This window comes from Ostrea edulis, chromosome 10 (assembly GCF_947568905.1).
Source record: "Ostrea edulis chromosome 10, xbOstEdul1.1, whole genome shotgun sequence".
Lineage (NCBI taxonomy): Eukaryota > Metazoa > Mollusca > Bivalvia > Ostreida > Ostreidae > Ostrea > Ostrea edulis.
Genome location: NC_079173.1, coordinates 10,687,665 through 10,753,653, shown reverse-complemented (window position 1 = coordinate 10,753,653; position 65,989 = coordinate 10,687,665). Strand labels below are relative to the sequence as shown.

General features: G+C 35.5%; 4 protein-coding genes across 15 annotated transcripts in view; 3 read left to right on the top strand and 1 right to left on the bottom strand.

The window, feature by feature from the left end:
- Positions 1-976, top strand: part of LOC125666788 (ATP-dependent RNA helicase DHX8-like) — a 32,113-nt gene extending 31,137 nt beyond the window's left edge. For all 4 annotated transcript variants that reach the window (XM_048900069.2, XM_056151909.1, XM_048900066.2 and 1 more), the window contains exon 22: positions 575-976. In XM_048900069.2, the coding sequence (XP_048756026.2) occupies positions 575-812 (238 nt within the window). In that variant the 3' untranslated portion in view covers positions 813-976. The remainder of the gene's footprint in view (positions 1-574) is intronic.
- A 6,843-nt stretch (positions 977-7,819) lies between these two features.
- LOC125666790 (tRNA-dihydrouridine(47) synthase [NAD(P)(+)]-like) lies at positions 7,820-34,570 on the top strand. Of its 3 annotated transcripts, none has more exons than XM_056151908.1 (15): positions 7,820-8,697; positions 11,075-11,300; positions 12,321-12,406; positions 13,688-14,025; positions 15,345-15,543; positions 16,490-16,545; positions 18,136-18,177; positions 20,585-20,737; positions 23,596-23,712; positions 26,165-26,341; positions 26,867-26,963; positions 30,399-30,477; positions 31,637-31,825; positions 32,531-32,659; positions 34,421-34,570. In XM_056151908.1, exons 2-15 carry the CDS (start codon positions 11,104-11,106, stop codon positions 34,491-34,493), a joined length of 1,932 nt encoding a protein of 643 aa, XP_056007883.1. In that variant the 5' UTR covers positions 7,820-8,697; positions 11,075-11,103; the 3' UTR covers positions 34,494-34,570. The 3 variants fall into 3 exon arrangements, with proteins under 3 accessions (XP_056007883.1, XP_056007882.1, XP_056007881.1); XM_056151907.1 differs by having other exon boundaries at positions 7,820-8,714; XM_056151906.1 differs by having other exon boundaries at positions 7,820-8,718.
- Positions 34,571-36,782: 2,212 nt separating this feature from the next.
- On the bottom strand, positions 36,783-54,088 carry LOC125666792 (cytochrome P450 3A6-like). Its single transcript, XM_048900076.2, has 14 exons — positions 53,715-54,088; positions 50,603-50,699; positions 48,219-48,271; positions 46,479-46,575; positions 46,259-46,375; positions 45,040-45,128; positions 42,735-42,880; positions 41,613-41,740; positions 40,537-40,648; positions 40,116-40,273; positions 39,626-39,714; positions 38,993-39,130; positions 38,735-38,897; positions 36,783-37,904 (listed from the first exon to the last, which is right to left on the bottom strand). The coding sequence occupies exons 1-14, from the start codon at positions 53,786-53,788 to the stop codon at positions 37,827-37,829; spliced, it is 1,539 nt and encodes a 512-aa protein (XP_048756033.2). The 5' UTR covers positions 53,789-54,088; the 3' UTR covers positions 36,783-37,826.
- Positions 54,089-56,917: 2,829 nt separating this feature from the next.
- LOC125666795 (galectin-4-like) overlaps positions 56,918-65,989 on the top strand; it is a 15,158-nt gene continuing 6,086 nt past the window's right edge. For 5 of the 7 annotated variants that reach the window (XR_008799319.1, XR_008799324.1, XR_008799320.1 and 2 more), the window contains exons 1-4: positions 56,933-57,105; positions 60,161-60,252; positions 62,375-62,573; positions 64,101-64,490. Coding sequence is in view for 1 of the 7 variants with exons in the window: in XM_048900080.2 (XP_048756037.2) it covers positions 57,076-57,105; positions 60,161-60,252; positions 62,375-62,573; positions 64,101-64,490 (711 nt within the window). In the remaining 6 variants the exon portion in view is untranslated. Of the gene's footprint in view, positions 57,106-60,160; positions 60,253-62,374; positions 62,574-64,100; positions 64,491-65,989 lie in introns of all 7 variants that reach the window. The other 2 variants (XR_008799322.1, XM_048900080.2) reach the window with 1 other exon arrangement.

The following is a 65,989-nucleotide window of genomic DNA, read 5'->3' as shown; positions in this document are numbered from 1 at the left end:
TATGGACCAAGGTGACACTCAGGTGAGCGATGTGGCCCATGGGCCTCTTGTTTCCATTCTCACAGATTTTGCGAATGTCATCACTACAACAAGAGTATATATTTATTGATGTGTTAAATTATTTATCATGCACCAATACTAGACAGATTCCAAAACACAGAAACAGGTTTGTTTACAGTACAGCAGAAGACATGTTTTGATTCATCACATAAGTTTTATTTGCTTACTAGATAATCACTCTATTTTATGCATAGTAGAATATTAAATTATTAAAAAATAATTCAACCTATAAAATCAACAACAAAAAAAGAAGACCACTACCTTCCTACCTACCTACTTACCCTAAAAAAAATTTGAGGTGAAAGTGGAAACCAACGTTTTTTTTTTTGGCCTAAAGGTTTCTAATCTTACCCCTGTAAGTGTATTTTCATTTATCTCTGTCTAAGCAAGGTGATTCAGGTCTGTGTTGTGACCTTTGGAGTCTCTTTGATGATGTGAAATTAAATACAGTCTATGTCTAATAATAGCAGAAAGTTGAAATGGTAGTAAAAATTTATTTTTGGTGATTTTCTAGGGTGATTTACCACGAACTTGTACTGACTACCAAGGAATACATGAGGGAGGTGACAGCCATTGATCCGAAGTGGTTAGTGGAGTTTGCCCCCAATTTTTTCCGCTTCAGTGACCCCACAAGACTCAGTAAACAGAAGAAACAGCAGAAAATCGAGCCTCTGTACAACAAATACGAGGACCCGAATTCCTGGAGAATCTCGAGAGCGTTCAAGAAAGTCCACACCAAAGTCACCTTCTAAATCTGTGTCCTCAATTAACTCATTTCATTTCCATCATGTGCTCATGACATTACAGACTCTATTTGGTTTTGTTTTTTGTAACACATAAAATTACAATTGAGGAATTTTTATGTGTATTGGATATTGTTTTCTGTGATACAGGAAATAAATGATAAGGAGAAAAACATGGTGTAACATTGATTTGTAAATTGTCGATGAGTGCCTTTAGGGCATGTTGGTATTGATGGCATTAAAAATCCACTTTAGCAAGTACAAGTAGTAGCATTTTCACAAGGTATGTATAGGTATCTATTTTATTTTAAGAGATGTTGGTGGGTTGGTTGTGAATTGTTTAACGTCCCGCTTGAGAATATATCACTCATATGGAAATGTCACCAATGCTGGTGAAGGACTGCAAAAGTTAGGTCTATGCTCGGCGCTTACAGCCTTTGAGCAGTGAGGGATCTTTATCGTGCCACACCTGCTGTGACACAGGGCCTCGGTTTTTGCGGTCTTATTACATTGATATGTGAGCAAGACTTTCAAGTGAGGAGTATATTACAAAAAGTAGTCCTCTTGAGTTGCAAGATGTTAGAAGCCTCAGTACATCCCACCATAATTTCATACATGAGCTGAGTAGAGAGTTTTAGCTCACCTGAGCTGAAAGCTCCAGTCAGCTTTTCTTATCACTTTTTGTCTGGCGTTCATCTAGCTGTCTGTCCGTAAACTTGTGGTATTTTCGACTTCTTCTCCAGAACTGCTGGGCCAGTTTTATTCAAACTTGCCACAAAGCATGGTTGGGTAAGATGATTCATGATTGTTCAAATGAAGTGCCATACCGGTTTAACTGGAAATAATTAAGAATTTGTGAAAATTGTGTGCATCTTTTTAGAATCTTCTTGGGAACCGCTGGGCCATTTTCAATCAAACTTGGCACCAATGATCCTTGGGTAAAGGGGATTCAAGTTTGTTCAAATGAAGGGTGGGGTCATTTAAAGAACCAGTGTCTAGGCGCATTGATATGATACTACATGCAGGAGGTGTAATTTAAGCGATGTATTTTAAAATTACCAAAACGTGTCGGCATCTTAAATTATCAGAACGACTTCAAAGGGGATTATAAAGATTGTTATTTTATTTTTTAGCTCACCTGAACCTTCAAGTGAGCTTTTCTGATCACATTTTGTCCGGCGTCCGTCTGTCTGTAAACTTTTCACATTTTCATCTTCTTCTCATGAACCACTGGGCCGATTTCAACCAAACATGGCCAAAAGCATCCTTGGGTGAAGGGCTTTCAAATTTGTTCAAATGAAGGGCCATGTTCCTTTCAAAGGGGAGATAATCACAAAAATAGGGTGGGGTCACTTAAAAATCTTCTTCTCAAGAACCACTGGGCCAGAAGAGCTGAAATTTACCTGAAAGCTTCCTGACATATTGCAGATTTAAGTTTGTTCAAATCATGGCCCCCCGGTGGTAGGATGGGGCCACAAGGGGGGATCAAAGTTTTTTATACAAATATATAGGGAAAAACTTTAAAAATCTTCTTCTCAAGAACCACTGAGCCAGAAAAGCTGATTTTTACATGAAAACTTTCTGACATAGTGCAGATTCAAGTTTGTTCAAATCATGGCCCCCGGAGATAAGATGGGTCCCCAAGGGGGGATCAAAGTTTTACACACAAATATATAGGGAAAAACTTTAAAAATCTTCTTCTCAAGAACCACTAAGCCAGAAAAGCTGAGATTTACATGAAAGCTTCCTGACATAATGCAGATTCAAGTTTGTTCAAATCATGGGCTCCGGGTGTTGGATGGGGCCACAATAGGGGATCAAAGTTTTACATACAAATATATAGGAAAAATCTTCTTCTCAAGAACCACTGAGTCAGAAAAGCTGATTTTTACATGAAAACTTTCTGACATGGTGCAGATTCAAGTTTGTTCAAATCATGGCCCCCGGGGGTAGGATGGGGCCACAAGGGGGGATCAAAGTTTTACATACAAGTATATAGGGAAAAACTTTAAAAATCTTCTCAAGAACCACTAAGCCAGAAAAGCTGAGATTTACATGAAAGCTTCCTGACATAATGCAGATTCAAGTTTGTTCAAATCATGGACTCCGGGGGTTGGATGGGGCCACAATAGGGGGTCAAAGTTTTACATACAAATATATAGTTAAAATCTTCTTCTCAAGAACCACTGAGCCAGAAAAGCTGATATTTACAAGAAAACTTTCTGACATAGTGCAGATTCAAGTTTGTTCAAATCATGGCCCCCGGGGGTAGGATGGGGCCACAAGGGGGATCAAAGTTTTACATACAAATATATAGTTAAAATCTTTTTCTCAATAACCACTGAGTCAGAAAAGCTGATATTTACAAGAAAACTTTCTGACATAGTGCAGATTCAAGTTTGTTCAAATCATGCCCCCCCAGGGGGGGGGGGGGGGGGGGGGGTGTAGGATGGGGCCACAAGTGGGGGGTCAAAGTTTTACATACAAATATAGGAAAAAGCTTTAAAAATCTTCTCAAGAACCATTGGGCCAAAGAAGTTGACATTTACATGAAAACTTTCTGACATAGTGTAGATTCAAGTTAGCAAAGGGTAGTTTGGGCCATAATAGGGACTAAGGTTTTGCTTGCAAATATATATGGAAAGTCTTCAGATATGGGCCAAGGTGACTCAGGTGAGCGATGTGGCCCATGGGCCTCTCGTTTTATTTTCCACAATCCGGAAGACAAGTCCCTGTGGAGCTGAGTACATGATTATCTGGATACATGGTAATACGCCGTCCCAGTCGTGATATTCTGATTCTGCCGTAAATATATGCTATATAAAACTGAGTATGATATTTAAATATCTATGTATTGTATTTGCCTCGAAATCATACATGCGTATTTATATATTTAGAAAACACTACTACTTCTCGATAATTTTAATTCGATTATGAGTTGTTAATTCATTCTGCTAAGATTCCAGTGCACTTTCTACCCCCATCGCTACAAATTGAACAAGTTAGCCAAGTGGGAGGAGTGTGGTTACGTCCGCCTCCCCAAACTATAAGATATATGTGAATTTCTAGTTGCCCGGTCCAGTGTTCATGACATCTGATAAATAGACTTTTATCTGAGAAGGTAATTTTACAAACTTCCTCCCCCACCACGAACAAAATTAAAAATGATCATAATAAATTGGGAAGGGGTAGGATTCTGGCTTTCTTCGTTTTTTGTTTTGTGCTGTTTTTTTTTTTTATATCAGTATCAATACACGCGTGTGCAAAAATATGTAGTTAGTATAAATGTACTGATCAATATTGTTTACCTTGTATCATTTTATTCAGGAAAATTTCTAGTGTTTGTCGGTTTTTTCTTTGCACTGGTAGCATAATGTGTTTGTAAAGCATCACCTACCACTTTCTGGAAATAATCTGTGCTGTGCCCCCCCCTCTCTCTCTCTCTCTCTCTCTCTCTCTCTCTCTCTCTCTCTCATTTTAATCAAAGGGAAACAATTTTTGCAAAATCCAGTTCGTATACACACATGATGAAAGTTTATCCAGCACAAAAATGTCGTTTTGCTTATATATCAATCCAGTGCAATGATAAGTATTTTTTTTAGATCGGACTAAACATCGCCTCTGGTTGAATATTTGTTAAATACAACTGTACAAAATCCTTCACCCAAAATTCTCTAAAATCTGTACACATATGCTGATGCTCTACATATAACTGTTTTTTAAACTTTTTTAAAAAATGTAATTCCTTTCTTTTTAAAAAAAAATGTAATTCCTTTCTAGAAAATATGCCTTATGCTTAAGGAATATGTTCCTTACAGGTACGTATCTTCGTTTTTCGGGAGGGGAGGTGGGGGGGGGGGGCGTAGAAGAAGTTGATTTCATATTTCTCTGATAATTCTTGAATGGCGAGAAATTAAGGGATAATTCCATCCAACCCAAATTTTAAATTCCCAAGCTCCATCGATATTTCCTATTACAACTTTGCCTATCAGTAAAAAAAAAAAGGTAAAAAAAAAAAAAGGGGGGGGTGGGCTTATATCTTACTTTAAACTTTATATCTTTTGTTCTAAGAATGGACAGGCTCAAGTAAACCCATTGACAATGATAATTATGAATTATAAAGCTATTTTTGAATAGAACGACAATATAACCAGTCTTGAGTGGAGGTCTGTTTCTTTTGTTCACTTATTGGACAGTGTCAGGTAAATAATCTCGTACTGCAGGTTTTATAGTCACTCACTCTGTAGTAATGAGCCATATCAACATGTCGTCCTCTGGTGGGGAGAGCATTTTCATAGCACAATCAAACTTTAAGGATTTTAATGAAAGTACTGCGAATATTATCTTAATGAGTGTTATATTCTGGATATGGAGGGTGAGAAAGTTATGGAGCCTTTGATCTGAAAAGCACTGCGTTTATATAATAAATAGTTAATAATTGTGTAATAGTATTTTAAGTTTTAGACTTTCTTCTGAATCCCACGCCGTATAACTCTTCACAAACAGAAAGTTAACAAGAACTCATTCGATGTCTCAACTTTGACAGATCCGCCTACTTGGGTATAAATTGACCAATGAAATAAACTAAAGAAAATTGCAAACAGTCAAGGAAAAGCTCTATAACATTAATTTACAACGGTAAAATGAGTGAGAGACAAGCATAACCAAATCAAAGAAACGCAATCCTAAGATCTAACCATAAATGAAACCAATTTCCACTGCCACCGTGAAACAGGAAAGAGGTGTCAGTGTTGAGATATGTGATCACGTGTGAAATTGCTCAACCTAAAGATCAAACATCAAGTAAAACAATTAATTTCCAATTCATAAATTTGTAAATACTTTCTAAAAAAAAATCTGAAATAACGATTAATGATTTATCATTTATGAACCCCTTTCATACATAACCATAACATCTGCCGGTAGAATTATGAAACAATTTTACAAAGACTTAATGAATGATGACTTATGAATTCAATGGCAACATTTATTTTAAAAAATATACATTCACGTATATAAATAAAATAATCATCATTTTGACGGTGGCCGCTTACTGGTAGAAGTATGTGTATTTATATATATATAGAACCAACACAATGTTTCCGTATATGACTGCTTATTATTAAGCTGTACTTGCAAAAGAGACAAAAATGTAGAAACGCCCACAAGCACTTGTTTCTGTATATAAATCGTGACGTCTATTAATAGTGGAAACGCCCCCTCAATGATGTCTGTCCTTGTCCAATCAATGATAGATCGAGTGCAAATATTCAATAATTAAACACAGCCTTACATAACCACTGTATCTGTGTGGGTGTGTACATTCAAAATAAACATTATAAGAAAACAGTATTCAAAAATATCGTATGGTTATCCTGAATCTTGTTTACTGAATCCTCTAAATATTGCATCTACAAAAGAAATTTATTTAGACATCAGAGACTCTTTATACCTTAGAAACTGATTGTTACAATTATAATACCATGTAACACTATGTATATATAATTACATGTATCTTATACTACATAGATAACAACACTTACATGTGCTTTAGTGCCAATAAAGAATTGAATTGAAAATAGAAATGAAGAGGATCAAATGTATCTGATTGGCAATGCTTCGATCCTTAATTACATTTCATAAAAGCCGACTGTTAATTAGCACCACGATGTATGCTCCTGTAGCTAGATATCTAGAACTCATTATATTGTATGAAACTTAGACCTGTGCATATAATTAACGGGAAAAGTCTTATGGTGGATCAATGACATAGCTGATTTTAAAAATCGTGAAGATGTCCTGTAATAAATGTTTTTAAGAATTCATAAAAGTTAGAGCAAAAATGAGTTTAAGAATGATTACTTGAATAAAGGATATTTTTCAATGATATTATATATACCGTAAAGCGTCATATCATGGCACGCTGTTTTACATTCATTCCTAAATAGATATGTAATATTAAACGGTGACCATGAAATCAAAACAATGTAGCTGCACAATAATATAGCCTTATCCAATTTTTTTATTCTGACGTTTCAAAAAAAAAAAAAAAAAAAAAAAAAAAAAAAAAAATCGGAGAGGGCTACATTATTGCAGCTAAAACAATGCTATTAATTATGGAAAATATTTTGGGGTCATTTGTTATAGTACAAGATATTTAAGAGATGACACAGTTGCCATGGATATAGTGGCCAGATTTGTATACTGTTTGTGATTTCATACTTCAGTTGATTCTTTGTGAACTTGAGAGAGAGTACAACCACTATTCAGCTATACTAAGATAGTATTTATATCACAAAAGTAAGTTAACTTTAATTTTTGTCAAAAGGTCAAGGTCATAGACCACTTATTATGGTTGGGCAAATTGTTAAAGTCATGATAAAATGCCAATACATGTACATTCCAGAGGTTCTGATGAAAACGAATTCGTCAAAATGTGTCAAGTTTTTGATGAAGCCGAGTACTTCCCCTCTTTTTTATGTACCAAAGTATGTACAACAGAATAAAAATATAACACCTTTATATAAACATTTAAGCAATAATACTATGTATGTACCTGCACTCTCATGTACAAATGTAAACCAGTGATAACAATCGGCATTGTTTTTTTACCAGTTCACAATTAGTTTGAACGTATTTTATTGTCTCATAAACTTTATAAGATATATTATAACTTTTATAAAATATCTTATAAAAGAAAGTTCATAACATAGATAAGATAAGATAAGATAAGTTTATTCCAATTTTGGGCCCAGAGGGCATAACAGTAAGACAGTTTATAAAGAAGGAAATTCAAAAAAAGAAAGAAAGATATCATATATTTTAGAAGACATCTCATAAACTGTATGCGATATCTTGTTTAATATATAAGACAATTTACAACGTTTATGAGATGTCTCATAAAATTTCATTTATGATATATCTTATAAGATATATAAGATTTATTATAAAGTTCATGAGATATCTTATAAAACATATAAGATATCTTATATGTTTTATAAGATATCTTATAAAAATAAATGTATAAGATATCTTCTATTTTTATAAGATATCTTGTTTAATATATAAAATATCAAGTATAAACTTTAAGGGCTATCTTATATAGTTTATAAGATATCTTATATATTTTATGAGATATCTTAAATAGGGGCGAATCCAGGAATTGCAATTAAGGGGGGTGGGGTGGAAACAACCTTTTGAGGCAGGAGGTCTGGGGGCTGTCTTGGGGCCCCTAGTGTGTCCAGGGCAAAGCCCTGGTGGGGGCCCCGGCAGAGGGCTAAGCCCCTGGAATCTCCTGGATTTTACAGATTTTATAGGGCTAGAAATATGTCTCCTATGCAGTCATTTTCACTATTTTCTGACATTTTTGATAAGGTGAAATTAATAAAATTACGCAAATTTTAAGGGTTTTTGGAAAAAATGTTAAGTTCTCCCAATAAAAGTAATTCAATGAATAAAAAGTTTTTGTCATTTATTTCTCCGAGAGTGGAAGAAAAACCGAAAAGATCAAATGCTAGACCCCCCCCCCCCTCACAAATTCCTGGATCCGCCTATGGAAGTGCACGACTAGATGTACGCTTCGACGTTATTTTGCACGACCTAGCTTCGCCATACATCTTTTGTACGACTTAGCAAACAGTTATGAACCGGAAGTTTGGTTTAGAGTGATTGCAGCACATGTCGTGGACCCTATTTACTAATGACATTTTAAAAGATTTTGAATGACATTCTAGAGGAATGCATTGAAAAAACGCAATAAGTGACACAATAGCGTCATACACAGTAACATCAGTGATACACTGCAGATTTATTGAAAGGAGACTCTCTGACGATACCAACGTGACCCGACTGAACTACCCGATACGCCGATAGTATACATAGTGGGCGATTCTCGGTAGGACAGTGTACATTGTAGGTATGGTTTTACAGTTATTCTTCCACTACTTTTAACTCCAATGATTTTCATGTGTACATTTAAATCATTTGGTAGTGAGAGCCTGAGAGGGGTGACAGCGTCCACATTAATCTCGGCGAGATTCGTCGAGGCTGGATATTTGGACTGATGCCTCTTACGAATCTCAGACCAATGTCACACAAAGTGATTCGTGAAATCTTGCCTGAACTTCCGCCGCTTATTGTATTTTCGCTTCGGATGCTGAGACGTGAAACTCGCCAATGTTTTGTGAAATAAAATTGATTAGAAAGCTCAGCGGCGATTGAGCGGAATTAAGCGGGGGCTTGGGGGCGGTAGCCCCCGATAAGTCAAGGTAATCATGGGAGTCTATTATATAGATTTTAAAGAAATTAAGCAAGGATGTTGGGTACAGCGCCCATTTTGGAAGTATCCGTGGGCTAAAATGTCGATTAAAGCGTTTTTAAGAGTTTTTTCCCGAATGTTGCACTTACTAGAATATTTTTCGTAAAGTAGGAAGAATCAATATCCTTTCTCAATTCCAGAAGAAATTCAATTTGCTTTCATCAATATCGGTGACAATAATATTCAGGAGATTTACGTAAGATAACGCACACGTCACAATATTCCTAAACAAGGGATTTTATCAATTTTGGAACACAAAATGTACGTCTTTTGGCATTCTGTCAGCCTTTTGAATTTAAAAAACTGTGTTTTTTAAACATCATTTTACACAAGGAATTCAATTTTGGGCTTAATTTGGGATTTTTTGCCGTTTTAACGATTTTATCGATCGCTCACGCAATCGCATATATATACTGAACCGCCTTTGGCGGCACATATTTTAGCGCCATATTTTGGGGACCGGTATACTAGAAGTGTTCCCTTCTATTTATATTAGTGTAAATCCCACAGTAAATAAAGTTGGCTATATTTGAAGCCGTTGCAAATGGCCACCATTTCATATAATTACCTTCTCAACACGGAAGAGTTCCTATTGTATATTTCATGATAGTTTGTACTACTATTGGAGATACAGAATTTACTGATTGACAATCACTTTTTACAAAGCATTTAAGCATAAAAATTAAAAGCAATAAAAAGAAAACTGTGTAATTTTTAGCCAGTCTATTTGAAGGTGTCCTAAACTATCAGACCTCTTCACTGTTGAGAAGGTAAATATGAAATGGTGGTCATTTGTGATGGCTTTTAGAATTGCCAAACTTTATTTACTGTGGGATTTACACTGTAGAGGTAAGAAATGCATGTTTAATTGTGATAGGAAGTTAATAGGATGTCTAAGGCAAAAAGTTGAAGCAGACAAGAAATTCAGTTTAACCCATTTTAATTTTTAATCGCACTAGTCTAAGCGGTCGAAGTTCAGGCAAGATTTCCATAATCACTTTGTGTGAGACTGGTCTGAGATTCGGAAGAGGCGTCAGTCTAAATATCCAGCCTTGATGAATCTCGCTGAGATTAGGTCTACATTAGCTGCAGAACTGCATGTAGATCTCTGAAAAAATATTGGGACGGATCAGAGAGCTACAGATCCACCCATTGTAAAAATCTTCGATTTACGGCACACAAAATCATGCACACAGTTTAGGCCTTATATTGCTATATGTTTGCATTGGCATGTCATAAATTTAGTATTAAAAAAATCCTAGTAACATATTTTCCTACTATACTTGTGTTAAAACATACCTTCAAATATTCATTAAATCTTCATCCGACCTGAAAACTCACAGCTTCAAACGATTTCATTTGAAGGTTTTTATAAGGGGTGAATCTGAAGCTCTCTGATCCGTCTCAATATTTTTTCAAAGAACTACAGTTCTGCAGCTAGGTTCATATTAGACCACAGGCACTTTATTACAATGTATTTATATATAGAAGGGGTAAGATTTTTCGATCTTTGGCTTTATTGAGTGAATTATTGACAGAAATTCAGGTGCCTGTGATTAGACTAATCTAATTAAAATAGGATGTTGGATCCGCTTGCATACTCGCATACATAACTATATTTGCGAGCGTGTCTAACATCTCATTTTAATTAGATTGACATTATACCAATTTCTAGGGAGTTGACTTGTACATATGTTTGTTGTGTATATTTAATATACATCATTTATACAATCTATCTTTGTTTTGCTTTTATCATTCACTATTATGAAAATGTATGTCCCCCGTACCAGTATCCAGTCGCCTCGGGCGAGCGGGCGAGCGTTAATTTTAATCCCTGCTCTATGTTTATATCGTTTGCCTGAACCGAAACTGATCACTCAATGTTTATATCTTGCCCAGCAAAATTATCTATTGGAATCTATCATGTATGGCTGGTTTTAATTTTGCTTTGAAGATTTCTTTCTGGACAATTGCATCAGAATTATGACAACAGTGGAAAGCTCGGAAACAGAAGGAGTTAAAGGAGTCTCTGAAATTGACAATGGGAAGGACAATGTAGTGGTAGAGACCGACAAAGGGACTGCTGAAGGACCCAATGCAACAGGTGTAATGGACAAGAGGGGAGACAACCAGACAAACAAAAAAGTGGAGAAACCAGGTTTTGCAAGGATCAAAGCTGAGTAAGAAGTTTATTATACATGGTGCTTCTCTATGACATGTCGGATTTAACAATACTCTGTTACACAAAATTTATATTGTAAGTCGGGAAATGCATCGAATGAAATGGAATGTTGAGGCAACTTTGAGAAACATATCAAAACTGTTGAAGATTAAGTGACAAGAAATGAAATATACAGCTGCAGTGATTTTCATCTGTTACAGTCAAAACATGGAATGGGCAGATGCTATTTCAGCGTGGATTGAAAAGATCTATCACCACACTATTTTTCAGCGTAGACTCCCTTGAAAACATATTAGGATTGAAATTCCAATTTCTAATTTGATTTTCAATCCACTTTGTTTTACACTTATTTATTGTATTAACATATTTATTGTATTAATGAATTATGTTCAACATCTGTTAAAATGTATTCCAAACCAAGGGAAATATTGTTAGTTCAATTTCAATCCATCTCGTTGACCTCAGTACAATGAGCGAGTAACAGCCCCACGAAAATTGCAGTTAGTGATTTCAAGCAACTTTTAGCTTCCACTTCAGGCACAAAATATTTACGTATGATCAACACTTTAAATCAGGAACTGCAATAAAAACCTTGAAGGGAGAGTATAGGATATATAATCTACTTAGAGAGTTTTATTCGATAGAAAGAACTTCTTTATCTTTATTTCTATTTCATTTTTTCTGGGTGCAATCTTCAAGCCTATGATAATTTTACCTGAAAGTCGAATGAGAAACACAGGCCTGTGGTTCGTGTGATTTGAATATCTTTACAAGCCTAGGCCCAGTTTTGCTGGCTATGGGTCTCTGGAGCAATGTTTATTTATCTTCAAAGACTGCCATATAATAGTAGATGAGCAAATATTTCATTAATTAAGTGAAATTAGTTGTTTTTAATGGTAGTATTCATTTGAATAGGAACATCACATATAAAATGGTGCACATTATGGCCCTCTCAACATAACGTGTAGGTGGCACAGCAGACATGCTATTGAAACCATGTTTTCAATGATTTTTTCAGTTATGTTCTTGTGAACCATAAACCAAAGTTGGTAACTGAGTATGTATCCCAGGAAACGAAAGATCAGCTGGACCAAGGGCAGAAACGTGAGTGAACAACACCATCTAAAACTAAAGTGATATCATATGTATTGGAAAAGTTTTTTGTAATATTCTCAAGGAGAGTAGCAGATTAACAACAGGGTTATGGTGTGCAGATTTTGTACAAACCATGTCATCTGCCTCTCAATCAGCAAAGGATGGGGGTACCATAATGAGCAAAAAAAAAGATTTGCTCAACAGGAAATTCTCTGATCATCTTGTCAGCTACTACATGTATGAGAAAATGATATTCAAACATAATTATATTATATGAAAGATGGGTGGTGTTGAATTTACCTTAAGGTTCTTGTAAATTATTTTGTATCTATAAGTATTATTAAAAATAATTTTAATGTTCGCAAGAACTATGTCTCTGACTCTCGCTGATGAATTTATATAAAGAAGCTAGATCACAAAAATGAAGCTTTGCGAAATAAAAGTGATGGTGTTCATTACTTCTGCTTAACATATATATTAATTAACCAAATGTTTGAACAAGATTCATCAGCCCCATCAAATTTCTACCCACTGATGGTCTTTAGGCTGTTATTACCGTATAGCGGGTTTTTTCCGCAGAGTGATAAATTTGGCTTATTTTACCGGTTAGATAGCTTTCCTCTAAAATTTCACTCGCCAAATATGCACCCAAATGCGATTTCAATATTTGCGAGAGAGATCAATCTTCCTTGTCTGTCATAATTTATTCCGCTGAAATTATTAGCATACCTTTGGGCAATCAGATTGCCAAATTTTAGACCTGCACAAAAAACCCGCCCAGGGTTTTATTCAGCATTTAGATGCTACTACCCATTTTATATTTAAGGGGAATTTTTGAGAACGCAGTCATGAGCTAGCTTCCAGGGGATGGTGGTGGGGACATCTATGGAATATAATATCCACATATTATTACAGCCATATAAATTGATTGATTACTCAATTTATCTATATTGTAAGTCTGAAAATTATAGAAAATGACTTAGAATATATAAAAGTGATTTTTGTTGAAAATTCTCATACAATTTGGTGAAGTTTCTACAACTGAAGGGGATTTTTTATCTGTGAAAGGGGATATTAATATCTATTTGTTGTCAAAGGGGAAAGGTACCTTTTACCGGTAGTAAAAACAACCTAGATAAATCTCTGCCGCCATACAGTATTATTGAACCCTGACCTGGTTCATGATGACATTCTTGTCGCTTGCATTAGATGAGTTGACTTGTTCACCTTACTTTATGTGATCTACTACCTCAATACAATCATATGCATATGTAATTTATATTTAAACAGGTAAACAGAGTGAAAATTTCAATGAAAAGCAATCTAAGAAAAAGATGAAGGTTAAAGGTCGAAATAAGCAACGTCCAGTGACCCACATAAAAGCCAAGGACAAGTTGTGCCCAACAATATTTCAGGAAAAAGAATGCAGTTTTGGAGAAAAATGCAAATTTTCTCATGATGTGAAAAGCTTCATGGAGGCCAAACCCAAAGACATAGGTCCTGACTGTTTTGTGTTTGAGTCCTTTGGGAAATGTCCTTTTGGGGTCGCGTGTCGTTATGGCAGTAAGCACATATCTGGGGAGAACACAAACATCGTCAATCAAGAGCTGTATGAAGAAAAGTCAAAGGTCGGTTTTTTGCTCACCTAAGCTGAAAGTTCAAGTGAGCTTTTCTGATTACCTGTTGTCCGTTGTCTGTCTGCCCGTCCGTTTGTAAACTTTTCACATTTTCAACTTCTTCTCCTGAACCACAGGGCCAATTTCAACTAAACTTGGCAAAAAGCATCCTTGGGTGACAGGCTTTCACGTTTTTTCAAATGAAGGACCGTGTCCCCTTCAAATGGGAGATAATCACAAAAGTGCAAAAATAGGGTGGGGTCATTTAAAAATCTTCTTCTCAAGAACCACTGGGCCAGAAGAGCTGAAATTAATTTGAAAGCTTCCTGACATAGTGCAGATTCAATTTTGATAAAACCATGGTCACAGGGGATAGGATGGGGCCACAATAGGGGATCAAATATTTATATACGGATATGTAGGGAAAATCTTTAAAAATCTTCTTAAGAACCACTGGGCCAGGAAAGTACAAATTTACATGAAAGCTTACTGACATAGTGCAAATTCAAGTTTGTAAAAATCATGGCCCCCCCTTGGGTAGGATGGGGCCACAATAGGGGATCAAATTTTTACATAGAAATTAACGGCAAAATCTTTAAAAATCCTCTTCTCAAGAACCACTGGACCATAAAAGTTTATATTTACAGGAAAACTTGATGACATAGTGCAGATTCAAGTTGTTGAAATCATGGCCCCTGGGGATAGGGTGGGGCCACAATAGGGGATCAAAGTTTTACATACAAATATATAGGGAAAATCTTTAAAAATCTTCTTCCCAACAACCGCTGGGCAAGAAAAGTTTACATTTACATGAAGGCATAGTGCAGATTGAAGTTTGTAAAAGTCATGGTCCCCGGGGGTACGTTGTGGCCATAATAAGGATCAAAGTTTTACATGCAAATATGTGGCCCATGGTTCTCTCCAGTCCTCTTATAGCAATTACAAATTGATTGTAATGATATGCCTATTATGATAAAATAGTTTTGCGGGTAAATTATTACAAGAGGATTCTGCTGTACTTTAAGAGCTGTATGTAAAGTCAAATATCATTATTGGAATTTATAAGTGAGAATCACAGGTCTTTTGGATATGACCTTAAAAATGGAGGCCGTGTGCCGTGGCAGGCATTGGCACGATAAAGAACCCTCGCTGCTATGGCTCTGAGCGGTAAGCGTAGGTCTAAATTTGTGGTACTTCACCTACAGCTGGGGATGTCTCAATGTGAGTGAAAAAATCTCGATGAGACATAAAAACAAATAAACAAACACAATCATATAGTCATACACACATCACACAGACACATAATGACATGGATTATTTTTGCTTTCTAGGTAAAAACAGTTTTAAATGCCTTGTCCAAAGACCTTCAGGTCACACTTTGGAAGAAGCGATACAACTTTGAGAAAGCCAATGAGATCGTTAAACGGGTGCAGAAAATGGCTCAGGAGAAACACGACACATTCTCCAAAATGTGTGTCGCTAAGCAGGAGAGTAAGGATGCACAGTCAGACACACCCCAGGGAACGCCAGGTAGTGGACCGGTATAGCTGTCAATTTGTGTGAAAAATTGTGTACTATTTCAAGTCATCTTCAGACAAAATGTGCCATGATTTTACCTTTCTTCATTGAACACCAATTTTCTTTTTTTTTTTTTTTTTTTTTTTTTGCGGTTGAAACAAATCGCAAAATGAAATGATCAATAATCAGTAGTACATATTATACGAGAAAAGAATCTTAGAATAAACGGTAATTAACGGTTCCTAAGGTATCAACAAATTGTCCCCTGTGTAAGTTTTACGAAAAATGATGAAACTGTACTGTATTTCCTGTTTCCGTTAATTTTAGAACACCTGACAGCACCTTTAGTTCATATTGAATCTGATCTGAAGGTCAACGAGGCCTCAGGATATTAAACACTGTTACGTAGATTTATTCTACGCGAGTATGACAGTTGATCAAGAGTTTTTTGCATGTATTTTAAGAATGTAATTAAAAAAATGAATACAAGTAATTTTAATTTGTAAGTGGTGCTTTATGTTAAATTATGTGAAAATAAATTCCTCACGTATATTTAAGAATCTACAGTTTTTAGATACCTATTATTTTCTGTCTGTATTTGCTATACATTTAATGACTTCACTGATAGCATATCTGAGGAGTATATCATTCTGTGCCTCTCATTATGGTGATATACATGTACTAAATGCAATCTTCAATTTACTGACAAAGCTGTGGTTATTTATGTGTGGGGGAAATTTACACTAGTTATGTGGTCACATGATGAGAGCGCCAATTTCTCCCACATGTATAGTTATTTATCAACATTTGATATAATATTATACTTAATCAGTAACCGCATATGTTCCCCCATGTGTAATGTTGAACATGTAAAAACGCATGCTTAACCCCCAGTGTAAATAACTACTTTTACAGTACTTGATTCAAATACACATTCTGTATTTTCTTGTATTCACAGAGATCATGAATGAATCTGAAAGTGAAATCAAACTTAGACCTCAGGAGACCAGAAAGGTATGTGTGTACTGTAACCATGGTAATCAGCCTCTGTTTGATATTTTATACTTACAAATGTGGTCATTTTAAATGAAGACCCCAATATATACCTTAAGCCTGATATTATGTACTGTTGTTAATTTTGAAAAGTCAATTTTGTGGTGCTATCAAATTCGCAGTAATTTCATTTCAGAGACACTTGTAACATGCAATTTGATTGGTTCATTTGACTTTCTCAACATTCTTTATATTGTGTAATCAAAGTTGCCATGAAGTGCGCCATTTAAAGGCTTAATGCATTTGACTTTTCCATTTCTATTTTGTTGCCATGGCTATATTGACTTTTTCTTTATAATTGCCGGTACATGTATTTATCAAGCTACATCAAATTCACTTTTGTGAATTAAATAATAAGGAGTGAAAGTAATTTCTACTTTGGGATTTATGATGCGTACACTGTCCCAACTTACTGTACTTTCTATCATATGAAATAAGTTGAAAAAGCTTTCATTTCTTAAACAAGAACTACGTATGATGATGATTGTGTTTGCCCACCAAAACTGAGTCATGCTTTTGTTTCAAAATTAACTGTATTTTGTGCAAGAATCTCAATGCACCTCAGTTTTTCCCCGTTTGATCAAAATAATTGTAGAACCAGAATTATGACATTGTAAAGGTGATGTTTTGTGTTGCCATTTTTAGTATTTTGACATAAAATTACATGTTTATGCTCCCGTAATTGGAGATTTGGGGAGGGGGGGGGGGGGGGGCATATAGTTTTTGGTCTGCCGGTCTGTTGATCTGTATGAACTTTAACTTTGGCCATAACTTTTAAGAAAAGGGTGATAGGACTAAATCCAGGCCTGTATTAGACAGGGTCTCTTTTATGAAATATATGGTTGAAGATACAGTCTTTCCCTGGTCACGGTAGCTCAATGGTAGAGTGTAACCGGGAGGTCGTGAGTTCGAGCCCTGTTCGTGTCATGGCCGCATCAAACCTAAGACGTAAACATGGGTAGTGATTGCTCCTTCACCAAACGCTCGATATTTAGAAGTGAGAATCACAAGTCTTTCCGATATGACCTTAAAAATAGAGGCCTTGTGTTGTGGCAGGCATTGGCATGTTAAAGAACCCTCACTGCTACGGCTGTAAGCGCTAAGCATAGGTCTAAATTTATGGTACATTACCTACAGCGGGTGATGTCTCAATATGCTGAGTGAAAAATTCTTGACTGGACATAAAACAAACGAACGAAAAACAACCCCAAAGCTTTGAAATTTTTAGACTAAGTTCTTAACAGAGGTCCAGATATGCAGCTTGATGTTTAGTCCTTTTTTTAGTAAAAATTAATACATAGAGAAAATGTTTAGCATGCTTTGATTAGTAAAAACAGGGTCATTGTGAGAGTCTTCAAAAGTTTTGGTGCACAAAAGCAATATTGGTAAACACTGAACTGTGTGTACATTACGCTATGATTTTTATTTTTCAGATTGATTTCAGCACAAAGAACTACTTGGCTCCCATTATGCAATGATTTTTATTTTTCAGATTGATTTCAGCACTAAGAACTACTTGGCTCCCATTATGCAATGATTTTTATTTTTCAGATTGATTTCAGCACTAAGAACTACTTGGCCCCCTTGACCACTGTAAGTGTTTTTGGTCCTTTTCTGTAAGATTCTGTATTTTATGGGGTTCTGCTGCGGTTATAATTAATTTCAATAAACCCATTCACGTCAAAAAAGACATAGCTGCATCAAGAGTTTGATGAGGTTTTTGTTTATTTTATGTCATGTGTAATGTCTATACATCTCCTAAAGAAGGACTATACCTTGTAGATTTTACTTGTAGAATAAAATTCCTCAGTGTTGGAAGATGTTGAAGAATACCCCCCCCCCCCCTTGAGATATTGTTGAAGAGTAACCCCTTAGTTTTGAGATATTGTTGAAGAATGGCCCCCCTCAGTTTTGAGATATTGTTGAAGAATGGCCCCCCTCAGTTTTGAGATATTGTTGAAGAATGGCCCCCCTCAGTTTTGAGATATTGTTGAAGAATACCCCCCCCCCTCTCAGTTTTGAGATATTGTTGAAGAATGCCCCCCCCCCCCCTTCTCAGTTTTGAGATATTGTTGAAGAATGCCCCCCCCCTCTCAGTTTTGAGATATTGTTGGAAAATCTCTCTACTTCTGGGATTCTTCAACAAATTCCTCTAATGTGGTTGATATTTCTTGAATGATGCTTAATATGTATATAGAGGAAATCTAGGACCATTTTGATGAAATATTTTTGGAAGACTTAAAGATATATTTTATTTTTTCTCCATAAAATTATTGATTTAAGATGTCTTGAAATTTTGATAAAACTTTCTTCTCAAAATAATACAGTCCTTGTACTTGATTTTCATATATTTTCAAATTCAATTCTGCTTTAACTCTCATGATCTGCTCATCAGCAGTGAAAATTAACATACTGCAGAATCAATAATTTTAGTTGTGGTTTAACTCGGGTGACCTAATGTCATTGGTCTTCGTCCATCATCATGCGTTGTTTGTTAACAATTTTACATTAATTTAATAGCTTCTTGAAATCTACAAGGCCAATTGTTACACATACTATATACTGTAAACGTATTATATTTGGCGTGTACGATATTTGGCGGAAATCATTTTTTCAACAAGTTAGCGTAGATTTGATTTAGAGCATTCCTGAATTACTTTAAACATCTAGATTTACGGATGGCATTTAGCGATGTACTTGATTTAGCGGAAGCTGCGTTCCGCCAAAGGCGCTAAATAGAATACACAGCCAAATGTAATACATTTACAGTATGTGAAGCTTCTCTGGTATAAGAGGTACATGTATGTAAAATGTGAAATTTATGATCTTATCTCCCTCAGGACCTCATGGGTGGGGCCAAAGTTGCAAAAAAACCAACAAAAATTTAGAAAATCTTTTTCTCTACTTCTGCAGCAGAAATCCCCTTTAATCTTATGTATTGTGACAATTATTTTTGTACATAATGATTATGACAATATCCATGGCCTTGATGGTCAGTTCAATTTTGACTTGGGGGGGGGGGTAACTTGGCCATATACGCTGTACACAAAAGACTAGAGAATGAGGCTTAATGCAGATATGAGACTCCCTGACAGATCTTTGTATGGGCTATGGTATTGAGGTGACCGTTAAGGCCTGTAGGCCTCTTGTTTTTGTGGAATGGACGTACCCTGAAGTTTGAATCCTCCCACAAACAAGAAAAACTTTTTGAAGTATCTCGTTGTGGGAGTCAGCTAGATTCAAGTTCTCTAAGAGGATGTTTATTTCCCAAAGTTAAGTCGAGGTACATGTAAATCGGCTCTCTCAAGGGGAAATGGAATATTTCTGACTTCCACAATGGTAACCTCAAACCAATTTATAACAATAATACAAACAGCAAACTCAGAATAAAACTGGAAATTAATACAAACAGCAAACTCAAAATAAAACTGGAAATCAATACAAACAGCAAACTCAGAATAAAATTGGGCCCCACTGACCGTGATTGTTGTTGTTTGCTAACATAAACTGGTTCTCCTTGATTGATGCTCCCAGTATACGGTCAATAACAGAGATCAGTATTTAACTAATGATGGAATTCCTTATTCATGATTCCATTCAGAATGCATCAGAACATCTCATAAGATAAAAAAAAGAGTTGCTAGATGTTCCGAGTAGGTGTGTATTATTTCGTCAAACTCACACAGTTTTACGAAGTTATCAGTCATTTTACGATGATTTTCAGGGAATCGGCAAAATATATCAGTTTACTTTTATATAGTGAAAAATCAGTAAAGGTAGGACGATAAAGAATAACGACTCGCTTCAAGCAAAAGATCTAATCCCCACCAACATGCTAATATCTCTCTCAAACTATGAAAATTTTACACCACAAAATTTAATCATTTCACTGTAATGAATGGCCTGGAATCCTTTATACATGTATGCAGTAGACCCTCTTCCATGTGAGGTTTGCAAAAACAAATTATTTTTAATCTCTGTTTCTTTTGACTTTGTAAAGGTTGGTAATCTCCCTTTCCGAAGGATCTGCAAGGCATATGGAGCAGACATTACATGTAGTGAAATGGCAATGTCCTTGAACCTTCTTCAAGGTCAAGCCTCTGAATGGGCTTTATTGAAGAGACACGAGAGTGAGGATTTGTTTGGGGTTCAGGTAATTTATAATATTATTGTTATGTACTGTGTGTAGTTATTGTTTTATATTACTATTGTTATGTACTGTGTGTAGGTATTGTTTTATAATATTATTGTTATGTACTGTGTGTAGGTATTGTTTTATAATACTATTGTTATGTACTGTGTGTAGGTATTGTTTTATAATATTGTTATGTACTGTGTGTAGGTATTGTTTTATAATATTGTTATGTACTGTGTGTAGGTATTGTTTTATAATGTTATTGTTATGTACTGTGTGTAGGTATTGTTTTATAATACTATTGTTATGTACTGTGTGTAGGTATTGTTTTATAATATTATTGTTATGTACTGTGTGTAGGTATTGTTTTATAATATTATTGTTATGTACTGTGTGTAGGTATTGTTTTATACTACTATTGTTATGTACTGTGTGTAGGTATTGTTTTATAATATTATTGTTATGTGTGTAGGTATTGTTTTATAATATTATTGTTATGTACTGTGTGTAGGTATTGTTTTATTATAGTACTATTGTTATGTACTGTGTGTAGTTATTGTTTTATAATACTATTGTTATGTACTGTGTGTAGGTATTGTTTTATAATACTATTGTTATGTACTGTGTGTAGTTATTGTTTTATAATACTATTGTTATGTACTGTGTGTAGTTATTGTTTTATAGTACTATTGTTATGTACTGTGTGTAGGTAGTGTTTTATAATACTATTGTTATGTACTGTGTGTAGGTATTGTTTTATTATAGTACTATTGTTATGTACTGTGTGTAGGTATTGTTTTATAGTATTATTGTTATGTACTGTGTGTAGTTATTGTTTTATAATACTTTTGTTATGTGTGTAGGTATTGTTTTATAATATTATTGTTATGTACTGTGTGTAGGTATTGTTTTATAATACTATTGTTATGTGTGTAGGTATTGTTTTATAATAATATTGTTATGTACTGTGTGTAGGTAGTGTTTTATAATACTATTGTTATGTACTGTGTGTAGGTATTGTTTTATAATATTATTGTTATGTACTGTGTGTAGGTATTGTTTTATAATACTATTGTTATGTACTGTGTGTAGGTAGTGTTTTATAATACTATTGTTATGTACTGTGTGTAGGTATTGTTTTATAATACTATTGTTATGTACTGTGTGTAGGTATTGTTTTATAATACTATTGTTATGTACTGTGTGTAGGTATTGTTTTATAATACTGTTATGTACTGTGTGTAGGTATTGTTTTATAATACTGTTATGTACTGTGTGTAGGTATTGTTTTATAATATTATTGTTATGTACTGTGTGTAGGTATTGTTTTATAATACTATTGTTATTCACTGTGTGTAGGTATTGTTTTATAATACTATTATTATGTACTGTGTGTAGGTATTGTTTTATAATATTATTGTTATGTACTGTGTGTAGGTATTGTTTTATAATATTATTGTTATGTACTGTGTGTAGGTATTGTTTTATAATACTATTGTTATGTACTGTGTGTAGGTATTGTTTTATAATACTATTGTTATGTACTGTGTGTAGGTATTGTTTTATACTACTATTGTTATGTACTGTGTGTAGGTATTGTTTTATAATATTATTGTTATGTGTGTAGGTATTGTTTTATAATATTATTGTTATGTACTGTGTGTAGGTATTGTTTTATAATATTATTGTTATGTGTGTAGGTATTGTTTTATAATACTATTGTTATGTACTGTGTGTAGGTATTGTTTTATACTACTATTGTTATGTACTGTGTGTAGGTATTGTTTTATAATACTATTGTTATGTGTGTAGTTATTGTTTTATAATACTATTGTTATGTACTGTGTGTAGTTATTGTTTTATAATACTATTATTATGTACTGTGTGTAGGTATTGTTTTATAATATTATTGTTATGTACTGTGTGTAGGTATTGTTTTATAATACTATTGTTATGTACTGTGTGTAGGTATTGTTTTATAATACTATTGTTATGTACTGTGTGTAGGTATTGTTTTATAATACTATTTTTATGTACTGTGTGTAGGTATTGTTTTATACTATTGTTATGTACTGTGTGTAGTTATTGTTTTATATTACTATTGTTATGTACTGTGTGTAGGTATTGTTTTATAATACTATTGTTATGTGTGTAGGTATTGTTTTATAATATTATTGTTATGTACTGTGTGTAGGTAGTGTTTTATAATACTATTGTTATGTGTGTAGGTATTGTTTTATAATATTGTTATGTACTGTGTGTAGGTATTGTTTTATAATACTATTGTTATGTACTGTGTGTAGGTAGTGTTTTATAATACTATTGTTATGTACTGTGTGTAGGTATTGTTTTATAATATTGTTATGTACTGTGTGTAGGTATTGTTTCAAGCTTATTCAAATTGGAGCACAATCAAGAATTGAAGCACTATGTGATGTAATCATGTTTGAGGGCTTCTTATATGACAGGGCTCGAAATTGTCATAAGTCCAAGACCAGGGGTTGATTGATTGATTGTATATTATTTATCAGCTCTCTCTCTCGAGAATATTTCACTCATATGGAGAAGACACTATTGCCGGTTAAGGGCTGTAATATTTAGGCCTATGCCCGGTGCTTACAGCCATTGAGCAGGGAGGGATCTTTATCGTGCCACACTTGCTGTGACATGGGGCCTCGGTTTTTGCAGTCTCATCTAAAGGACACCTTGTTAGACAAGATCCCTCCCTGCTCAAAGTGTTTAGATGATAGTCTGAAATTATTTAATTTCCTTGGACTTTTAATGAAGAAAAGGTGGTTTGATAGAGTAGATAATCTCTCTTGTCTATACAGATTTGTGGTGGTTGGTACAGTAAATAGTCTCTCTTGTTTATACAGATTTGTGGTGGATGGGCAGACACACTGACAAAGTGCTCACAGCTGATAAATGAAAATGTGGAGCTGGATTTCCTGGATCTGAACTGTGGCTGTCCGATTGATTTAGTGTATAAAAAGGTATTATGTGTGTGTATCATAGTATATATAGTAGATATGTATAGATTTTCCACATTATTTGAACAGCAGTCTCAAGCTCCATATTAGATTGCTGTATTGCGTATCAGATTGCCATATTGTGTATCAGATTGCCGTATCACGTATCAGATTGCTGTATCATGTATCAGATTGCCGTATCACGTATTAGATTGTCGTGTCAAAATGTACGTCAAGCCAGAAGTTTTATTAGCTCACCTGAGCTTTTCTGATCACCCGTAGTATGCCGTCCGTCCGACTGTGAACTTTTAACATTTTTGACTTCTTCTCAAAAACCACTGGGCCAATTTCAACCAAAGTTGGCACAAAGCATCCTTAGGTTAAGGGAATTCTAAATTGTTAAAATAAAGGGCCAGGCCACCTTCCAAGGGGAGATAATCAAGAAAAGGTAAAAATAGAGTAGGGTCATTAAAAAATCTTCTTCTCAAGAACCACTGGGCCAGAAAAGCTGAGATTTACATGGAAGCTTCCTGACATAATGCAGATTCAAGTTTGTTCAAATCATGGGCTCCGGGGGTTGGATGGGGCCACAATAGGGGATCAAAGTTTTACATACAAATATATAGGAAAAATCTTCTCAAGAACCACTGAGCCAGAAAAGCTGAGATTTACATGAAAGCTTCCTGACATAATGTAGATTCAGGTTTGTTCAAATCATGGCCCCCGGGGTTTGGATGGGGCCACAATAGGGGATCAAAGTTTTACATACAAATATATAAGGAAAATCTTTAAAAATCTTCTCAAGAACCACTGAGCCAGAAAACCTGATATTTACATGAAAGTTTTCTGACATATTTCACATTTCAGTTTGTTAAAATCATGGCCCCCAGGGGAGGATGGGGTCACAAGGGGCGGGGGTATCAAAGTTTTGCACACAAATATATAGGGAAAATCTTTGAATATGAGCCAAGTGATTCAGGTGAGCGATGTGGCCCTTGGGCCTCTTGTTAGCTCTTCTGAGGCGAAGGCTCAAAGAGCTAATCATATGGCCATATGTCTGGCGTGCGGTGTGCGTCAACTTTTTGGAAAAAGGGCTATATCTCAAGAACCCCTTCGCCAATTTTTGTCAAATTTGTCACAGGGTATCCTTGGCCCAAGGGCTTTCATTTGTACTAAAACTAGGGTTGTGACCCTTTAACAAGGGGAGATAATTAGGAAAATGCAAACAAAAGTAGTGGTTGGTAAAAAATCTTCTTCTCAGTGTGCCGACCAAAAAGTAGGTCACTGGCCTTCTTTTGGAATTTGATGGTTATATTATAAATACTATTTGACTTGTCAAAACCTTGTTAATTGATGAATCTTGGTTAGTGAGAATTTTTGTCTGTTCTACAATGTATCATAAGAGCGATTCTAGGTCCAAGGCCTCTTGTTATATATATGCTCCGAATGAATGTGTGTTTATGAATTTAATTCATCTCTTTTTTCGAAAAAGGACTTCCATGTCTAAATATTTACATTTCTAATGTTTTTTCTTTTGATATTGTTACAAATTGTAATGACAGCCATTTCCTCATAAACGAATTGCAGTTGTGAACAGTGCGCGTATGAATCTCTATAAATACATTAATTACTATTTTAACGGCTGGGAATTATAAAGGAAATGAACATAGTTTTTGCATTTTTTATTTAAAATAGAATGTGAATATAAAGAATAGATTTAATATTTGAAAAATTAATATGTTTGGGTATGAACTGCAGCACTTCACGACAACATACTTCTCATGAAGTGCAAAAATGAAATTTATTTCTTAAAAAAGCTATTGCTTCTAACTATTGTAAAACAGGAAACACGTGTACAGTTTAAAGGCATTGGATTTCCTGTTGAAGTGTCCACATATGCTCTGTATTAAAATGGTACTTGAAAAAGTTGTATAATAAGTATATAAAAATTAGATAAGTACATAGTAAAATCTGTAGCATACCTTTTATGTCATACCAGTAGTGGGGTCTTTATTAAGTGGTACTCTACAGTAAGTCATAATGGCTGACTTCCTTTTACAAAATTTGTCTATTCCTTTCAGAATTCATTGCCTAGCTAAGTGTAAGCTCAGTAAGTTAACACATCTGCTGAACTGTAGATTATAGGTTCGAATCTGGCAGGGTTTTTAAAAAAAAAAATCATATTGCCTTCCATTAAAACTGCATTTTATGACTAAATATAGTAAATTTAAAAATTTTCACTTTCAAAATATTGTTGGACATATCCTCCATTTTTCATCCACATCAGATTTCTCTGGTGTAGCATACCTCCTTAATCAAATAAAGAATCTTGATGATGTATGTTGTTTTTACGAGTGCTGTTCAAGAGGAAGTAATATGTTTTGTTTTTGTTATCTTAAGGATATTGTTGTTATAGAGTATCAAATGAAATAAACATTTTTAGTAGAAAAAAATTATGGAATTTCTTATTTCATAGGGGGAGGGCTGTGCTCTGATTGGCCGACTTAACAAGTTTGAGCAGATCATCACAGGGATGAAATCTGTATTGGATGTTCCATTGACTGTAAAAATGAGGACTGGAATATTTGACAACAAGAACATTGCTCACAATGTCATACCCAAACTGAGAGATTGGGGCGTCTCCTTGGTAACGGTCAGTATCATTTCTGAATTAGTGTTTTATCATCACAAACATGATTTGTTTTTCATCACATGTATGACTTTTTTCTCAATGAATGATTTGTTTTTCCTTAATGTAAGAATGATTTGTTTTAAAACATGGCTGTTTTGTGCAATACACAATGTCCAAGACCTCAGTTCATCTATCAAGGTGATATTCATTTATGTCAGCGTGTGATATTATTTTTGTAACAGGAAGGGAAAAAATGCAATGAACCCGTGCCCCCTGAATCTCCAGTCAGGTGCTCTATCAATTGAGCTATCTGGCCACTGTCTAACCGCTTCCAAGGGTTGGTCTATGTCACCAAATGTAAGAAGAAGGGAGAAAATACAATGAACCAGACCGGAATCCAAATCCCCCCCCCCCCCCAATCGTCTTTAGTCAGGTGCTCTACCAACTGAGCTATCTCATTGCATGCGAGAGTTGAACAAAGGGAAACAACTCTGTCAACTCAAAAATGGTGTGTGAAATGTTAACTGTGAAAACTGACTTTTGCAGTTGCATGGAAGGTCACGTGAGCAGCGTTATACTCGCCTCGCTGACTGGGATTACATAAATCAGTGTGCAGAAGCTGGAAAACCAATGCCAGTGTTTGGTAAGGTCTTTTTTACAGTGTAAAGCAAAATCAGTCATAATACAGTGTGTTTTAAAACAAACATGACTGAGAGCTTTTTGTATTTTGGGTATTTTAAATCTAAAGATTTCAGTATGATTGAATGTATTACAGAAAGAGTTTGTCATACATTACAGGTATTTTTAATAATAACAATGATTATTTTATTCAAACCATAGTTTCAAAAAACAAGGATTGAGTCAAGATAGATTAGAGGGGGGAGGGGGGGGGGCAGATTTCCGTGCACTCTAAAAACATAAGGAAAATTTGTTAGGGCTCCGCCATATGACAGGTGCCCTATAGTAATCTGTCCAAAGCGTTCCATTTTGTCCCGTGCAAACCGTTCACCGTTCCGTGCAAACCATAACAAAAGAAAAAACCTACTAGTGCGGATCTGGTTTTAATCTTTACAAAAGCTCACCCATACGGTAGTTGTTCTAGATTGTCACCTAAGGCTGAGTAAATGTGTTTGATTGTTTTTCAATGCAGACATAGATGTAAACTTTTAATAGAACTTACAATGATGTACTAGTGTGATACATGTATTGTTTATGCATTGTGAGCTCTATATGATATCAACAACAAAATTCTTTCCCAAAGACGTTCTGGACAGGCAAACACACCAATGCCTGTATGGCATGCTATTTTTCCGTCATACTCGTGCTTTCACACAGAATGAACGATCATTTCCTTGTAATTGTAAATTGTTCTTAAGATTGTAACCTATCAAAATATTTGAAAAAAATCTTAAGGGCAGTCCAGCTTTGAAGGACTTCAAAGCCACAATTCATGTCAAAATTGGTGCTTCAATGGGGAAAATGTTGTTGGGCGAACTTCAAGGTTAATACGCAATTTCCGAGTTGCCCAATAGTTCTTTCCCTCTGTAGAACTCTTACGAACAGTGAGACGCAAAACATACTATCGTCCACATGCGGTGGGTACAAATGCTTAACGCTGCCTTCATATATTGCCTAAAGGCCGATTATCAGACATCATGCAACCACCCTAACTGCTACAATATTAGTAAGTTTATTAGTATCAAATAATAAAATAGTTCAAACAAAAATCGATAATCACCATTTTTCTTTGATTAAAATATCACTCGTGCAGAAGAGGAAATAACAAATAATTTCATATTTAATTTAATGGCCTAATTCAATCAAATATTATTCTCCTTATGGTCTGTTTAATGTATACCAACGGCTGATATCAACAAAATATACACTTTCATTACTTTCATCCGTATTTACATAGCTAGTCTATAGTATATGTATACGTCTTGTACCCACCCAAGCGTTCAACAGAACACTGAACGTACCTCTATCACAGAAGAGCTGATATCTCAGAAGTTGCGTATTTCAACATTGTAGATACAGAATAATCTGTCTAAACCAGCTATGTGTGGTTCCAAAGAAATTGGCCGGTTTGCACAGAGTCCGGAGTGCAGAATGTTGACAAGAATGAGAGTTGCTTCCCTTGTATTCACTGTCTATGCATACATGTGTAATGATTGCTAACGTTTTAATATATCACAAAAGAATTCAAATTGTAAAAATATAAATGTCAGTGTTTTATTGTCGTGCTCATTTGAAAAAGTTTCAATTTTTATTAAACAGTTTAAAATCTGGGAATTATTCGCGCAATTTTCTGTTGGTAAATTGTCGATTTCGTCTACATCATCGCCGTTATTAAGTGCTACATTATGTACGTTCGTCAAGTTTGTGTTGTGTTCGTTTAAAATTTGTCTTTCCCAGCTTTCATTGTAAATGTATCGCTTTCAACTAGTTGTCTCAATTTGTGAAACGGAAACTGATGTAATGCCGAGTGATCGACCGGACATAGCGAGTTGTGCTAACTAACTGCATATCATCACTGTCTGACTCACCGGAGAGCTCCGAGAAGTTCACGAAGGGAAACCCTGCTTTTGGAAAACATAACGGGATTGTTTTCGATTTTGTTTCAATCCAAGAATGTATCGAATTCATCGATTAATTGAACTTTGTCTTTTAATGTCAGTTCTCGTCTCTGTCGTTAGGGGGAGGGGGCCATTACCTCGTGCGTGGTGCTGTCATAATTGAAAAGTGCACCCCATAAAAATCAGGTTTTATTTTAAACTGATCGCGACTCATCGCCAGTTGCACTCTTTTACTTACCTGTGGCTTCCCTTGAGACACCCTTTGTGTACACTGCATGTGATCGACCGAATACCGACAGGTTGGTCATCATGGGGTGGCTGGTTTAAATGTGATAATTAGAGCTAATTACAAGCAGTTGGGTTCTTGTGTACACCGAATACAATTGACCGCAACAATTAGGGTGGTGTATCATCGAGAGGCCGGTTTACACAGGATAATTAAAGTTAATTGATAGCAGTTGGGACTGTGTAAGCCGGCCGATATACAGAATACGCAGTATCCGGAGTACAGGGAATTATTAATAAAGGATTTGTTAAAGAAATGTTAGGAACTATATTTTATGGCCGGAATTGACAGAGCGCCGGAGTACTCAGAGGCCGGTTTGGACAAATTATACTGTAATAAATTATAGGTTGGAAAATTCATATCTATATATGACAGTAAATAACTAAAGAAACTTGATATAACAAATTGAATGTGATTTTTTTTCTGGTCACCCCTATAGGTCTTTTCTGTACACTGAAATGGTCCTTGAACTGTAATGCTAAGATTAGCAGAGAAAGACCGCTTTCGATTTTCAGATTTTCTGTATGTTAGCACTTTCTATGACACACAATATTTTAAATTTTTCATCCGTCCATCCATTCATCCATCAGGCACCATTAAGGGGCCCTTTCCAACTTGTTAGTTTTCTAGTTATAACAAGATTGCTATGCATAGCCATATGTCCCCACCGTCGCAAAAAAGGTCAAAGTGCAAAAGTCCCATAACTCCTGTAGCAGCATTTTCTATTTCTAATGAGCAATGACTATGCCAGCAATGTTTCTTGTGATTTCCTAGGAATCTCTAAATATTTGATGAGGAATATAGATATATTCTATAATAGGTATTAATAAAATTGTCATACATATTATATATCAATGTTATGTACCAGGAATTTTGCTGAAATTTTGTTCATTGGAAATTTTTCTCTGCCATTGAATTACACTTTACGTTGTCATATTACTGGAATGAAATATGTAGAATAAATCTAGCGCATATCTGTTACATGCTTTTAAAAAAGATTTACGGTGATATTACAGACTAGTGGCAAGATTTTACTTGCAATCTTATAAACTTGAGTACAAAACAAAGCCTTGATCATGACGAGGCCTTTATAACATGCCGGTATACATAAAGCATTATACGAGCGCTGCGAGAAATTCATCGTAGTTGTAAAAGCATTGGAGAGAATTATTATATGTGTCGGGTCCAGTTTCCACTAATCTCTCTTCTTTGTTAGGTAATGGTGATATTCTTTCCTATGAAGATCTTGATCGTCATCTCCAAAATACCAAGGTCGCGGGATGTATGATGGCTAGGTATGTATGTTTGTTTTCCCAGCGTATTCACATTAAAACATTAAAAGGGGCGTGCACACAATTTGAGCTGAAAATTTTCAAATTTAAGAGAGATACAGAGCTCACAATTCTTTGTTATGTAAACAAGGCCCATGCCATGTTTTTGTTTACATAGGTTAAATGTACTTGTCTAGCAAAAGTTTCATTTAGAGCAGATTTTTTTCAATAATTTACAAGTTAATTCTGAACACAATTAATTAGTTTCTAGTGTTTGATACTCCTCATTTTGTTTTAAACATGCTCTTTTTTATCAAGTAATCTATATGTAAACAAATACAGAGTTGAAGTCAAGCATTTTGGAGGAGTTTTGAAGTTTAGAGATGTAGGATTGACACCAGAAAGAATAAGCAGTGCATTGGTAAAATGCTCTAGGTCATGGTCTGAATTTTACATGGCGACAGCTTGACTGGGATGGTCTCAAAATAAGAGAAACAAGTCTGAAGGAACGTAATACTGTGTACAATCAATTAAGGAGGGATGCTACACCAGAGGAATTCAATATGGGTGAAAAGTGGAGGATATGTACAGGTGTACAACAACATTTTGAAAGTGAAAACTCTCAAATTTACTTTGTTTAGTCAAAAAAATGTAGTTTTAGTAGAAAGCAATCTGAAAAAGATTTAAAACCCTGCTGGACTCAAACTCACGATCTATAGTTCAACAGTGAATGTACTAACCTACAATTTACTGAGCTAGGCAATGGTATTTGAAATGAATTGACAAGTATTGCTGATATTTGTATTTTCATTCATGTTTTAAAAGGAAGTTGGCCATTATGATGATGTAGAGTACCTCCTTAATCACGGAAAGAGTTGCTTTTGCAGTTCATACTGTGTACAGAGTTATTTTCGCCCCGTGTTATTTTCACCTTTCTACACTTGCAGACAGTTTCGCCCCATTTTTGCCCAGACATGTAGTTCTGTTAAATGAGAGAAAAGAGAGAAAACAGTTTCTCCCAGTTTTACTTTCGCCCACTGACGATGAAGGTGAAAGGGGCAAAAATAAAATGGGAAAGGGGCAAAAATAAAATGGGAGTCAAGGGATGATGGTAACAGTAATTAGTAATTGATAAATGTCACTCAGCAAAGTACCGAGATATATATTTTCTTGTTGACTTTAGAGGTGCTTTGATAAAGCCGTGGATCTTCACAGAACTCAAAGAGAGGCGACACTGGGATATCTCCGCCTCCGAAAGGTTTGACATGCTGAAACGGTTTGCCAATAATGGTCTGGAACATTGGGGGAGTGATACCCAGGGTGTGGAAACCACCAGGCGGTTCCTCATGGAGTGGCTCTCATTCTTATACAGGTGAGGTCAAGGTCATATTCAGTGAACTTTGTCTTAGAAATAGACAACAGCAGATCTGTTGACTGACCCCTGGGTCAAGGGCTGCTGGTCAACATTTTTTTATCTATTGACAAAAATCCATCTGTTGACTGATTGCCCTTCTTATTAGCTAACATGAGCTGAAAGCGCAAGTGAACTATTCTGATTACTTTTTGTCCAGCGTCAGTCTGTCCATCTATATGTCCGTTAACTTTAACATTTTCTACTTCTTCTCCAGAACACTGAACTAATTTCAGGCTAACTTGCAACAAATCAGATTAAAAGTGTTTTGGTCAACAAATGATGGCAGAAGATAAAATAGCCCCTGTCTACCATCAAATGATGGCAGAAGATGAAATACCCCCTGTCTACCATCAAATGATGGCAGAGGATGAAATACCCCCTGTCTACCATCAAATGATGGCAGAGAATGAAATACCCCCTGTCTACCATCAAATGATGGCAGAGGATGAAATACCCCCTGTATACCATCAGATTGCCTGAAATGGTGTGAAACTAGTCATAAAATGGTAAAATTAGTCAATGCTTTCAAATCCTGAAGATTTCACAAGCATTCTCCCATTTTTCGAGGTCAAGCCTTAACACATATAGTTTCGTTTGATTTTGTAGTATATGATTGTATCATTGTTGCAGTAAATATCTCCTGGGTACTTTTGTTGATTACAGATATATACCGGTGGGGCTGCTGGAACAGGTCCCCCAAAAGATCAATGAGCGACCTCCCTACTATGTCGGACGGAATGATCTGGAGACTCTGATGTCCAGTCCTAGCTGTGGTGATTGGGTCAAACTCAGGTCAGATCATCTCGTGTCCATTGTGATTTGGTATTTCAAATTTTTGTCCAGTATTTTACATATGTACAGTGAAACTTCTCCAAACTGGCCTCTCAGGAAACCAGTTCATCTTAAATATTGGCAGAATTTTAAAGTCCATGGCAGCAGAAATCTTTTAACATTTCCTGTCAAATAAATTCTCGCAAAACTGGCCACCCCTGAAAATTAGACACCTCCCACTTTTTAGCTCACCTGAGCTGAAAGCTCAAGTGAGTTTTTCTGATCGCCTGTTGTCCGTCGTCTGTCCGTCTGTCTGTAAACTTTTTACATTTTCAACTTCTTCTCCAGAACCACTGGGCCAATTTCAACCAAACTTGGCCAAAAACATCCTTGGGTGAAGGGCTTTCAAGTTTGTTCAAATGAAGGGCCATATCCCTTTCAAAGGGGAGATAATCACAAAAATGCAAAAATAGGGTGGGATCATTCTCAAGAACCACTGAGCCAGAAAAGCTGAAATTTACATGAAATCTTCCTGACATAGTGCAGATTCAAGTTTGTGCAAATCATGGCCCCCGGGGGTTGGATGGGGCCACAATAGGGGATCAAAGTTTTGCATACAAATATATAGGAAAAATCTTTAAAAATCTTCGACTCAAGAACCACTGGACCAGTAAAGCTGAAAGAACAAGGTACGGTTGTATACATTAAAAGGCCCAAAAATTTTCTCTCTATAAAATGTGTCTGGAATTAACCTTAATCAGCATTTTAAGGAAGTAAAATATATGCCATACTACTATGTCAACAAAATCAGAATCATATTTCTAAATGGATAGCATTATGACATCATGAATAAGACATTTCCCGCCTTTTTCTCAAAATAAGCCTGAAAACTGTCAAATGTCATACAAATTATTGCTCAGGAAAAGATATGCGCATTTGTCGAGCAAAATGAAAATGATATATATTGTGTATTATTTTGAGATGAAAAATATGCTTCAATATGAATTTGCTCGACACATGCGCTGTATGTTTTCTGAAAGGAAAACCACCTGAATTTGTGGATATTTTCATTGAAAATGGCATTTTTGCAATTTTATGCCAACTTCAAGCTCTCGTCATATGACACAAATCATTTTGCTGATCAAACTGAGCAAATTTTGGGTTTGCTAATCTATTCCTTAATTGAATACCAGGATTTGAGCTCCAAGTGAAATCATCAATATTTTGGACCAAATGACTTTAGTAACTGTACCTACTTCTTTACTTGAAAGCTTCCTGATGTAGTGCAGATTCAAGTTTGCTAAAATCATGGCCCCCAGGGGTAGGATGGGGCCACAAGGGGGATCAAAGTTTTGCATACAAATATATTGTAAAAATCTTTAAAAATCTTCTTCTCAAGAACCACTGAGCCAGAAAAGCTGAGATTTACACGAAAGCTTCATGACATAGTGCAGATTCAAGTTTGTTAAAATCATGGCCCCCGTGGGTTGGATGGCGCCACAATAGGGATCAAAGTTTTACATGCGAATATACATGTATAGGAAAAATCTTTAAATATGAGCCAAGGTGACTCAGGTGAGCGATGTGGCCCATGGGCCTCTTGTTAAAAATCTCAGGTAACAGACAAGTGTAATTTCTCCCCATAACACTGCAGTGGCCACATTTTAAAACAAGAAAAACTTGGCCAGAGGGGTGATCAAGGTCTGAGATGTGAAGTTAATCAGATAGACCTGAGGATATACATGTGTATGTACCTCACGAGATGTATATGTTTTGTTCCAGTGAGATGCTACTTGGCCCAGTTCCTGATGGATTTTCCTTTCTTCCCAAACATAAGGCCAATGCTTACAAGTGATATTCATGTGGTCATACTGGCAGGTCATGAGAATGTTTTTGTTTACAAGTGAAAATCAATAAAACTCTATAAATTCATCCTTTGAATTCATTTAGGTTTTTTTTAAACTTCATTGGGATGAGGTATGGTAAATCACATGATAAGACAAAAAGGAAGATTTTATCATGTACCATTCCTCTTCGTATTCCAGTGAATTAAAAAAAACAACTCAACAACCAACAAATGGTTATTTATGAATTATTTGAGAATAATACACCTACCACTGGTGTTTACCATGACGATGGAAGCAGCGACCAGCAGAAACAGTTTGCCAATTTTGTGTAGGTTTGGTCTAGATTGGCAGAGGCTGGAACAGATATGCTGTTGAGAGACATTTGTAGTTAAAGATCGAATTGAATATTGCCATCAGTGACAGCATGTTTGTACTGAATGTGCATTTGAGATGACCAGTTGGAAGTAAATTTAAAGGAGAGCTCAATTTTCAACAGTTTTCAGAATTTCGAACAAGATGCAGACTCGTGTTTTACAACTTGGCCTTGACCCTATGGGACTTTTTACATATCTGTACTTGCAAATGAATAAAATTTGCCAGTTAATTCGGAAATGTTTGCTCCAGAGATACTGCTTACACATTTAATATTGTTTCATTTATGGGGTGAAGTCCGTATAAAGCTTTAACTGAATTTTACTGGATTTAATTTAGTAAATTATCGTAAAATTAAAAACCTTTCATTTTTTATATTAAAACTACGGTTTACCCTGAAATAGTAAAATAGAGTAAAGTGGTGGACATGCTTTGTCGGATCTGTTGCCATCGGCCTAAGGCTTTGGGCAACAGATTTGTTCTCGGGGTTAAACAAAACAGATGTTGTCTTTGGACCCAGTCAATAACTGTGCATTGTTATATACCTTCATTTTTTTGCCTATATAAAAGTAATACGATTTAGAACCAACATTTTAACTGTTAAATCAACTCTCACACTCGAGATCTATTGACCGGTCAACAGTACAGTTTACGAACTGTTGACTGTGCAATAGTCTGCCTTATTTCCATTGGCTATGCAAGTCGTGATTCTCGGTCTGTTGCTTTGTTTACACAATGGCAAGGTTCAGTGATTTAACTGATGATGAAATACAGAATTTATTAAATGAAACGCTAAGCAGGAATACGAAAAATGTAATGATTGATTATTGATTCGGATATTGGATATGTTTTCTTTTAAACTAGTGGATACGTTGATAAATGTACGCAATTATACTGTCTTGTTAAAGGTTCGAAGTCAACAAACCATGTGCATCTCGTAAAAACAACCTTTAAAAAATGAAGGTGTATAACAAAACAGTTATAGACTGTGTCCTCGGACAACAGCTGTTTTGTTTGACCTTCAAACGGATCTGTTGCCCTCAGCCTACGGCTTCGGACAACAGATCTGTCTTGGGTCAAATAAAACAGCAGTTGTCCTCAAACCGAGTCAATAACTGTATATTATTACCCAATAATTAAAATACTTGTGATTGAAGTGGAACAAATTTACTATATGCCCGATGATTTTTGCTATAAATAGCATGTGGTGCGTTTATATGGTGATAAAAATAAATATAAATCATACAATTTTCTATTGAATTGAATGAAACATTGGGAGTATATATGTATGAAGTAACACCTTTTTGATGATACATGTATATTGGTGATTTCGGCACTTTTGGGGGGTGTTTTCAGTAATTATCTGGTGTTTCTGCTAATTCCATGGACCGGTGCATTAGGCCTTAGTCAGAGTTAAGTAGATACACAAGCTTTCATTCCATGACCAAAAAATAATTATTGTATCAATTTGAATATTCCCAATTCAACTTTGGTCCAAAGTTGGAGAAATCAAATGTTATATTCACCTTGAGGGCACATTCGAATTAACATAACATTCTATTTTTTTTTTATTCTTGGATCACCTCAAGCTGAATATATTACCACAGACAGTTCATAGCAAACCTAATAACTGAAAATGTCCACACTTTGTTATGTTTCTGCACAAATTCATCATATTTCTTACTGACTTACAATAGAAATATTGCTGGCAGTCACATGACTTAATGTTTCATCCAATGGCAAAGTGACATTTTTGTATGCTGCAAAATGATAAAAGGGTGGCAATTTTAATAATCGTATGCCCAAGTCAAATGTTCAATTGCTCATGTGCTGCATTGTTTAAGGAATGTACTCGATTTATTGCCCATGAATGACAGTACAGCTTTACTTGATAATGTTTACTAAACTCAAACATACACACATAATTCGAGTTTGCATGCATTTTATTGAATATTTAATCTAATCATCTGATTAACATAGAAAACACAAATATTTAACATCATATAATACATGAAGTGGTGGTTTGGGTTTACAAAATTTTTAGACTAAGCACCAGAACAATGAACAACTCGATTTAACCTGGCCCTTGTGTGTCGATTATTTAATACACCCGGCCCCTCGTGTGTTAATTATTTTACATCTGGCCCCTCTTTTGTCGACCATCTTGCATCTGGCCCCTCGTGTGTCGATCAGCTTACACCCAGCCCCCTCTTCTGTCGATTATCTTACATCCAGCTTTGCTTCTGTCGATTGTCGTATATCACTTTAATCAACAACTATGAAGGAAACTTGAACTTCTTCAACCATTCCTGGCAACAGTTCAAGATCGAGAAACACAATTCCACCTATGAACTTCAATTTACTTGTCAAAAAGGTTAATAAGATGGTAGGAAGCATATGATAAAAAACCTGCACTATGCAAAACAAGACATTTCCTAATTCAGTCAAGAAATTGCCAGACTAATAATACTATGTATAGTTACACTTTTCTTAGCAGAGCTAATAAATCACATTTGGTTCATCGCCACTCGTTTTCAGCCCTTATCTAAGATTCAGTGCCCGACTATGCCAGCCTATTAAATAATCAGGCCCTGTTCAGATGAATCGATGTACTTAAGGTTATTTTTACATGTATAAGTAATTTAGAATTGTGCAATACATGACAAAACAAGGTGCTTATGAAAGCTACAAAAGTTCTACTGCTAATTATGTGTTGCGTCATTTCTGAAATTTCTACATCGTCATAAAGTATCTTATTTACAATAGGAAGTACTGCAGAATCACATGTTATATTTTTGGTAGAGTTAAAATTTCGTGGTACGATGTCTGTGAGGTCTTTTTTGATTTTTTGATAGAGGGAAAAGGTAAAAAAAAATCCTGCTTCGTTGTCAATTCTTCATGGGCATGTTTATATCACGAAATCAGAGACGTCACTCCACTAATGACTGTACAGTACAAGTTCCTGTCATTTAAGATCTCGGTTCCATCAGAAGCTTAACTCCATTTTCTGGCTTTATTAGTCCGGCTTTAGAGATAGTGAGAGGGATCTGGAAAATAATAATCATTGTTACAATATTATTATCCTAAGGTAATGAAATAGCTTACATAATTGTACAGTCAACCCTTGTTATCTCGACCCACTCCATGGAACCGAGAAAAAACTTTGAGATATCCGAGGATTCGAGATATCAAAGGTAAAATACTTGGAGAATGAGTGGTTGGAACGTTCAAATCGCTTTGGCATATTCATGGTATTTAAGATATCGGTGTTCGAGATACCAGAACTTTAACTGTATGTAGTACATATAATGTACTCAAGTATGCAGCGTTAAATATAAATACGGTGTGAAATGAATGCGTCTCTGTGATAAAGGCAGCAGATGGAAGTTGGACGCCATCCTAACTTGAATCAAATTAGAAATTATACTGAGCAAAGGGTGAAATAGAAACCCAAACAACAAAGTTCATGATGTCATACCATATATATCGCATTCAAAACCCAATTTATGGGTTTAAGAGTTCTCCATCAAAAAATCATCTTTAAAAAAATGAAATCCTCACACAAAAACACACAAGCAACAGTGTTTATGTTAGCACACCTCAATTTTCTAATGTGTAACTAACATGATGTAAAGTTTTATCTCCGCTTGTTCACATGTAACTAACATGATGTAAAGTTTTACCTCCGTTTCTTCACATGTAACTAACATGATGTAAAGTTTTATCTCTGCTTGTACACATGTAACTAACATGATGTTTCTTCACATGTAACTAACATGATGTAAAGTTTTATCTCCGCTTGTACACATGTAACTAACATGATGTAAAGTTTTACCTCAGTTTCTTCACATGTAACTAACATGATGTAAAGTTTTACCTCCGTTTCTTCACATGTCTTGAATCTGTAGTGCTGCAGAATGTAGGACATGGCGAACTTCATCTCCACCTGTGCGAGGCGCATACCTATGCAGCTGCGAGGTCCGTGTCCAAATGGAAGATAAGCATACGGGTGTCTCTTTTCCTTGTTCTCAGGGGAAAACCTAACAAAAACAGAAAACACATTCAGAGTCTTCCTTAAGAATGTTGATTACACCTTGGTTTGCTAATTAAATGAAAGTCTTGGTAACTTAGATACCTATCTGGGTCGAATTTAGTGGGGTTTTCCCAGTACTTAGGATCTCTGTGAATGCTGTAGATCGGGAATGAGATATCGGTTCCTTTGGGGATTGTGTAACCTTCAATATCAATGTCGGACTCTGCCAGTCTGTTTGTCCTGAAATGTCAAAAAGTAAATATACCTAAAATCACTGAAGTTTATCTAATGGTGGGATTTTATTATCAGTAATATAAAGACAAAGTTATCTCCAGTCTGTCAAGCAGATATGTTTAGAGTATATCGATGAACTAAATATCCACATGATACCATGGAATCATTAGATTTCATGGGGGCTGAAATTTCGTGGTAAAAATGATGAATAAGTAACACCTTTATCAATAACAAATTGTCACATAACTTTACTTATATCAACATTTGAAGAATTTTCCCAGGAAGAAATCTATACTAATATGGTGGTTCTACGAGCAATAAAAGCAGAGAACATTGACAGTTTTTTTGTTTTCAGTTAAATACTTTCTAACTGCCAAATTAAAAAATTTTCAATAGCACTAATTCATAAACTGTCTTATACATATAAATTTTGTCAATTTCTTTAGAAGAATATAACATCCCCCTCCACTGAAAAATAATTCTACAGTTCAAAAGAATTACCTAGCTGCAGATGGATAGAGTCTCAATGACTCACAAAATACTCGGTCCAGGTACTCGAGTTTCTGTACATTGTCATAGTTTGGACATTCCTGTCATAAAATATAATTAATCAATCATTAATAAACATAATTAATTAATCATTAATATCATCTGGAGGAGTGAGGTACAAAAGAGGGTTTACAACTACAAATGTAACAAGGAGTCCTCGGAGGTACAGTGGAGAGATTGACTACAGGGGTGAGAAAGTTTATTACTACATGTTATATTCTCTACTTTGATATCAGGGCGCAATATAAACGACTCCGCATTAAACAGAGTCTCTTTTCCCTCATTTTAATTTCACTCGAAATGACTTAATTGATACCGTGTTTTGTGCAGTATAATTTTTAATTGACAAAGTGTGATGAATCTTTATTACATGTAGATATTCGGGAATTTGCTAAATAACCATCCTTTGATATTTACTGTACCAGTTGATCAGTAAAATTACCTTGCCAAGCACGGTGTCAATTTCTTCGATGAGTTTTTCCTGACATTCCGGATTAGTCGCCAGAAGATATGAAGCGAAAGTGAGAGCATTTGACGTGGTATCGTAGCCCACCAGCATAAACAGAATGGCATTCCCCAGAACCTCGTCCATGGATAATCCTGTGAAAATATTTCATCGACTAAATTGTAATGTAGCAAAATATAGAATTTCAAGACATTTTTTGTATTGAAAAATGTTTGCAGGAAATTTTTTTTGGTAGTCTACATCTAATTGAAAAAAACTAAATGAAGCTGTGAAGAATCCAACAATTAAAGCTCTCTTTTAAACCCAATTTTACAGTATTCCAGCACTTTTTTTTACCTAATTTTACAGTGTTCCAGTATTCTTATTTTTACAATTATTCCGTATGTATACTCTGTACCTCTTTTCCTCCATTTGTCCGCATCACCCTTGTAGGTTTGCTCTGCTTCATCATCGTTAACGTCGTTGTCATGGTGGGCATTCAACATCATCTGCAGGAGGTCTTTACGTTTCTGACAAGAGAAATTGAAAACATGGAAGGGCAAGGCAATTTTTCCCACAAAGGTCTCACGATTTTTGGGCATAAAACATTAATGGATGTTACATACTATTGCAGTACGTGTTTCAACTATGAATGATAAATATTTTTAAAAAGACATCCAGCATCTCAAAATGAAAGCTAAAATGATTGATAAGTATATATGTAATTGTAGCTTAATTGTTTATTTATATGGAATCTATCATGGTATATGCAACACCAGAGAAATTTGATCAGATATGGATGAAAAGTGTAGGGCATGTACACATGTACAACAATATCTTGAAATTGAAAACTTTCAATTTAACTTTATTTAGTCAAAAAATGCAGTTTTAGTAGAAAGCAATATAAAAAACTTTTTAAACTCCTGCTGGACTCGAACCCGCAATCTACAGTTCAGCGGTTGATGTGCTAATCTACTGTGCTACAATGATCAGCTAGGCAATGATTTTTGAGACGAATAGACAAATATTGCTGATATCTATATTTTCGTCCATGTTTTACAAGGAAATCAGCCATTATGACGATGTAGAGTACCCTCCTTAAACAAATGAAGATGTACACCCATTCTTTGTTTCTCTACATACATGTAGCACGCGTATAATCCAATGTAAATAAACTACTTGTACTTGTAAATGTATGATAGTATTTTGATCGATGTTTAAAATTTTTAAATATTCCCAATTTCACAGAAATTTGCACTTTTAATGAAAAGTCACCATGCAATATCAAATTGGAAATAGTGACACTAGGATTCAAGCTAATGATCTGCCTTACAAAGACAACCTTACATCTTAATTCTGATGAAATCCAATAAAACCAGCAAGACAAGACTTCAAAAAAAAAAAAAAAAACTTCCTTCAAGAGGTCAAGGAATATTTATAGCTGATATTCATATTTTATTCAAGTCTCGGCCATCATGTGATTATCAGTTTTACCTGTTCTTCGCCTTTCCTAAACCCAATGGCTTGCTTGGCAACATTCCTGAAAAAGGACATGGGTCCAACTCGATTCAATGGAGATTTTCCGAACCAGTCCAGGACGGCATCCAATTTCGGAAACATCACTAACAAAAGAAATATGTCTCTTATTCAGAAAGACTGCAAATCATTGATACAAATCATATGAAATGTTGATTATCAAGTTTTATTTTCCGACATGAAGTGATACTTAAAAATTCATAATTCATTTACTATCAATGTAATTATTCTTATTCTCAAATACATTCCATGATTTATGCAATGGCATTGACCTTTGCAGAAAGAAATTAATTACAATAATATATCGCAAGTCATATTTTACTATTTATTCGAAAAAGAGATATCTCTTTAACTTTGAGAGATATCTCATAAACTCAAAGAGTTTGAGAGATATCATTTAAAGTCAATTTCAGAAAATGTAATACGAGATATCCTTAACTTAATTAAGAGATAATCTCTTAAAGTTAAAAGACATCACCTTAATTAATTGGCTAAAATGGTTATTCCCATCTAAGAGATATCTTTATAAGATTTTGAGTGAAAGATATCTCTTAAAACAGAAAATATATCTCTCCAAGTTCAAGAGAGATATCTCTCTAACTGAAATATCAGTATATATATATATATGATACTACTTGCATAATCTTGCAAAGATATCTTTTAAAGTGAAAGACTCAGATATCTCTTTAACTCAAAGAGAGATCTCTTTATCTGAAAAAAGATATCTCTCTAAGTGAAAGAGATATCTCTCAAACTAAGAGAGATATATCTCTCTAATTTGAAGAGATATCTTTCAGAGTTGAGAGATGTTTGTTAACCTTAAGAGATATCTCTTTAAAGTAGGAAATATATCTTTAAATTAGAGAGATATCTCTCAAAGTTAAAGAGATATCTCTTTTTCAAATGAACAGTGAAACAGCTTACCATAATGATAATATATAGGGAAAAAATGTTTACTGAGTACGAAAATAAGTTTACAAATATTCCCATAAATCATAAAATTCTCAAAAAATATCCCAAGATTTTCATGTTTGCAGTACTGATATTGAAAAGGGATGCAATTCAAATCAAATTACTTACAAATCAATAATAAAATTGGACTGAATGTGATATTGAAGAATGTTTTCGCATTCTTGACAAATTCGCTCTCTGGATTCTGCTGGGAATCTATGTCAACACCAAATCCAGTGGAGGCTATAACATCCATCGTATAGGCACCAAACACTCTGTCAAAGACCCAGTCAATTTAGTTACATGTACATATGCAATCAGCAACTTCCGGTTGCCGGTAGGCGCTTCCCTTTGAGCAAAACTACTCGTACGCATAAGCAGAATCGAATCGTTAAATTTGTGTCTCGCTAAAAATTCCATCACATTATATTAATATCAATATATATTTGAAAATTGGATAAATCAGATTATTTCCGATTTCTGAGAAGTTTCTTTTCAACTACAGATCAAACAAAATAGCTCATATCATGTTGTATAAAATCTTGATATACTTTTGAAAAAGTTGCAGTATTTAAGGCTATATGGACTGCAGTGGATATCAGCCTAGATAGCTCAGTGGTTAGAGCACTTTTAAAAGTAGTAATGCTGGGGTCCCAGGTTAATTTTTATGCCCTCAAGATCAAAGATCGTTTGACCTACCTTTTAAAAACTTTAACCTTGCTAATAACTTTTGAACAATAAGTGATAGAGCTTTGATATTTCACATGAGTATTCCTTATGACAAGATTTTTCCGTGGGTACCAACATTTTTGACCCTGTGACCTTGGAGTTTGATCTACTTTTGAAAACTTTAACCTTGCTAATAACTTTTGAACCGTAAGAGATAGAGCTTTGATATTTCACATGAGTATTCCTTGTGACAAGACCTTTCCGTTGGTACTAAACCTTTTGACCTTGACATTTGACCTACTTTTTAAAAAATTGACATTGGTCATAACTTCTAAATGGTAAATATTAGAGCTTTCATATTGCACAAGAGCATTTCTTGTGACAAGATCTTTCTACCGGTACCAAGATATTTGTCCTTGTGACCTTGGCCATCTTCGGAATTGGCCATTATAGGGGGCATTTGTGTTTCGCAAACAATTATTTCAAACACTTTTTAACCTCAAAGCAGGCACACGAATGTGTAATTTTGGTGATCAAATAATTATTGTCTTGCAAGACAATAATTCTTCCTTATATTTTTCTTACACTAAAAGCGGTTATCTAACATAGTTTTATTAGATTTCTTTTGTCTTTGTACAAAAACTGCATTTGTCTTCCTCCGAGAGGAGGCCTTTAACTATAAATATCAGGGCAATACCTGTATCCGTAATGGAAAAAGCTCGGAAAACTGTCTGACCTATTTTTAGTCCAAAAGTAGATCAAGGATGGACCAATCCAACTGAAATACAAACTGAACTTGTATTCCTCTGAGAGGTAACCTTTAAGTAAATATCGGGGCAATATCTGTATCCCTAATGGAAAAAAAAAGCGCTGAAAACTGGTTGACCTACTTTTTCCAAAAAGTAGGACAAGGATGGATTAATTCAGCTGAACTTGTATTTTTCTGAAAGGAAGCCTTTGACTAAATATCAGGGCAATATCTATATCCATAATGAAAAAGAGCCTGGAAAACTGTTTGACCTATTTTTTTTCTAAAAAGTAGGTCAAGGATGAACCAATCCAGCTGAAATGCGAACTGAACTTGTATTCTTTCAAGTGAAAGCCTATGACTAAATTTCAGGGCAATATCTGTATCCATAATCAAAAAAAGCCCGGAAAACTGTTTGACCTACTTTTAGTCCTAATGTAGGTCACGGACGTATGGACCAATCCAGCTGAAATGCAAACTGAACTTGTATTCCTTTGTAAGAAAGCTTATGTGTAAATTTCAGGGCAATATCTGTATCTGTAACGAAAAAAAGTCCGGAAAACTGTTTGACCTACATGTACTTATAGCCCTAAAGTAGGTCAAGGATGGACTAATCCAGCTGAAATGCAAACTCACTCTTACAATTTTGAAGGAAAATAGTGTGACCAAATTTCAAGTTGTACATCATCTATTACGGAAAAAAGTCCGGAAAACATGACCCTGACGGACGGACAGCCAGCCAGCCGGACGGACGCACAGACAGCGCCATAACATACGTCCCGTCTAATGACCGGCATATCAAAAATGGTTGCCATCACTAACACAACGAATGCCCCTTTAAACCACTCGATGTGTGTATGTTTTATTCTTTGAAAACTGATTTTTGATTATTGTTCCCGTGCTCTGAACATTACTGATTTTTACTGAATTTACTGCTTTTTACTGCTTTTTGCTGATTTTTACTGATTTTTGCTTTTGTTCTACTCCTTCATATCTGTAGTGTTTATTTTTACTCACTCTTTGAACTCGATGGGTTTTCCAGTTTTAACTTGTCCGTTCAGATTCTCCAGTAACTGCTGATATTTTGCTTTAAATAATGGCTCCATCTAAAATAGCAATAATTTACAGGAAAGTTGTATTGTATTTGAATGTTAAAGATACAATTAATTAAAGTACTATACAAATATCAAGTGTACTGCATTCTAGAGCGTTTATAAAAATCTCAATTTCTTAAAATCAAACGTTTAAGTGGGAGGAGGGGGGGTGTCATTTTCGCGACATTCATTTTTTACAGATCGGGATGTAATGTACGTGAAAATGATTTCACGTTAATGATTGATATTTTATCATATACATTAAACGTGTGCGACAAATATCAAGAGAACCTTTCCATAATATCCCAATACTACACCAAAATAAAATTGTAGGAAAGGGTGAAGATAACAAGTAACACTGTCTGACTGATCAATCCCACAAGGAATACATAATCAAAAGTTGGGCAAACACGGGCCCCTGGACATACCAGAGGTGAGATCAGGTGCCTAGGAGGAGTAAACATTCCCTGTTGACCGGTCACACCCGCCATGAGCCCTATATCTTGATCAGGTAAATGGAGCTATCCGTAGTCAAAATCAGTGTGCCAAGACCGGCTAAAATTCGGTAAAATTTAAACACGTCAGACAGCATTCTATCCAATGGTAGGTTGAATTGGCAAACTAGATCGTTATAACGACCATAGAATTTACGAAATGCTGACTTTCAACGAGACTGTTGAAACCCTTGTAAAATCAGTTTGTCAATAGCCTGCCTCGATTTAAAAACTAATCATACGCAAAATAAGCTCCTGCGTATCGAATCAGTTGAGAGATATAAACATCATATGCAGGTGATTAAGGAATATTGCTACATAAGTATGGGAGGTTGACGACGGAGAAGCTGAAATCATCCCATTTGTTAGAAAGTTGAGTTGTTAGTTTGCTGTTAAAATCTATGTTCTATAAAATATCTAAGTACGAAGCAGATGTGGAAGACTGTGGTGTCTTTTATTTTGAGTTCACTGGTATATATCGAATCGACATATGAAAATGAAAATGATTATTAATAGATAAAACATCGAGTTGAAGGCCACAGTAGATTTTTTTCCTCTCATGTAGAAGCTTTTGAATAAATTCTGCCTTATTAGAATATTAAGAAGGAATGAACTTAACCTGATTTACAGAATGTATTGTACACTCACCATTCTCATTTTACCCGATGAAAATGTCGGAAGCAAAGTGTTCCTGAGAAATCGCCAGTGGTCATCATCTGTATTTATGAGACTATGTTTCATCTCATTTCTTGTAACGAATGTCTTCTGTCAATGGAAAATATAATCGTGGTTACAGACTTTCGACACGTAATTATATGCGACAGTATCTCAGATTTGATGACTGTTTAATCAGATAGGGACTACTCACTGGTCTGTTGGGAGTACGGGAAAAGTCCTTTATCATTATTTCTTTTATGGTGTCTGGATTCGACACCAAAAGCAAAGGGGTGAGACCCATGTATACTCTGAAATGGAACAATTATCGATAAGATAGTGGTGTAAGAATGCATCGATTAACCGCGATGTTTAGGTGCTTTATATGACATATTGATATACTGTGATGTTTAGGTGCTTGATACAATATGCGATACATCGCGATGTTTAGGTGCTTTATGCAATATATCGCGATATTTAGGTGATTGATACGATACATCGCAATGTTTAGGTGCTTTATGCAATATATCGCGATATTTAAGTGCTCGGTACGATATATCGATATGTCGCGATGTTTTAGGTGCTTGATACGGTACATCGCGATGTTTACATGCTTCATACAATACATCGCGATGTTTAGGTGCTTTATGCAATATATCGCGATGTTTTAGGTGCTTGATACGGTACATCGCGATGTTTACGTGCTTTATACAATATATCGCGATGTTTAAGTGCTTGGTATGATACATCGATATATCGCGATGTTTTAGGTGCTTGATACGGTACATCGCGATGTTTACATGCTTCATACAATATATTGCGATGTTTAGGTGCTTGATACGATACGTCGCGATGTTTACGAGCTTGATACGATATATCGTGATGTTTAGGTGGTTGATACGATATATCGCGATGTTTAGGTGATTAATACGATAATCGCGATGTTTACGTGCTTTATACAATATATCGCGATGTTTAAGTGCTTGGTACGATACATCACGATGTTTACATGCTTCATACAATATATTGCGATGTTTAGGTGGTTAATACGATACGTCGCGATGTTTAGGTGCTTGATTCGAACATCGATATATTGCAATGTTTAAGTACTTCATATGATACATCGCGATGTGTAGGTGCTTACATGATATATCGATAGATTGCGATGTTTACGAGCTTGATATGATTTAAGTACTTGATACGATAAAGAAAATCAATATATAAAGTGGAATATTGACATTTTGTTATGCTTTCCGGAAATTTAAGATGAATTTCTTTATATTTTAAATTCAAAGACTATTGACACGAGGCAGCGACGTAAAATCTCTGAAATCATGAAAACAATCCACAACCTAGTATTTTAAAATCATTTCTGTTGATTGATTGATTGATTAAATATTGTTGAACGTCCCTCTCGAGAATCTTTCACTCATATGGAGACGTCATTTCTGTTGACAAATAGCAAATCCACTGTACATTGTACTGTAGGTCAAAAGTGTGGAAACTGTATATTTTTATGAAGGAAAAAAATTAATCAGAAGAGGAACTCAGTTTCTTAATACGATATATTTTTACGATATTTTTCACAAAACATGATCGTGTCGCGATTGCGTTTTCCCCACGATAAACAGTTGTTTTCTTAAAGGAGGGGGCCCATAGCCCCCAATACTGTACCTAATGTATGATGATTTTTGTAAAGACTTCCCTGTCAAAGGGAGGGCGATTGCACCACATCTGAAATTTAATAGATCGAGCTTTCTGTCGTTGTACTTCAGCACTGAAGTGATTTGTAGTGTACAAATACCATCTAATTTCAACAGCGCCCGGAAATTACTTCATGTTGACATTGCCAGTCACGAATAGAATATGTCACCAGAATACCGAACAATCTAGCTTAAGTCTTATTAATATCTATTATCATTTTTATATCTACATCTCAAATTATTTTACTTGCCCAACAACATTGCCATATTTCTTCACCATCTCCTGGTCTGTCACGGCTAAGCCCTGTAAAGTTCAGTAAAGAACAAGCCTTTAATTATCATCTTTGTTTTAAAAAAGAAAGTCAGCATACGTCTGCTTACATGTAAGATGTATATGTATGTCTATTTTCTAAGGGGGAGGGGGGATACCCCCCCCCCCCTTAAAATTTTATTATTTAAGGTTAATCATGGTAAACGATAAAAGAAGTGGTAATATCTTCCACTCTCGGAAAAATAAATGACATAATCTTTTTATTCATTGAATGACTTTCAAAGGGAGAACTTAATTTTTTTTCCAAAAATCCTTAAAATTTGCGTCATATTATTAATTGCACCTTATTAAAAATGACAGAAAATAGTTAAATTACTACATATTTCAAGCCCTATAAATCTGCAAAATTCAAGAGCTTCAGGGGCGGCTGAGGGGCCCCAACCAGGGTGTCGCCCTGGACCGACTGGTGACTTCAAGGCGGCCCCAGACCCCTGCCTCATAACGTTGCGCCCCTCTTAACCGTAATTCCTGGATCCGCCCCTAATCGTTGGTACACTATACATACAACTGTGTTACAAATAATATGAATTTATAACATATCATGACTATGTCGTAATTTTTATAAAACGCATCAATGTATTCCCAAACTGTATGTATGTACATTCATGCAATAGAATTTCCCCTTATCAACTCCACAGGTGTTTGTGGACAAGACTTCCAGTACGCCCTCTTCTTCATCTTCGCAAGCCAAATGTCCGATTGGATCGCTTAAAGAATCGGACACCTTGGCTTGCGAAGATGCCCCTTCTTGTATTTTTTTTAAATGTTCAATATCTTGGGTGTTAAGCGCATATTTTTATCACAAGAGTGGTTTATTTCATTGGAAAACACAAAACTCACATAGAAACCGTTATAGTTCAAATGTCTGATCGTGGAATAGAAGTTACTATGATCTGGGTGGGATTATGTATCGAATTCCCATGCACCAACTAAAACGATGGGTATCGTTTTTCATTGATCTAAGGGATGAGATCAAAAGATCGATGTCGGGTAAAATTCTAAATTCAAATAGTTAGGGAGAGGTGGATAAAATCGCCCGTAAGTTTCCGTCATCCGACATCGATTACACTTTAGTGGAAAAAGAAAAAAGAAAAGACAAGCGACTGTTAAAAACCACATAATAATATTAGATTTTCATGGAAATTTGATAGTTTTAATGTACATTTTCATTTGTAAATGAACAGTAGAAAAATTATACAGAGTGCTATGTGTACTCGTATTATTTAACTCGTTAATCGTTAGATTCAACATTCATCATATTTAGTTTTAAGGGGGAGGGGATCTTAATGAAAACTATGCGAATTTAGGTGGGTTTTTTAAATTGGACATGACATGCATTGATTTTGATCTCGACCCTTTAAAGGAAAAATATAAACAAAAATAAAAATTAACGATGAAATTTCTTGAAATGTTTTTCTGATTTATCACACTAACCCCCCCCCCCCCCCCCCCCCCAACAATCTTCGGACTTTTCAACCAATTGAGAATTTATGTGTCGTTGTAGCAGCAAAATTGTCGCTCCTGAGGGGGGTTGGGGGATGGGTTAGAATGTACCAGAGGAAGTACATCCCCTCCCCAGTTAATTAAGTACTGTAGTTAATGTATATATTTTTGCTGTTCCATTTAGCTCCTTTAAATTCATTTAATGTGCAATTAATTGTAAGTGTATATATATAATACACTAAAAGCGCGTTCTTGCAATTGATTCGGCTAGTGTTCGTATACATATAAAGAATGAAGGAGATGGGTGAACAAGGCGAAAAAAGTGGGTGGATAGGAAAGACAAATTTAAAATAAAATCGCTCTCAAAAAGAGTTAGAATTCTCAAAGTATGATTGAAGGGTAAATTTCGATGAATAGGCATTTTCCTCGCCTTATTCAACCATCTTCTTTTGTTTTCATTATTTTGGGGAAAGGTTGTCAGCATTGTAGGAAAGTTGTATGACGCGCATCATTTAATTATCCCCAATAATGACAATTTGTTGAAATGACGTCATACCTGTCGATTGTACTATAGGCCCACATCCAGGAATGGAGTAGAGCGTTTTACCTGTCGATTATACTGCAGGCCACACCCAGGAATGGGGTAGGGACGGCTTACCTGTCGATTATACTGCAGGCCACACCCAGGAATGGAGTAGAGCGTTTTACCTGTCGATTATACTGCAGACCACACCCAGGAATGGGGTAGGGACGGCTTACCTGTCGATTATACTGCAGGCCACACCCAGGAATGGGGTAGGGACGGCTTACCTGTCGATTGTACTGCAGGCCACGCCCAGGAATGGGGTGAGGACGTCTTACCTTTCTATTGTACTGTAGAGCCACACCCAGGAATGGGGTGGGGGTAGGACCGGGGATCCCATACTTCCTGAATAAACTGTGCTTCCATCGGGTATACCTATCCAGTAAAAAAAAGTCTCATTAATTGCTGTTTAACTATTAAATTTTGTGATAAATCAATTTTCGTTCTTTTCATACAGTGAACATACCCATGCACTGAATTATACTACAAGATAAAAACAAATGCTTATAGATTTTGTTTGTTCTGTATAGATTTTGTTTGTTGTATGTAGATTTTGTTTGTTTTAAATAGATTTTGTTTGTTTTATATATATTTTGTTTGTTCTATATAGATTTTGTTTGTTCTATGTAGATTTTGTTTGTTCTAAATAGATTTTGTTTGTTCTATATAGATTTTGTTTGTTTTATATAGATTTTGTTTGTTCTGTATAGATTTTGTTCTAAATAGATTTTGTTTGTTCTAAATAGATTTTGTTTGTTCTATATAGATTTTGTTTGTTTTATATATATTTTGTTTGTTCTGTATAGATTTTGTTCTAAATAGATTTTGTTTGTTCTATATAGATTTTGTTTGTTCTAAATAGATTTTGTTTGTTCTATATAGATTTTGTTTGTTTTAAATAGATTTTGTTTGTTTTAAATAGATTTTGTTTGTTCTATATAGATTTTGTTTGTTCTATATGCCTTAGAGAATTTTCACTCATACTGAAATGTCCTCAGCTGAAATGGTGAAGTACTACAGATTTAGACCTAGCTATGCTTAGCGCCCAGGGTCATAACAGTGGGGTTCATTAACATGCAGTATCACTCGCCTCCCGCGACACCGTATCACTTTCATCCATTTTCAGTTATTGTTAAATTTTCGAAAAATATTGCCTTCTGTTAAAAGAGTTAACCATTTTCGGGTACGCCCTTTTGACTGTAATTACTTGAGTTCATAAGAGGATTTTGATAATTTCAAATTTCCCCTGAAATTTAATACACTAAAACTGTGAATAAAGTGTGAGGAAAGTTATTACTTTGTCGTCTGTTTATAACTGATTGTCATTAGCATAGCAGTTTATAATTGATTGACAATAGCATAGCAGTTTATAATTGATTGCCAATAGCATAACAGTTTATAATTGATTGCCCATAGCATAGCAGTTTATAATTGATTGCCAGTAGCGCATTACAGTGTAAACTATTTAATAATTTCATACAATGATAGAGTAAAATTAATTTATATGCTGTCATCACATAAATTACCTATACTATTGCAATATTCAAATTATCATATTCTTTGTATTTATATATTCTAAAGTTTGTATGACCTTGTATCTTCTCCGGAGAGGACTTATATATAGGCAGTGTATGCTATTCGATCATTTTATGATTTATCATAATAAAATACTGCATGTTTATATAAATAAATAATGATAATCCTTCGATGGCGGATCTAGTTGGGGTTACATCACCCCCATCCGGTTTGAATACTTTTTCAAAATAAGAAATGTCATTTTGGGGTCTTCAACCCCCTTCTAGGGCGGAAAAGATATAAAATTTGGTTGCAACCCCCAATCCCCCTTCAGTGCCCCCCCCCTAAACTTTTCAAATTTAAGGTAAATCGTGGTATTTTGTTTAGAAAAATGTACTAAACGATAAAAGAAGCAATAATTCCTTCCACTCCCGGAGAAATAAATGACAAAATCTGTTGATTTCTTGAATTACCTTATTGAGAGAACGTAATTTTTTTTCAAAAACCCTTAAAATTTGCGTCATTTTATTAATTTCACCTTATAAAAATGATAGAAAATAGTATAAATGACTAAATAGGAGACATATTTCGAGCCCTATAAAATCTGTAAAATACAGGAGCCACTGGGGGCCTCATGGCGGCCCCCAGACCCCCTGCACCATAAAGTGCCCCCCCCCCCCCGTAACCGCAATTCCTGGATCCGCCCCTGCCCCTTGGTTTTTTTTTTATCCGCACGTTCCGCCTCGGGAAGTCAAATTTCCCCGTCTACGACTCGGCAAATGCCAATATCTAACAGGCCCCATCTGTGTAATTTCCCAATCTCACACTTGTATTGATGAACACAGGTGCTTGGGTCTTAATTGAAACAATGAAATGCTTTCTTTGTCGTGAAGGTAGCAAGCATTTGGGGCGGCGGAAAAGCTAACAAAACGAACAGTTAATTTTCAAAAACACACTGAAATAGAAAACAAACCAGCTATTAAAAATAAAATCAACAGATTCCATTGCAAAACCAACAATCACCGATGCAAAACCAATTTTACAGTCAAGCGTTGTAGAAAAGAAAAAAAAACAGAACTCGCTAACGAGTTATATGCATGTTTTCTGCAATGATTGCTACCTTCATCACCCGATAAAATAACAACCCGAGAGAGAGAGAGAGAGAGAGAGAGAGAGAGAGAGATTTTATATATCTATGTATTTTTTAAAAATATAAATTATATCGTTGTCCCATTCGTTACTTTAAACGGAACAGCAAATATACCCTTTGACCTCGACAACGCTAGCTCCATATTTGGTAATGATTACACGGACAGGTAGTACTTTCAAAAGGAATGTACGAGAAAAGGTTCAATGGATGTACATATATATAATTAGTGAGCACAATCAAGATCCATTAGTACACTGTACTTATGCTAATGAATGAAAGATTAAATAATTATAATCCGATCTTATAAATGTAAGCTAGGGCATTTGCTACAAATGAAAAAAAAAAATATGGATGCATGGTAATTTAGTACAACTATTAAGTAAGTTCCTAAAAGAATTATTAGGAACTTGTATACATTAAAATATGATGTTAAAAATTATACATCAAATGTCCCTTCCTATCAAGCTCCACACCTTATTGGCCGTCATTGAAAAACCAGGCGGTGTTTATTCATCTTATTCATTTTACTTATATAAACATAGTTTCCATTTTCATCATTAAAAAAAAAGCCAAAAAAAAAAAAAAAAAACAAAAAAAAAAAACCCCAACCCACTTTGTTTGTAGCAAGTGGCCTCAGCTGCATAAGTTTACATGAATACTACGTAAAAAGATCGATATCTTTAAATAAAAAAACTTTTTTCTTCAATAAAATAAGTTTAACTCACAGGTAAACAGAAAGACACAGCAGAGTGATTGACAATATCCAGTTGTTAATATTGATCAAGCCTAAAATCTCCATGGCTAATAATGTCCACTAGTGTGACCAGTAACCCTGCTATTCAGAAAACGAACGCTGTCGAAGTTTTTTAATCCCGACGGCGATGAAATGTTCTATGCCCCTGTAAAAACCTGTTTTAAATACTCCAGAACCACTGAGAATGTAATGAGGAACGTATATTGCATAAGCTGTAGCAAGAGAAATTGCACTAGACAATCTCAGTCAATGAAGTCAGTCGCTGTCATTGACATTCAAATCGGGGTCACAGTTCTAGATATTCACCGTTGATTGATACTTACATTCAGATTTGTACATGACAGTTCGTCAATAGTATGGAGGGGAGTTGTCGCCATAACTCTCTCTCTCTCTCTCTCTCTCTCTCTCTCTCTCTCGTCGACCACATATTAATCTAAAGGCAAAAAAGTACTATGTTAGGTATAGATGTAAAGATACCTATAAATGTTTATCCAATCTCTCTGTCGAATTATGAAATAACCCCCCCCCCCTCCCCCCCCCCCCCCACACACAAAGGTTTTTAGAGAGAATATTTAGACTAAGGAAGGATAGTGCAATTCTGTCCTCACAACTTCTGTCGATTGGTTGAAATTTGTCCTCACTTTACACGTTTTACCCCCCCCCCTCTCTCTCTAGCCGACCAAACCTACTAAATGAGGACGTCCTCACAATGTGTAGAAGAGAATACACACATACATGTATATTATTCTAAAGGCAAAAAAGTACTATGTTAGGTATAGCTATAGGGATATAAAAGTTTATCTAGTACTCTCTTTTGAATTATGAAAAAAAGGTTTTTGAGAGAGAATATTAGTAAGGACATGTCCTCACACCACTTGTCCTCACTAAGCTAATATTTTGTATCTACACCTTTCACATGCTGTAGGTCACATTTATGAGGACGTAATTGTGAGGACATTTATTTGTCCTCATAGTGCAATTTTTGTCCTCACAACGTCCGTTCATTGGTTAAAATTTGTCCTCACTTTACACGTTTTACTTGCCCCCCCCCCCCTCTCTCTATATAGGCGGATTTAAGGGGGGCACTCCCCCCCCCTAAAATTTTCAAATTTGAGGTAAACTGTGGTCTCTTGTTTTAGAAAAATGTAAACGATAAAAGAAGCAATAATTTCTTCCACTCTCGTATAGAAATAAATGACAAAATCTTTTGATATAATGAATTTCTTTTATTGAGAGAACTTGATTTCCCCCCCATAAAACCTCAAAATTTGCATCATCTTATCAATTTCACCTTATTGAAAATGACAGGAAATCTATTTTGTATTGCTCATTGGAGTTATGCGATTGATCGCTGTTCGTTATCTTCGCCTTTCATTCATCCTTTTGTATTCTTTGTTCTAACTTTGATTTTACTGTATGACATTTTGAATTGTGTGTTACCTTATGACATTTCATTTTTCATTCTTAATTCTAAATTTTACTACATGACATTCTTACTTCCATTTCTCATTGATATATTTTTCAATTTTTGATAATCCCGTGTGTATCCAGGTTAGAATAGGTCCTCAACCCCCTTGCTTGTCGTAAAAGGCGACTAAATGGGTGGTCCTTCGAATGAGACCGCAAAAACCGAGGCCCCGTGTCGTAGCAGGTGTGGCACGATAAAGATCCCTCCCTGTTCACTGGCCATAAGCGCCGAGCAAAGGCCTAAATTTTGCAGCCCTTCACCGGCAATGGTGATGTCTCCATATGAGTGAAATATTCTCGAGAGGGACGTTAAACAATATTCATATCAATCCTTTACGCAGAAACCGAGATGTCAAAAAGGATTCATAGAATTATGGCAGTAATTCCGTTCCATACACAAATGGCGATCCAATTTTTTTAATGAAATTACTTGTATTGATCGTTTTGTTTGTATAGGTATGTATACATAGCTCAGTGGATAAGGTATCGTGTTACTGAGTCGCAGATCTCGAGTTCTAATCTCCCAGTGTCTATTAATTTGTTTCTAGTTCACCTGAGCTGAAAGTTGCATGTCTGTCGTCTGTCTCGATCTGTCCGTAAACTTTTCACCATTTCATCATCTTCTCCAAAATCACTGAGCCAAATTCAGTCAAACTTGTTACAAATCATCCTTGGGTAAAGGGAATTAAAATCTATTCAAATGCATGGAAAGGCCATTCAAAGGGGAGATAATCATGAATATGCATAAATAGGGTGCACAGGTGCTTGTGGACAGGACTTCAGGTACCCCCTTCTGTTCAATTCCTTGGGTATTTCGGACGTATTTAACTTCAGAGTTTATCTATTTCAATGGAATACACAAATCTTGCATAGAAACCGTTTTTAAAAATGTCATATCACCGATCATAATATACCTGTCCACAAGCACCTGTCATAGGGTGGGGTAATTTCAACGATCTTCTGAATAGCGTAAGAAAAGTTGAAATTCACATGAAAGAATGCTGGTACAGATTCAATTTTTTTTTTTTTTAAAAGCCACATACAATTAGGGAATCCATTTCGTATACATTACATCTAAATATATGTACAGACCCTGAAGCATGCTTTATACACCTCCAAAGCGTTTCGTTTCGTTCCGTGCAAACCGTTCACCGTTCCGTGCAGCGTTTCGTGCAAACCGTTCACCGTTCCGTGCAGACCGTTCAACGTTTCGTGCAAACCGTTCACCGTTCCGTGCAAGCATCGTTTCGTACCGTTCCGTGCAAGCACGGGCACTGGAAGTTAATGTAAATATATAGAATGTGCATGTATAAAAAAGTGCCCGTGCGTGCAAGTGGTGTAGTAGTACACTTAATTCAGGGTCTGTATATATAGGAAAATTTAAAACAGTAAAATGAGTGAAAGACAAGTATAACCAAATCAGAGAAATGCAATCCTAAGATCTGACAGTAAATATGATAATTGGCTGAAACCCATTTCCACTGCCATTGTGAAACAGGTCAGAGGTGTGAAAATGCTATTAAAACAAATTCTCCATATAACGATCAAACATCAAATAAAACAAATATATTTCAGAAATGCTTATACAAAATCTAAAAGGAATAAAATAACAATAATAAAATAAAAATGATTTTTAGAATCCCTATATATCCATTTCCCTCTACTAACTTTAAATCCTAGATCCGCGCCTCCATCCATAACATGCATGCAGACTGACGATTCCCCATCAAAATAGTTCATGTGTCACCATATCCGGCATTGGTTTTCCTGAAGTTTGTAAACGTCAGCAGCTGATTTTTGACTTAGGTGTGTTCACTGTTTTATTTTAACGTTAACTAGCGTTTATCAGATCATTAGGATCAGCGATGCAGACCGTAGGAAGAGTGGACAACCCGGTAAGATTTGTTCATGTTTGTTTACATTTGTAGTTGCAACACAATCTCTATATTTAGCTTTATTTAGACTACTTTATAAAGCTTAAGTAATGGACTTAATTTCTGAAGTACGATGGTCAAAAAGTCGCATAATTATAATTTTTGAACATGTTTTAAAATACTATGCCGACGGCTATTGACTGATTGATCAAGGCCTATATAAAATGTGCGTAGATAGATCTATCAAGACCTAGTTCGTGACGTACGTCGTTTTAATAAGAATTTCTATTTGTTAACTGTATTCTAACCCGTGTGTGTTGAATCATAAATAAGTAAGGTCCCAGGAACCGTGAATTTTGTTAGTTGTCTGTGATTTTTAAAATAATAATACGTAGTTCTATACCATACTACCCTAAATGAATAATCAAAGTACTGAAAGTACTGAGAAGCGCTAGACTTGGTGTGTAATACGCAAGATCGCGACTACTTTTTCCGTCTTGGTTTTAAATTTTACTTTCCCCTTTCAAAGTCTCGCGAGACCCAGAGTATGTGAGAATTTGGGCATCTTGGTAAATAATACCAGTTCTGCAACTTTTGTCGTGATCGATTCACCTGATTTTAACAATGGTGCACTATCATTGCATTGCAGAAGACTGTATGTAATTATTCAAGAAAGAAACCTAATACGCAGAATATTCACAAATGATAGATTTTAATGGAAATTAGGTGGATTTTTTCCCACTAAATTTCCAAAGCTGAGAAAAGCTTGCGTCAAAACATATAGCTTCACGAACTAATTTCAGGAGTTCATTTTTCCTGTAACCAGACGTTTCACACACCTTTCATTTAAAAATACTTTTAATAGTGGAATGCACAGGTTAAATCGTCTTCCGATGCCATGTTTGAATAAACAAAAAATGCCCAAGATCAACACGCTTTTCCGGACTTCTGTACAAGAGAGTTCCGCTAACTAGGTATTTACGATCTTGCGTATTATGATGCTATATATGGATTAATCTCGGCTGATATTCTGCTCGGCTGAATATTTAGACTGACGTCTTCACCGAATCTCGGAGCAGTTCTTCACTTTTCATGTCTGGAAATTCATTCACCTTCGGTCAGTTCTTTCACACTTAGGTAACACAGGTGTTCACTTCAAATAAGTTATTTGACTATCAAACTAACTCATTATAATAATTAATGCTGCATTACTTATAAAGATTCACAAACAGAAAATAACAAAGAATTTTGGAAGAATACTCTTGTGTGAAGTCACTCATGTCGAGACAACTTTGACAGATCCGCCTACTTGGGTATGATTTGACCAGTGAAATAAACTAAAGAAAGTTGATCCAGAACGTAGTGCGCTTGCATAACAGTAGTTTAAGACTTCCGGGTAGTATGTTCGAGAAGCGGCATTATCAACAGTGCAGAAGGCCACAAAGATATTGCTGTATAATTTTACAGCAATCATGCCAACAAATATGTTGACGTAAACAAAATATCACAATGCATAGGTTTCCTTCATGCACGTGAAAATAACCAACTTTGCATGTAAAAATAATAGAAAATTAATGTAAATAGAGGAGCACACATCCCCCCCCCCCCCCCCCCCCCCCCCCAATAGAATGTTCTATCGTTGAAGTGATTTAATTTCCTACGGAGGACCTGTCCCGTTACACAGATTATTCTACCCCCCCCCCCTTTTCAGAATTTCGCGTGTTTTATGATTGAAATTAGTACATAATATCATCTATTGCATAAATTTCCTCACTATGACAGGATCTTTACTCTGAACCTTAACTTAGAACCCCGAGTTTTAACACTGTCAGATTTATGATAAAATATCAGAGGTTGCTTGTTCAATGTCAATGTTACGGAAGCATATTAGGGCCGCAGCAGTATCTTTTTTTATTCTGTTATAACAAATTAATAATTTGTGTGTGTTACCATGATATGCAAGATCCATACATGTGTCGATCCTCGTAAAAACCTGAGCTTTGAGCTGATGAGTCACCATCATCTTTTGAGAATCAGTAGTACTGTTCCGATTTCGTACAAAATAATTATACCAGTCGATATTGGAGACATTTGTAAACAAGTGAATTATAGAATATCTGTTTTCCAATTCGGTTTTCAAAATTTTTCTCCCCCCTCCCCCCCGAAAAATCACACCCCTGACTCAATCAAGAAATTCTTTTTTGTTTCCATTAACATTTTCTTACCCTCTTGTAGAAATGATTTCAATTGTTTTTGATTTTGAACTGCATCCAGTGATCCAGTGACCACACTCAACATAACACTTCAAATATTGCACAGTCTGATTGTGTTACTGCCCGGAAGTTGTTCTATTCACACTAAATGTTAGAATACAAAGAGAGATAACTCACGTGTTCGGACAGGCCTATAACAATGATTTAATCATCATTTATAAAGTTAACCCTTTTCATACATAAACATACATCTACATGCATGCCCATAGAAAGTAGAATTGTAAAATAAAAATACAATGGGTTAATGAATGGGTGAATCAATGGCAAAATAAAAAAATATATATACTGTGTATATACCTATATATGTATATGTATTGACACAGAGTACTACACATTCAACACAATGTTTACATATGAATTATGCTTCCCGGGTCCCCTGAATCTCCAGTCAAGTGCCCTATCAACTGAGCTATCCAGCCACAGACAATAGAACCTGTCCGGCCACTACATTCCCCCCTCCTTAAATTGTCTTCACCCTTGAAGGGACATGCACAACCCAGATTTTTTTTTGCCCATGACAGGTCCTTCAGCTGCAAGTTTAGGGATGGTCAATGGCACGTACCATATGTAAGATTGAAAAAGAGAAAAATTAAGGCTGGACCGGGAATCAAACCCGGTTCCTCTGAATTTCCAATCAGGCGCCCAATTATCAACCAAGATCGAGCGCAGTATTGACCACGGATAAAATCCAAGATTGATTTGGTACTTTAAAACCATGGATTGACCAAATGTTTACTATGAAGTGTATGACATGTGTATTACATTTTGGTGACACACAGGTTACGGTTACGCTTACTTTACAGGTCCTGCCTTTTGAGGGCGATATTCCTGGCGGACTACAGCCAGGGAAACAAGTGTTTATTCAAGGTGACTTTCCAGTGGGCGGGGATAGTAGGTAAGATGTTCACTAAGATTTTTTATTGTACATTATGCACAGACATTCTGGGCACAGGCACTCGGTGTTTTAAATATCTATAATAAAAAAATGTCTTCCTGTATATAAACATAATATTATGTTTACAGGAAGAAATTTTTTTTATTATAGATATCTAAAATGTCGAGTGCCTGTGATTCTGGGATATGTATATGTATTATTTCTTTCCAACTTTAATGTACATTAATTTTGATATGTACAAAATTTTACTTGTGTTTTGCAAGTTCAAAGGCCAATGTCTTTTTCAGTCAAAGGTATAATTTCAAATTTGTGAATTTGTCAGGAAGATATTGTGTTTAACTAAATTCAATATTGTGTATGCTGCAATCCTTCTCATTGATTTGTTTATTACAAATTTTATTTGTGTGCTGTAGTGTTTGATGACACAGGAAATTGTGTACTTAAGTATAATAATACATCTTATGCCTTGCCCATATTGGTTTATAAACCTCTAACAATTAATGCTTGCTGCAAACAAATTACTTTTATGGAAAGTCACATGACTCATATTGGTTTGTGTTAATCATTGTTCGTTAACAATTGAACATTTTTGACTTCTTGATAACTAATTTTAACCAGTTCTTTTCAAATTTGTATGAAGCATCTTACGGACAAGGGGGACATTAAATTGTGAATTCAAGGACTAGCTCCTGCACTACCCTTAGGTCCTTAAGAGGCAGGGCAAAAACTGCCAAAATTTCACCAATTTTAAAAAATCCTCTCTACTACCACGTACAATCACTGAAATGCTCTACTTTCCCATAATTGTCATGGAGAGTTACTAAGGAAGGCCTCTACCAAAATTGTAAATTTCATCATCCCCAGGGTAGAGATTTTGACTCCAGGATGAAGCCAAACTTGGTATATATAGTGTTTATGTGTAAAACATTAAAAACAATTTTTAATGCTAGCTATCAAGACTAAATTGAAACTAAATGGATATCTAGAAGAAACACCAGGTGCATGTGTAGCCTAGCTTTTCCCAAAATAGTAATAGTAATCTTAAAAATGTGCATTAACAAATGAAATTTTTTAAAACTTCTTCTTGATAACATATACCCTTGCAATTCTTCTCAAATTTAGTTTGAAGCATCTTTTTGACAAGAGGGACATACAATATAAATTTCTGGACTACTGCGTCCCCCAGGGCCTTAGGGGTGGACTGCCAAAAATTGTCCATGCAGTTTTCAAAAATCTTCTTTACAACCACGTATCTGCAAGGAAAGCTAATTAAATGAAAGTCGAAGATAACGAACAGTGATAAATCTCATAAATGAATTATCATGTAGAGCAAAATAGCCTCTACCAAAATTGTAGATTTTCTCGGGTAGAGATTTTGATTCCAGGACAGGGCCATACTTGGCATATAGTGTTTATGTGTAAAACCAATCTACACGAGACATTAAAAAAAAGAGGAGCGGATCGAGGAGCTGATTTTAATCAGATTGGTGTCAAACATGTTTGAAATAACATCTTCTTTATAATTATATTGATTGTATATTGTTTAACGTCCCACTCGAGAATTTTTCATTTTTATGGAGACATCACCCTGAGGGTAGGATAGGGGCCACAATAGGGGATCAAAGTTTTACCTGCAAATAATGATAATGATAGGTAAAATTTTTAAAGATCTTCTTCTTGATCAAGAACTATAAAGAGTCAGGAAAGTACAAATTTACATGAAAGGTTTCTGACATAGTGCAAATTCAAGTTTTTCAAAATCATGACCCCCAGGAGTAGGATGGGGCCACAATAGGGGATCAAAATTTTACATACAAATATATAGAGAAAATCCCTGACATAGTGCAGATTCAAATTTGTTAAAATCATGGCCTCAGGGGGTAAGTTGGGGTCACAATAGGGATCAAAGTTTTACATGTGAATTAATATTTAGGGAAAATATTTAAATATGGGCCAAGGTGACCCAGGTGAGCGATGTGACACATGGACACCTTGTTTCGTTTGTACCAAATGTCCTTAAAGTAGCTGGTTGTAACATTCTTTATTGTGTTACTGATGTCCAACACATACTCTTGATAGTCCCCTTTACTTTTCACATTTTAGTTGTTTTCTTTATTTTTAGTTTTGGCATAAATTTCAAGTGTGGAAGGGGCAATGCAGATGTTGCCTTCCACTTCAACACTCGTGTCGGACAAGGTTGCGTGGTACGGAACACTTTACAGAATGGTTCTTGGCAGCAGGAAGAAAGAGGGGGAGGACTGCCATTTAGTGTTGGACAACATTTCGAAATGATCTTTTTAGTGGAGGAAAAACAGTTCAAGGTACTTTAGTGGTTTGGCAGAAGATGGAAATTTTAAATTGTGACCATGCGACAGAGTGGTGCAATTTCTATTAAGATTTTATAACCCCCCTCCCTCCTCCCACCCCCTTCAAAGAAGAGGGGCATTTTGTTTGTACCTGTCGGTTGGTCTGTAGACCACATGTTGTCCGATCAATATCTTGAGAGCCATTCACTTGATCCTCATGATATTTCATATGTAGGTTGGTTATGAGTAGAAGAGAACCTCTATTGCTTTTCAGGTAAAAAAGTCAAGGGTCAATCTACTCTCGACATGTCAAACTGGACATGTAGGAATATACTGTCCGCTCAATATCTTGAGAACCCTTTGCTTGACAGACATCAAACTTGGTACACTGGTACATCTGAAGGGGAAGTTGACCTCTATTGATTGTGAGGTCACATGGTCAAAGGTCAAGGGTCAAACTGGACATAAGAATATAATGTCTGCTCAATATCTTTAGACCCCTTTGTTTGACAGACATCAAACTTGGTACACTGGTACATCTTCAGAAGAGGATGACCCCCTATTGATTTTGAGGTCACATGGTCAATGGTTATACTGGACATAGTAATATGTATCTCCTATATTTTAAGAATTAGTTGCTTGATTGACACCAAACTTGGTACACTGGTACAGCATAAGGAGTAGATGACCTCTATTGATTTTTAGGTCACATGGTCAATCCACTCTTGACATGGGAAGATATTGTCTCCTCAATATTTTGAATTGATGATACTACTATCAATTAAATGATGCATGTGTATAACCCTTTTCAATTTTGCACCATGGAGGCATATATGGTTTAAAAACATCTCTTGCTTTGAATAGATACTCACATGATCACGCAATGCTTCAGATTAAAGGGGCATCAGCTGTCATTTTGTCACCAAAAATTTAATTAAATGAAAATTGCTCTATATCTTATGCATATGTATTTCAGTAATAACGTCAGTATTTAATTATTTCAAACACTTTTTTACCTGAAAGCAGGTACATACATGATCAAACTAAAAATGTTTTACTAGGTTTCTCTTGTTTTATACAAAATGAATGTTTTTATTAGTCATTAATATATATTTCTATGCCATTGAGAGATTTTTAAAAAAAAATTGGTTGCCATCACTTTCACAGCTAATACCCCTTTGAATGAATAAGTCAAAGCCACCTTTTTTTGAAAAAGACACATTTTTTTGTTTGTTCTAAAGTATTTGTTCTTTCCTATTTAATATCGCCTTTTCATTGCATCCCCTTTGGAAAACAAAATTCTTGGAGGAGAGTCTGGGTTAGGTGAGAGTATATTTCAGAATCACATTTCTCGAAAAGATCGTATGTGTTTATAGGCATCTTGATTTAAGAGATAACAAAAAACATTTTCCTGAAAATTATAAAAATACATGTCACCCCTGGCTGCTCAACAGTCCTGTCTTATATGATTATGCTGTTTTGTTAATTGTATTTAAATTAAATTTCGAATTAAAAGTTTACCACATTTCCTTGGATTTGTAGGTTGCAGTTAATGGAAAACACTTCATTGAGTACCGCCACCGTATTCCGATAGCACGAGTCAACATCTTGCAGATAACGCATGGTATAAATGTCAGAGTCATTAGGTATGATGCTCCATACTCAATTCAACCTGCTGTGCACTACCCACCAGCAAATGTAGGCTACAATCCAGGCCCACCACCAGCAAATTTAGACTACACTCCACCAATGGGATGCTTGCCACCAGTTGGCAGTGGAAGTTATGGTAAAGTGACAGGACCCTGTATTGGTTTTGGAGTTCCACATCAAGCTATGGGCTATACACCACCACCTGGCCCAGGATACACGCCACCACCTTCCAATTCTGCTTACCCTTCAATGCCACAAGACATAACTCCCATATATAACCCAGTATGTTTTATTACTTAACTAAAACTTGTTAGGGTTTTGCCATGTGGCAGATGCCCTGTAGTCATCACTCTGTCCATCTGTCCGTCTGTCAGTCTGTCCATAAATGTTACATAGTTTTGACTTTTTCTGTGTCCATTTATCCGTCTGTCAGTCTGTCTGTAAATGTTACATAGTTTTGACTTTTTATCTTTCCATCTATCCGTCTGTCAGTCTGTCTGTAAATGTTACATGCACATGTAGTTTTGACTTTTTCACTAAAACCATATGCATAGATGGAATTAAGTTTCCTCCTCCCATTATGCAGAGATAAAACTTTAAAAATCTTTTTGTGAAGAGGAACTGTGCCAAGATTAGTCATATTCATATGTAAGCATCAAATGATTGCGTAAATTCGAGTTTGTTCAAATCATGACTACAGGATGTATGGTAGGGCCACAGTAGGAAAACAAAGTTGTATGTGGGAATTCATAGGGAAAATCTTTTAAATCTTCTATCATGAGCAGCAGGGCCATGATTAATTATATCAATATGCAACCATGCATTCTCGGGTAGTGCTTTCAGCTTATTCAAATCATGGCCCTTAAGTCGGATGGGGGCGTAATTGTGGATCCAATTTTTACCTGGCAATGATTGAGTCATGTTTTTTAAATAAAATTCTTTTCTAAACTAGCAAGGTAATGATTTGCCATCATTGATATGCAAGTATTTTCTTTTCTGGTACTGCAGTTTCAAGTTTTCTTTTAATCATGGATAGGGAAAGTGGGTAGGATGGGGCTTCATTAGGAGATCAGAGTTTTACACACACATGCACACACATACATACATATACACACACATATATATATAAAGCACTAAAAATGACCAATGACACGAACGTGTATATAATGTGTGTGTGTGATAAAAATTTGTCATAGGATTAAAAATGAAGAACAACAGGACCAAAGTAACTTAGGCGAGGATAGTGGCCCATGGGCCTCTTGAGTCAAAATTAATTTTAGTCATCAAAAGTCACACTCTGTATATTATATCAAGTTGGAGTGAAATCTCTGTTGAGTAAAGGAACAAGGCCTGCACCATCCTTGATATATTAAAAGTACAAAATACAATAGTACAGTATGTAACATAGTTTTTTCTTCCTGTGTCTATCTGTATGTCAGTTTAGTTTTTTCTTCCTGTGTCTATCTGTATATCAGTTTAGTTTTTTCTTCCTGTGTCTATCTGTATGTCAGTTTAGTTTTATCTTCCTGTGTCTATCTGTATGTCAGTTTAGTTTTTTCTTCCTGTGTCTATCTGTATGTCAGTTTAGTTTTTTCTTCCTGTGTCTATCTGTATGACAGTTTAGTTTTATCTTCCTGTGTCTATCTGTATGTCAGTTTAGTTTTTTCTTCCTGTGTCTATCTGTATGTCAGTTTAGTTTTTTCTTCCTGTGTCTATCTGTATGTCAGTTTTGTTTTATCTTCCTGTGTCTATCTGTATATCAGTTTAGTTTTTTCTTCCTG

Bases quoted from the DNA above. Each gene is read 5' to 3' on its own strand.
- LOC125666792 (XM_048900076.2), bottom strand. From the start codon at position 53,788: ATGGAGATTTTAGGCTTGATCAATATTAACAACTGGATATTGTCAATC. The intron at 48,272-50,602 runs GTAAGACGTCCT...TGAACTTTACAG, and splicing joins CTCTACAGTACAATAGAAAG to GGCTTAGCCGTGACAGACCA. The intron at 38,898-38,992 runs GTATCTAAGTTA...TGTTTTTGTTAG, and splicing joins ACTAAATTCGACCCAGATAG to GTTTTCCCCTGAGAACAAGG.
- LOC125666790 (XM_056151908.1), top strand. From the start codon at position 11,104: ATGACAACAGTGGAAAGCTCGGAAACAGAAGGAGTTAAAGGAGTCTCT. The intron at 15,544-16,489 runs GTAGTGGACCGG...TTGTATTCACAG, and splicing joins CACACCCCAGGGAACGCCAG to AGATCATGAATGAATCTGAA. The intron at 26,342-26,866 runs GTCAGTATCATT...TGACTTTTGCAG, and splicing joins GGGGCGTCTCCTTGGTAACG to TTGCATGGAAGGTCACGTGA.